The sequence below is a fragment of the Salvelinus fontinalis genome, chromosome 34 (assembly GCF_029448725.1).
Source record: "Salvelinus fontinalis isolate EN_2023a chromosome 34, ASM2944872v1, whole genome shotgun sequence".
In the NCBI taxonomy this organism is placed as follows: Eukaryota; Metazoa; Chordata; class Actinopteri; order Salmoniformes; family Salmonidae; genus Salvelinus; species Salvelinus fontinalis.
This window is the reverse complement of record NC_074698.1, coordinates 25,483,908-25,553,711: the sequence shown is the minus strand read 5'-3', so window position 1 is coordinate 25,553,711 and position 69,804 is coordinate 25,483,908. Positions and strand designations below refer to the sequence as shown.

The 69,804-nt window shown below is 43.3% G+C and overlaps 6 protein-coding genes across 8 annotated transcripts; 2 read left to right on the top strand and 4 right to left on the bottom strand.

Moving 5' to 3' along the window:
* Positions 1-12,408: 12,408 nt before the first annotated feature.
* On the bottom strand, positions 12,409-14,715 carry LOC129833598 (mitochondrial import inner membrane translocase subunit Tim29-like). Its single transcript, XM_055898298.1, has 2 exons — positions 14,547-14,715; positions 12,409-14,047 (listed from the first exon to the last, which is right to left on the bottom strand). The coding sequence occupies exons 1-2, from the start codon at positions 14,653-14,655 to the stop codon at positions 13,278-13,280; spliced, it is 879 nt and encodes a 292-aa protein (XP_055754273.1). The 5' UTR covers positions 14,656-14,715; the 3' UTR covers positions 12,409-13,277.
* A 305-nt stretch (positions 14,716-15,020) lies between these two features.
* Positions 15,021-19,284, top strand: LOC129833597 (protein YIPF1-like). 2 transcript variants are annotated; one of them, XM_055898297.1, is made up of 9 exons: positions 15,021-15,356; positions 15,687-15,752; positions 15,923-16,071; positions 16,203-16,283; positions 16,439-16,526; positions 16,725-16,841; positions 16,958-17,079; positions 17,385-17,567; positions 17,911-19,284. In XM_055898297.1, exons 2-9 carry the CDS (start codon positions 15,722-15,724, stop codon positions 17,998-18,000), a joined length of 861 nt encoding a protein of 286 aa, XP_055754272.1. In that variant the 5' UTR covers positions 15,021-15,356; positions 15,687-15,721; the 3' UTR covers positions 18,001-19,284. The 2 variants fall into 2 exon arrangements, with proteins under 2 accessions (XP_055754272.1, XP_055754271.1); XM_055898296.1 differs by having other exon boundaries at positions 15,022-15,356; positions 16,958-17,124.
* A 687-nt stretch (positions 19,285-19,971) lies between these two features.
* On the bottom strand, positions 19,972-34,355 carry carm1 (coactivator-associated arginine methyltransferase 1). Of its 2 annotated transcripts, none has more exons than XM_055898292.1 (16): positions 34,155-34,355; positions 31,632-31,757; positions 31,166-31,272; positions 30,904-31,008; positions 30,629-30,739; positions 30,015-30,192; positions 29,721-29,811; positions 29,437-29,518; positions 28,498-28,583; positions 27,769-27,858; positions 27,309-27,446; positions 23,021-23,110; positions 22,795-22,907; positions 22,282-22,359; positions 22,088-22,156; positions 19,972-21,718 (listed from the first exon to the last, which is right to left on the bottom strand). In XM_055898292.1, the coding sequence occupies exons 1-16, from the start codon at positions 34,294-34,296 to the stop codon at positions 21,561-21,563; spliced, it is 1,764 nt and encodes a 587-aa protein (XP_055754267.1). In that variant the 5' UTR covers positions 34,297-34,355; the 3' UTR covers positions 19,972-21,560. The 2 variants fall into 2 exon arrangements, with proteins under 2 accessions (XP_055754267.1, XP_055754268.1); XM_055898293.1 differs by having other exon boundaries at positions 31,632-31,754.
* A 646-nt stretch (positions 34,356-35,001) lies between these two features.
* LOC129833603 (guanine nucleotide-binding protein G(I)/G(S)/G(O) subunit gamma-5-like) lies at positions 35,002-39,123 on the bottom strand. The gene is made up of 3 exons (XM_055898301.1): positions 38,595-39,123; positions 37,136-37,262; positions 35,002-36,841 (listed from the first exon to the last, which is right to left on the bottom strand). Exons 1-2 carry the CDS (start codon positions 38,685-38,687, stop codon positions 37,137-37,139), a joined length of 219 nt encoding a protein of 72 aa, XP_055754276.1. The 5' UTR covers positions 38,688-39,123; the 3' UTR covers positions 35,002-36,841; position 37,136.
* A 345-nt stretch (positions 39,124-39,468) lies between these two features.
* On the top strand, positions 39,469-46,517 carry clpp (caseinolytic mitochondrial matrix peptidase proteolytic subunit). Its single transcript, XM_055898299.1, has 7 exons — positions 39,469-39,576; positions 40,100-40,201; positions 40,405-40,476; positions 41,278-41,374; positions 41,945-42,132; positions 42,370-42,475; positions 43,829-46,517. Exons 1-7 carry the CDS (start codon positions 39,565-39,567, stop codon positions 44,053-44,055), a joined length of 804 nt encoding a protein of 267 aa, XP_055754274.1. The 5' UTR covers positions 39,469-39,564; the 3' UTR covers positions 44,056-46,517.
* A 2,864-nt stretch (positions 46,518-49,381) lies between these two features.
* Positions 49,382-55,558, bottom strand: LOC129833596 (aldehyde dehydrogenase family 3 member B1-like). The gene is made up of 10 exons (XM_055898295.1): positions 55,233-55,558; positions 54,215-54,378; positions 53,614-53,727; positions 53,343-53,463; positions 53,060-53,145; positions 52,807-52,888; positions 51,274-51,666; positions 50,899-51,065; positions 50,617-50,716; positions 49,382-50,513 (listed from the first exon to the last, which is right to left on the bottom strand). Exons 2-10 carry the CDS (start codon positions 54,374-54,376, stop codon positions 50,314-50,316), a joined length of 1,425 nt encoding a protein of 474 aa, XP_055754270.1. The 5' UTR covers positions 54,377-54,378; positions 55,233-55,558; the 3' UTR covers positions 49,382-50,313.
* Between the last annotated feature and the right edge of the window lie 14,246 nt (positions 55,559-69,804).

Sequence of the window (69,804 nt, the reverse complement as noted above, 5' to 3'; positions counted from 1 at the left end):
GGCCATACAGTCAGACTGGAGCTGTCTGGAGGCTATACAGTCATACTGGAGCTGTCTGGAGGCCAAATAGACAATCAATCAATCCAATTATATAAAAATAGTAGCACAAGAGGAATAAAATACAAAGAATGAAGCTATATTCAAGGAGTACTAGTACCATATCACTGTGTAAAGGAACAAGGTATTTGAGGTAGAGGTAAAGTGGTAAAGGGTAAAGGTACATGAGGTAAAGGTACATGAAGGCAGGGTAAAGTGACTAGGCATCAGGATAGATAATAATAAGAATAAAGAAAAGAACAGAGTAGCAGCAGCATGTGAGTGTGGAAGTGTGTGTGTGTGTGTGTGTGTGTGTGTGTGTGTGTGTGTGTGTGTGTGTGTGTGTGTGTGTGTGTGTGTGTGTGTGTGTGTGTGTGTGTGTGTGTGTGTGTGTGTGTGTGTGTGTGTGTGTTAGTGTGAAAGTGTGAAAGTGTGAAAGTGTGTGTACTGTATGTTTGTGTGGCATTGGTATGCTTATGTTTGTTATGTGTTTGTGTGCGTATGTAGTGTATGCGAATGTGTGGGGGGGATTTGTAAGAGTGACAGTGTTGTGTGTTTGAGTGAGTGTGTATATAGTGTATATATACTGGAGCTGCCTGGAGGAAAAAACATGGCTCCTCCTCTTTCTGTCATCTCTAATCGCCCTCTTTCTCCTCTCTCCTTCTTATCTCATTTGAGGGAGACTCTCCCTTTCTTTATCTACCCTTTTTATGTCAACTTCTAATCTCAATTTCACTTTATCTCTATCTGTTTTATAGGGCTGTACTGTAAAAATGACTCTTCACTTAAACTCCATGGATGAATTATGAGTAACCATCACACAAAAAAAGTAATCACATGAAAAAACAGGTGTTGCATTGATGTCCTTACCCAGCCTCTTTTGTGTGAAAATACTGTGAAATCATGACATTTCATAAAATACAACATGAGAATTCTCAGGTTATACATTTTAGGGTGTTTATTGAAAAGTAAATCTCACCTCTTTGACAAAATCACAATTTTTATACAGGTAATAACTAATCCCTTCAGACAGGCAGACAGACAGATAGATCCAGACAGCAGACATGAAGGATGTTTCATCAGGGGGAAATTAGGTCAGGCTTGGCCACAGTTGTCATTCATCATCGGGCGAGTCAAAGCATTGAAACCCACCGACAGCGATGAATGTGAACCGGGACCCTGCTCTGTGAGAGTTGGTGAAGAGATAGCGTCTTTTCCTTATGACATCATAGTGGGTGAAGAGATAAGGCCTTTTTATAGCAACATCACTGCTCAATGAAGGACCTCGTTGGCAGCCATCTTGGTAAGGGCTACAGTATGTACTCTAATCCAGATGAAGTGAGTGTTTTAGTGCGAATGTGTGTGCAAAGATGTGAACTCAAGAGGCAGTGTACACTCAACACTCGATGGTTTCTCTAAGTCACAAACTCACCGACAGCGTTGAATGTTCACTGGGACTTGAATGCTAGAGACAGATTGACTTCCAGACCTGCCTACAGCCTACTGTGTCATTACCTGTTTTACTATGTTTTACTGTGTTTAATAGGTGCAAACTAGTAACCTGGTGCTTCTTAGTAAAAATGGAAAAAATAAATGGGTTAAAAAAAACTCCAATATAGAATGTAACATAACACACATCATAACACACAATCCGGATTACTTACACCTGTACACATAAGAACCCAAAATAGAATGTAACATAACACACATCATAACACACAATCCGGATTACTTACACCTGTACACATAAGAACCCAAAATAGAATGTAACATAACACACATCATAACACACAATCCGGATTACTTACACCTGTACACATAAAGCCCCAAAATAGAATGTAACATAACACACATCATAACACACAATCCGGATTACTTACACCTGTACACATAAAACCCCAATATAGAATGTAACATAACACACAATCCGGATTGCATACACCTGTACACATAAGCAGTGATCAAAAACATTGTTTGCTCTTTGGGGATCTGTATTGCACTTTGTGACAACTGCGGATGTAAAAATGGCTTTATAAAATACATTTGACTGAACAAAGTACAGTGGGAAATCCCACATCTAACTTGCATATAGAATGACATGTATAGATGACAACTCAGAAATTGCCATCTATTTCACACACACGCTCCCGAGTGGCGTAGCAGTCTAAGGCACTGCATCTCAGTGCTTGAGGCGTCACTACAGACACCCTGGTTCGAATCCAGACTGTATCACAACCGGCCCGTTATTGGGAGTCCCATAGGGCAGCGCACAATTGTCCTGGTTTGGCCGGTGTAGGCCATCATTGTAAATAAGAATTTGTTCTTAACTGACTTGCCTGGTTAGATAAAGGTAAAAATAAATAAACACTAGACTTGCCTCCTCTTATGTTTTGGGTATATAGCAGGGTCCTGTGCAGTGTTTGGTCAGAGGTTCAGACCCAGCAAGAGGAGGAGAGGGAGCGGTAGGTCTTGTTCAGTGTTTGGTCAGAGGTTCAGACCCAGTAAGAGGAGGAGAGGGAGCAGTAGGTCTTGTTCAGTGTTTGGTCAGAGGTTCAGACCCAGTAAGAGGAGGAGAGGGAGCAGTAGGTCTTGTTCAGTGTTTGGTCAGAGGTTCAGACCCAGTAAGAGGAGGAGAGGGAGCAGTAGGTCTTGTTCAGTGTTTGGTCAGAGGTTCAGACCCAGTAAGAGGAGGAGAGGGAGCAGTAGGTCTTGTTCAGTGTTTGGTCAGAGGTTCAGACCCAGCAAGAGGAGGAGAGGGAGCGGTAGGTCTTGTTCAGTGTTTGGTCAGAGTCAGTGTTTGGAGGTTGCTGTGCTGCTGAGTGAGGTATAGCATAGCCACTGTTGGGTTGATCATCTGATTGTGGGGGAGGGGAGAGCGAGTTAAGGGTGAGGGGGGTCACCGGGTAGAGAGAAAGTGGGGGGGAAGGAGAGGAGGAATGGTTGGAAGGAGTAGAGTTGGAGGAGGGAGGGAGGGAAAAAGCGGGAGGGAGGCTGTCTGGGCAGGGGGGTTGATCGATTCCAGGCTTGGCGTTTCCAGACAGGCTGAATGGTCAGAGGTCACCTGGTCTCATTTCCTATGAAAGAGAGGTTGTGTGTGTCTGTCTGGTTCGGCCATGCGTGTGTTTGTCTGTCTGCTCCCGCACTCCTCCTGCATGGGGCTGGGCTGGCTTCTCACATAACAAGATCACATGGATATACTGCCAGCAACTAACATCTAAATAGATACTAACACCCATGCACACCCCCCCTTACACACACAGCTGTATCCTATACACGTATTAAAACCCACGTCATACATGTATAATTACCCACGGACATAAACATATACATATATCCAAAACATGTAGGCTATTTATATATTTGCACACATAAACAAACACACATGCATATATTAGTAGGCTACATATATATAGGGCTTGACGTAAAATGTTTTAGCCACTTGTCTAACACACACATGTATTGTACTATCCTTGTGGGGACCAAACAATTGATTCCCATTCAAAATCCTATTTTCCCTAATCCCTAACTCTAAACCTAACCCCTAACCCTATTGCTAGCCCTGATCTTAACCTTAACCCTAAACCTAACCCCTAACCCTATTTCTAGCCCTAATCTTAACCTTAACCCTAAACCTAACCCCTAACCCTATTTCTAGCCCTAATCTTAACCTTAACCCTAAACTTAACCTCTAAGCCTAAAAAATACTTTTTCTTGTGGGGACTGGCCAAATGTCTGAATTGTACTTGTTTAACTATCCTCGTGAGGGCTTCTGGTCCCAGACTTCTGGTCCCCACAAGGATAGGAAAAACAAACCACACAAATTGCAAACAGGGAGAGCATGCTAATTGCACCCACACAGACAGTGATGGAGTGGGGACACTTAACACTCCACTGTTAGCACAACTCTCTGCTAACAACAACCAAAATAAACATTTAGCATTGACCCTCACACACCCTCACACGCAAACACACATGCACTTACGTACGCACATGTCCACACACACACACACAGAGCGAAGGGGTAGCGAGGGTTTTACTCTGTCTCTGTCTAACATTGCTGAACTGCTATGTCAGGGTCAGTGAATTAGTGTGTGTGTGTGTGTGTGTGTGTGTGTGTGTGTGTGTGTGTGTGTGTGTGTGTGTGTGTGTGTGTGTGTGTGTGTGTGTGTGTGTGTGTGTGTGTGTGTGTGTGTGTGTGTGTGTGTGTGATGTGTGTGTGTGTGTATATGTGAATGAGAAGACAGATTACAGTCCTTGATGATGGTCTAGGTCTCAGCAGTGTGGTGGCTGGAGTGTGAAGTGAGGAAGATTGGGGGAGGGTCTGAGAGGAAGGATAGGGTCATGACCAACCCCCATCCCCACTTCTCCTCCCACCTGGGACTTGAACCCATGACCCTATGGTGAATGAGTTCAAGGGAGCCACCGCCATTACTGTGAACTGTGTGTGTCTGTGTTTCACATGAAGGTTCTATGCGTTACATACTTGCATAGTCATTTTCAACACAGTCACTAAGACTGTGTTTACTTTTGTTAGTGTGTGTGTGTGTGTGTGTGTGTGTGTGTGTGTGTGTGTGTGTGTGTGTGTGTGTGTGTGTGTGTGTGTGTGTGTGTGTGTGTGTGTGTGTGTGTGTGTGTGGACGTGTTTAACTATTCTTGTGGGGACCAGAGGTCCCTACAAGAATAGTAAACGAACAAAAAGTTGACCAGCTGGGGACATTTTGTTAGTCCCCACAAGGTCAAATGCTATTTCTAGGGGGTTTAGGGTTAAGGTTAGAATTAGTGTTAGATTTAGAATTAAGTTAAATATTAAGGTTAGGAGCTAGGGTTAGTTGTAGGGTTAGGGTTAGGAGCTAGGGTTAGGTTTAGGGTTAGGATAAAGTTTAGGTTTTTGGGTTAGGGTTAGGGTTAGGGTTAAGGTTAAGGTCAGGATTAGTGTTAGTTTTAGGGTTTGGGGTTAGGGAAAATAGGATTTTGAATGGGACTGAATTGTATGTCCCCACAAGGTTAGCTGTACAAGACTGTGTGTGTGTGTGTGTGTGTGTGTGTGTGTGTGTGTGTGTGTGTGTGTGTGTGTGTGTGTGTGTGTGTGTGTGTGTGTGTGTGTGTGTGTGTGTGTGTGTGTGTGTGTGTGTGTGTGTGTGTGTGTGTGTGTGTGCATGTGTGTGCGTACCAGTCCCAACTGAAGTGAATGGCAATTGCATTAAAGTATTGATCCAGTCTGGGGCAGGTAGACACAGACTCAGTCACCCAGACGAGAGGGAAGGTCCATCACCATTCCCATTACCTCTGACATCTTCATCAATAACCCTCACAAAGACACACACGTTAATGTATTATGCCTAACGCTCTAAAACAGACACACATTCAGTGGCATGGATTCAATTAGTACTATCAAACCGACATGGGTAAGACGACAACATGCACTGTCACTACTATCATACTATCATATAACACTCTGAGGTGTGAATGGAAATCACTCACCACAAATAAATTCACTCGCTGGAACTCATACTATTGTGAAAATGTTCTCCATGCATGCATGACTACATAGATGCAAATTAAAACACTAGCCATGCAAGCCTCCATTAAATAGCCCCCAGTAGCTGCATCATGCATTAATGTCCAAGCACACAAACAGCCCTTGACACATTTGTCACATCATGTTTATGTCTGGTTGTAAGAAACTCTTCCATAGGATGACAATGCACTCAGATGTTATACCCAGATCTATGAAAGTACTATGTCCTTCCTTACAACATGGAGATATACTTTATATACAACATTACAAGAAGGATATAAAAATAGTAAATGACTGTAATGATTTGAGATAGATTGCAGGTAGAATGCACTTACCCTCTGTCCTCCTGTGTCCAGCCCGGACACATGCAGCCAGACACTCTGTCTCTCTCTCCTCCTCTCTGCCCCCTCCGTACGCCAAGCCCCGTTTCTCTCTCTCCCTCGCCCCGCATTCCTCTATCTCTGTCTATCCCTTCCTTTACCCCCTCTCCTTTACATCCTCTATTCTCCCCGTTTGCAAACTCTGCCCTCTCTTTCTCCCTCTCCGTCTCCTTCACCCCCCCCCAACCCCCCCCCCCCCAGTGCCTCTCCCTGTTTTGTATTTTCTTCATTCCCCTCCCCGGTCTATCACTCTCTTTCTCTCTCTCCTTCTTCACCTCTCTAATGTCTTCTTCCTGCTGCTGTAAACTTAACTGCAGACTGTCTGGTGTTTCCGTGCCTGTGTGTGTCTGTGAGAGAGAGAGAGAGAGAGAGAGAGAGAGAGAGAGAGAGAGAGAGAGAGAGAGAGAGAGAGAGAGAGAGAGAGAGAGAGAGAGAGAGAGTGGGAAGAGCAAACCAGGACATGCAGCCTGTGTCAGTTTGAATGAATATTGTGCACGCTCTGCTTCTCCCTATTCCCCCTCTCCCCCTCTCTGCCCCTCCTCCACCCTGTCTCTCTCTCCCTCTCGTGTGTGCTTGCATACTCTCTCTCCCACCTTCAAAAATGTTCACACTCCATTTATATTTATACACATGCCACCCTTAATCCCTGTCATTCCACTATCTTTATTCTTTCTTTCTTTCTCTTGCACACACACACACACACACACACACACACACACACACACACACACACACACACACACACACACACACACACACACACACACACACACACACACACACACACACACACACACACACACACACACACACACACACACACACATACACACACACACACACACACACACACACACACACACACACACACACACACACATACACACACACACACACACACACACTCTGTATTTATTAACCCCCGTTGTATAATACTATCATGTAAATGCTGCTCTATTCCAAGTCTTTTGTAACTGAAAGACTATAGACTCACAGGCATGTCATTATTTATTGGGAGATATTTGGAGCTATGATGTTTCCTTTTGTAGTCGTACTACTTTGATAAAGAAACTAAAACAAATCTAAATTTAGCCATGTGCCAAAAAATGGCAAGTGAAACAAGAATACTGTTACTTGTGTTTTGTATCTTCCATAGAGTTTGGATGAATGCATTGGTTCAAATTATGTGAATGTAATTTGCATGAAATTACAAAACTAACCAAAGCCGAACACAAATAAAAAATAAGCATGCTATTGTGGGATAAACCTAAAAACAGAACAATTCCCCCGCGGTATTGATAAACCTCTCCTCCAATATCATTGTTCCTCTACTCCTCCTCCTGCTCTCTACCACTCTCTCCATCATCCGCTCTCCTTCCTTAGTTACATATTGATTAGTTAGTGTGTATGGGGCTGGTGCTGCTGTGGTCATTGAGGTCAACATGGTGGCCAGACAACCCCCTCCCTCTCTCTCCCTCTCTCTTCATGCAGAAGACAGGCATGCAAATTGCAATCAGCTATAGAATTATGTGAAAAAGATATGGGACAACAATGCCAACATTCTCCAGAGACTATTCCTGTACTGGCGAGTGGAACTGGATAAGAGCTTTTCCTTGTTTCAGTGTCTCTCAACCTTGGGCCATGCGGGACCGGACATGATATTGCTATTCCTTCTTTGTGGACCACTTACATTGAAACAAGCACTTGAGAGTTCACTAAATCTGTATAAGATAACAATTTGGCAAACCAAAAGACCAGCAGAGGAACATCGCTTTAGTCTATGACATCATGGTCGTCCTCTCCCGATCCATGTATAGAATATGAGGCTGAATATCCTGTATGTCTGGTCCTGTCCTAATCCTATTGACCTGCAACTTGGACTGAGGGGTAGACGTAACATAGTAAATGAAAATCCGGGACACTGAAATTAGTATGATATGTTATGTTTGGTATTGTCATGGATCCCTCCGGAGCTTTCATTACGCACACATGTCCCCTATTCCCACTGATTAGTACTTGTATAAGTGTGCCCTTAGGTTTCCATTGGGCTGTCGGTTATTGTTACTGTGTCCGTTGGTGCGTGTGAGTACCTGTGCTGTGTGTTTTGGGCTTTCGTGCCCTTGTGGATTGAGCAGATGTTTACGGGTCTCGTCCCGTGTGTTAATCATTGTGCACGTGTGTTATTTATTCAAGGTACTCCTCGCTCTTTTGTTTGGGTTTCTACCCTGTGTTTTTGTTACGTGTTTGTTTGGTCTTCGTCCCCGTGCCTTTACACAGCACACCATGATTTGGGCTTAATAAACAAAACTATTACCAATTCCTGCGCTTGTCTCCCGAATAATTTATGCCAACGTGACAGGTATGGTATGTATTCATTTGTGAATGTCCAGCATCCATTTTGTATGATATGTTACAAATTACAATTCGTATGATATGTTATGAATTAAAATTAATATGACAAACCCAAAATGGTTTTCCAGTAGATTATCCTTTGTTCAAAAATTGCCTTTTTGCCTTTATACAGATTACATCTTCTCATTTCTGACTAATTGAAAATGAAATTTTGTTTAAATTATCACCCTTTCTTAAACAAGCCATACAATTTCAGTTTTCTCCTCCAAAAAAGATAGAACAAATATTACAACAAATGTTATGGTTAAATTCAAATATACTGTCACGTTCCTGACCTGTTTTCTGTTGTTTTGTATGCGTTTAGTTCACAGGTGTCAAACTCATTCCACGGGGGGCCGAGTGTCTGCGGGTTTTCGCTCCTCCCTTGTACTTGATTGATGAATTAACATCACTAATTAGTTAGGAACTCCCCACACCTGGTTGTCTAGGGCTTTATTGAAAGGAAAAACCAAAAACCTGCAGACACTAGGCCCTCTGTGGAATGAGTTTGACACCCCTGGTTTAGTTGGTCAGGACGTGAGCTGGGTGGGAATTCTATGTTGTGTGTCTAGTTTGTCTGTTTCTATGTCAGCCTAGTGTGGGTTCTCAATCAGAGACAGATGGTAGTCGTTGTCTCTGATTGAGACTCATATATAGGAGGCTTGTTTTGTGTTGGGATTTTGTGGGTGTTTGTTACCTGTCTCTGTGTTTGTGTTCTGCACCAGATAGGTCTGTATCGGTTTTGCACATTTGTTATTTTGTATGTTTGTAGTGTTTCACTTGTTCTTGTATTAAACATGTTGAACACTAGCCGCGCTGCACTTTGGTCCTGTCCTTCACCTATGGAAGAAAGCCGTTATATATACTGATTAATAAAAAAACATTCTTTAACATTCTTTATTATTTTACAACAAACTAGAATGGTCCAAACACACCAAGACAGTCGTGAAGAGGGCACGACAAAGCCTCAGGAAACTAAAAAGATTTGGCATGGGTCCTGAGATCCTCAAAAGGTTCTACATCTGGAACATCGAGAGCATCCTGACTGGTTGCATCACTGCCTGGAACGGCAACTGCTTGGCCTCTGACCGCAAGGCACTACAGAGGGTAGTGTGCACGGCCCAGTACATCACTGGGGCTAAGCTGCCTGCCATCCAGGACCTCTACACCAGGCGGTGTCAGAGGAAGGCCCTAAAAATTGTCTAAGACCCCAGCCACCCCAGTCATAGACTGTTCTCTCTACTACCGCATGGCAAGCGGTACCGGAGTGCCAAGTCTAGGACAAAAAGGCTTCTCAACAATTTTTACCCCCAAGCCATAAGACTCCTGAACAGGTAATCAAATGGCTACCCGGACTATTTGTGTTGTGTGCCCCCCCAACCCCTCTTTTTATGCTGCTGCTACTCTCTGTTTAGCATATATGCATAGTCACTTTAACTATACATTCATGTACATACTACCTCAATTGGGCCAACCAACCAGTGCTCCGAGACAGTGGCTAAATGGGCTATATGCATTGTGTCCCGCCACCCACCAAACCCCTCTTTTACACTACTGCTACTCTCTGTTCATCATATATGCATAGTCACTGTAACCATATCTACATACTACCTCAATCAGCCTGACTAACCGGTGTCTGTATGTAGCCTAGCTACTTTTATAGCCTCACTACTGTATATAGCCTGTATTTTTACTTCTTTACCTACCTATTGTTCACCTAATACCTTTTTTTCACTATTGGTTAGAGCCTGTAAGTAAGCATTTCACTGTAAGGTCTACCTACACCTGTTGTATTCGGCGCACGTGACAAATAAACTTTGATTTGAAGAAATGTCCTCACTGTCAACTGCCTTTATTTTCAGCAAACTTAACATGTGTAAATATTTGTATGAACATAAGATTCAACAACTGAGACATAAACTGAACAAGTTCCACAGACGTGACTAACAGAAATAAACCAAACGTAACATATCATACTAATTTAAATGTCCCAGATGTTCCTTTACTATGTTATGTCCAGTCTATGAGACCAGCCTGATTGACCAGCAGTGGTCATCTGCTGATAGACCACACAACCTGACAATGACCACACTGACCCCTCTGGTAGAGAGAATGAGCATCAGCAGTCAATGGAGGAGAGGGGGATGGGGTTGGGAGTCATGGTCGAAAGGGGGCATAGGGGAAGGATGAGGGGAAAGGGGATTGAGAGACGGCTGGGTGGAAGGATGTAAGATAATAGAGTGGTGATGGATGACAGGAATTCCATGCTGATTAAAACATTTTTAGTACATTTCATGTTCTTTCCCATTTATATCTTAGAGGTTGTAGACTGGTATTATCACTGCCTATATTGACTTGACCATAGAAATAGTATCTCATTCTAGTTCTGTGGACTTGACACATAAACAAAGTGTATGAGTACCTGCATCAATCCCAAAACAATACTGTTTGGTTAGAATAATTTGTATTATTCATGAGCATTAGATTTGACAAGGGGTTTTAAACCATAAAATATGAATCCTTCAACTAAGGCAGTTCTGATCCAGAACACTTGTCTCTCATTGGTGACATTTGACCGTCCTCACCAGTGGTTTGTAAATGACAATTGTTTCACCTTTTGACTCCTTTGGGCTCCGGAGTGGCGCAGGGGTTTAAGGCACTGCATCTCAGTGCTAGAGGCGTCACTGCAGTCCCTGGCTTGAATCCAGGCTGGATCATATCCGGACATGATTTGGAGTCCCATAGGGCGGCGCACAATTGGCACAGCATCATCTGGGTTTGGCTGGGGTAGGCCGTCATTGTAAATAAGAATTTGTTCTTAACTGACTTGCCTAGTTGAATAAATAAAAAATAAGGTCCATTTCAGGTTAGTCTTTGGTTCCATCCTGGAGTTGGGTTACAAAGAATCTGAACCTCAGGGGTCGAGATCCAAAAGGGGGCCAGCCTCAGGGCAGGCCCTCAGTCACCTTTTGAAACTCTTACTCTGATAACTGCTGCCATTGTTAGTGTGTATGCTTTTCTGAGTATTTTCAAGTAGCCATCATCCAGATACAATAATGTTGCTGAGCTGTTCAGAGATATCATGCACATCTGGGATGCACTGAGTGAGATGTAGGCTGTGTATATGTCTAGACATGTTTCAGAGTCTAGTTCTGTTTGAGCATGTTTCAGAGTCTAGTTCTGTTTGAGCATGTTTGAGAGTCTAGTTCTGTTTGAGCATATTTGAGAGTCTAGTTCTGTTTGAGCATGTTCGAGAGTCTAGTTCTGTTTGAGCATGTTTGAGAGTCTAGTTCTGTTTGAGCATGTTTGAGAGTCTAGTTCTGTTTGAGCATGTTTGAGAGTCTAGTTCTGTTTGAGCATGTTTGAGAGTCTAGTTCTGTTTGAGAATGTTTGAGTCTAGTTGTTTGTGTGAGAGACTATTAGTCCACCTTGACTCGTGTTGCAGACCTCAATAGCTCCCTGTCCTTGTGTGAATGGCCCCTGATCAGGATGAATGATCCTGTCCTAAAGATCAAATGGCGATCAGTAACTGGAGCCAAAGCAGGATCAGTGTCAAGACAACAGCAGGATCAATAACAGACATGAACAGAGATGGAGTGAAAGAGAGATAGAAGGGTATGAGAGAGATTAATCTGGAGAGGATTTTTCCACAAAATGAGTTAAGTTCCACAATGATAAGGGAGGTTGGTCAAAGGCAATACGATTAACGGAATAATTACTCTAAAACGTTAGGAAGAAAGGATGCCCATTCTATCTGCCTGAAGGGCATCACAGCAATACACAGCTTCTGTAATCCCAGGAAGAGGCGGCGGCAAAAACACTGATTGACTTACCTCAGGGAGACAAACACTCACTTCTTATGGAAGAAGTCACACATTGAGAATTAATGCTACTGTGACAATAGTCCTGAGGAGGAAAGTATTGAAAAACAGTCTGGACTGGAGGAATCAAAAATGGCTACCAGTTCCACTTAAATGTAATATCTTGGTATATTCTTCCCTGGATAGTGCCTCCGCTTTGTCTAAGATCAAATCATGGGGAGGTATTCAGAGTAAATGATCACCACAAAACTCAATTTTTTACAATAGTACTTTAATTTGACAATAATTCATAAATGATAAATCCAAACCATTTAGAGGAGGCTTATTGTATTGTTAAAGACATGCACCGGAACTTTGGCGGCTTTAAGTATTTTTTAAACCTCCCGCTTTGGGCTGGATGTGTCAATGTGTAGTTCATACATGCATAATCTATGAGCAGAATTACTGTTTCACCTCAATTAACCACGAAATTCCTAGTTTGAAAGCAACTGTTTTTCTGGAAGCTGTGCTTCGCCATTCTCCTAAATTTCCCCCCACATGGGCCAGCCCCTAAACAATTCTAGTTCTAGCTAATGAGCTTCAGCCCCTCACCATTTGAGTGACAGCTAACAAGATGCACACAGCAGAGCAATGACATGGTGCACATGTGACGTAGTACGCAATTTCCGGGGACTCAGTGAGTACTTTCAGAACTACTGGCTAAAACTAATTCAAAAGTGCCAGAGAATATCAAGTTAGTTGAAGTTTGTAGTGGCTGTTTAGAGAATCTCTTTAACAGGTTGCTGACCATGGCATCAATTATCATATCTCAGTATAGAGCACTATATACCAAATAAGTATCATTAGTAAACTGTTAACAGTAATTTATTTTATAAAGGAGACCCTTTATCATCATGTCATGTGTAACTATAGTCCAGAGTGTTAATAGGCTTGGGCACTATATAACACATTACACAGTGCAGAAGGTACTCACACACTTTACACATCTCTCATACCATCTTGTCATCCAATAAATATGTCCATTCAGAGATTCTTGTTCAGCCATCTCATTATGTGTCCAGCACTCATTGTCCTGCTAGTGTGAGTCCATTGGTCCATGACACATTAGTCCTTTGCTTGAGCTTGTGTCTGCTACTCCTGTGTCTCCGTCTCTGTCAGTGTCCGCTCCTGTGGTTCTGGGTCAGGTAGCTCCTGTGGTTGAGCTACAATGCCTGTCTTTATTTTAATTGTTTCTACAAGATCTAAACTGTCCATCTTTATTTGTTCTACAACGCCTCCCTCCTCCTCTACAGCTGCCGATGCCTTTTCCTTCTCCTCATTCTCCTCCGTCTTCAGAGGCATCCATGACTCTTTGTGCAGCCTCTCGTTATTCTCCACCCCTTGGACACCAGGGGGCACTGTGGCGGCCATAGCAGGCGGCAGGTGCTTGAACTCTTCGTCGTTCACATCATAGTCCTTCATCTTATGGTCCAGGATCCACCAGCGACCCGCAAAGCCAACGTCCAGTACCCGCGTGTGGAGCTCCCTCCAGGGGATAGAGAGGTTGGAGCACTGGGCCTCGTAAAGACTGGCGTCCGGGTTGTAATCGGCGAAGTAGGTGAGTGAGACCATTCCCAGGCTGAGGTGACGTAACCTTCCCTCGTTACGAAGCTTCGCCAGCTTCTGCACGTGCCCATCCGATGTTCCACTGCGTATCCACGGCGTCAGGAGCCCGAGCTGATTGGCTGTATCCAGGACGGTGGTCTCGAAGGAGGCGTCGTCGGGGTTTGTGTAGATGCAGGTGCCGGCTCCACCCAGAAGGCTCAGGTAGATGGAAGCTTTGATTGGCCTCTCCCACGCGCCCACCACAATCTCACGACACGCCTCCTTGTAGTCTCTGGACATGCCGCTAAACCACACACCTGATGGAGAGGGGAGAGAATTGTGAGAAAAAGACAGACAGCATTCACACGAGATAAGATAGGTGGTTTACTAAAACAAAGGCAAAACAGACTGACACAATATCCCTAGACATGGTAGTGAGGCATGCACACAATTATAATGTTTTGTGTGTCAACACTGTATTCTATTGCATTGCATCTCCAAGCTGACAGGAACTGTCTCAGAGAGAGGTCACCGCAATAACCTCAGTCACGTGCCTTCCTCCACCCTGTGATTGCAAGCAGGGGCAACTGTGAAGGATCAAAAGCTAACAATACCTTTACATAGAAGTGTATGAAGTACATTTTCAAATCTAACAAGTGTAAAAACCACAATGTGATACAGTTTGTTTGAAGCTAATGTCACATAATCTGATAACCTCATGAATGACTTTGGCAAGACGGTTAAGCAAGAAAGATCATAGGTTCGTAAAGGCGTGGTGGGCTAACACGACAACCAAGAGATAGATCGGTTTCTTACCCAATTTGCTATTTTTCAACCTCTCCCATCGGGTGCCATTGATGGGTGCTGCTCCTGCTTCTGCTACAGAGGTGGAGCACCATCTCCTGAGCACCCACGAGGCAGCCATGTTCGTCAGACAGAAGCCGATCGTTCCGGAAGTTCACATTCGGACTGGCTCGGACCGGAAAAACACAGCGGTCTTCTTGATACATTAATTTCCAATGTGAAAAAACGTAATTTATTGAGACAAAATGGCATGTCTGTAAAAAGTTATTTAAAAAGTTATTTTTTCCCGTAAAAAAAAAAAAAAAATCCAATATCCAGTTCTGCTTAAAAAGAATGCCATTAAATCCCTGTAATATCACTATAAACTAATAAATATCATGTAAGTACAAATGTTTATTTTTTTTAAACATTCGGATAACACCCATATTACAAAGAAAACACTCTCATTTGGCGCACCGCATTATCTTCCGTCTGTACCTGGTCACGTGAACATGATGATCCGTCTTGAGCCAACACAGAATCCGTTGTGTACATAAGGTGACGTGGAACAGGCGAGTGATAATGTGAATTTAGTGCACCGTAGTTGAAATTAACACCATTAGCTAGCTAGTTTATTCAGACATCCAACGCAGTACACATTTTTTTAAAAATATTTAACTATGTGCTGCTGTTGTTAGGTGAGTTGATATTGAGATATAAAGCGAGAAAACAGTGCTCGCTCGACAGCTGTCAGGCTAGCGAGGCGGTCGTGTCAGCACTGCTAACATAGCTGACTGGCTCGCATTGCGGATACAACACAACAGAACCTCCTGTGACAAACAGGTAAGTCTCGGATCACGATGGCCAACGTATGACTAAATCTGAAGCTAGCTAGCTAGAGTTACAGTAAACTATAGGCATAAACATGACACACAGACTGCTAGCCTGCCAAACAGGTCAACACAAACGATCATTTGTCAGATTAAAAAATTGCACCTGTATATTCGATGTCGCATGCCTACACATGATGCTGTTACGTATGCTTTAGAAGGCAGCCAACAAAGAGAACATCTTGTTCATATGTACTTGGCTACCCTATCCGGGAGAAGAACACAGACTGTTGCCATACGTCAGCCTCAAGAGTTAAGAGTACATTTTCTCATCTCCTTCCAGGTCTTGCATGAAGTGGTCATCTTTCCAGAGTTACCATGGCGAGTCCAGATGATCTGAAGTTCCAAGGTGAGGCTCATGGAGTGGCTCCCATCCTCCTCTGTTTATCCCCTTTCACCTCCTCTTCACTCTTCCCCTCTCTCCTTGTCTCTACATCTCTCACTGCCACTGTCCCGCACCTCCTCTCTGTCCCTTCCTCATTCCCTCACTCTAACCACCTCTGTCTTCTTCTCCTCTAGAGTTTGATGAGGCCACTGACCTGCTGTTAGCAGACCCTGGGGCCTCCACCCTCAGTATGTCTGGCTCCAGCAGAACGGCCCCGGCCGGTGCCACCGGGGACATCAAACTGGACATGTCCGACGATGAGGGACAGGAGGAGAGTTCAGAGGTCAGGATGATGAATGAGTGCAATCATATCGCTACATTGATAATCTGAAATTTTGCCTTTGTAATGACGTTTGCACAATCAGCCAAAAACAAAGCAATATGGGGATAACTGATTGACATTACTGTTTACAGCTCCTAAGAGGGGAGAAACAAACTAGCGGCTTCTGGACCTTTGAGTACTACCAGTCATTCTTCAATGTGGATACAATGCAGGTACAATATGCTTGAAATAACATAGAATAATCTGCACTCATGAGACTGGCCTATATGTTGCTGTTTAACATCTGCCATATAGAAACTGTAAATGTAGTGGTGTTAGTTGCTGTACAATGTCCATTGGTTGACTGACTTCCTGTCATGGGATGCAGGTGCTGGACAGGGTCAAGGGGTCGGTGATGCCTTTACCAGGGCGGAACTTCATCAAACATACCCTCCAGTCGAGTCCGGATTTATATGGTAATGGGACACATCACCATTATAGCTTAGATACAATTGTTCCTAGATAGTTAGATCTGAATTAGAATGGACCTTAGAATGTTAACTTTTATTGCCGTAAAACTGGAAGACAGTTTGCCAAACTCTGCATATCTTAGGTTGTAATGTGAACCACCTCTACCCAGACTAACCTTACCTCCTGGTCTCCCGTATGTCCAGGTCCCTTCTGGATCTGCGTGACGCTGGTGTTCTCTCTGGCCATCAGTGGAAACTTGTCCACCTTGCTGAACTCTCTGAGGAGCCCCCATTACCACTACAGACCCCAGTTCCACAGAGGTATGGTACCTGGGGGTTACAGCTTGGCTCCTTCTCAATGGTTTCATGTGAGATTTGCTATATAAACATTAAAAAATAGCAGTGTTGATGTTGCTTGCTTTTTCTCACTCCCTCAGTGACGATAGCTGCAGTAGTGATCTTCCTGTATGCCTGGCTGGTGCCCCTGGGTGTATGGGGTTTCCTGACCTGGAGGCAGAGGGAGGAGAGGCAGCAGAGTGGTTACTCCTTCCTGGAGACGGTGTGTGTCTACGGCTACTCCCTCTTCATCTACATCCCCACCTCAGTGAGTCAGCAGACACACACTAGTGAATGTCTGGGTCATATTCAGCTAGCAAAACATTCATCCCCCTAGGTAAATGTTTTGCAATGGAAAATGAAGTTCAGATGGTAACTACTTTACAGTTTCATAGTTTTCTTCCGTTTTTGTGCCTATTGAATGACCCTGTTCTTCATAGTATATTTCTATCTGATTGGGACCCAATCCGAACCAATTAATGCAGAACATTATATTCTCAAGTAACAAACCAAGCACCTCCCTCTCAGGTGTTGTGGATCTTACCATTCGAATGGCTCCGATGGCTCCTCATCCTGGTCGCCATGGTAATCTCTGGGTCGGTCCTGGTGCTCACCTTCTGGCCCGTCGTCCGCGATGACACCAAGGTGACCGCTTTTGCCACCATAGCAACAATCGTCATTCTCCACGCGCTGCTATCAATTGGCTGCAAGGTAAGAGCCCACTATAAGAGTGCTATGGGTAAAAGTTACCTAGCCCCATCCTCCTAGGCCCTGTTCAAGTACTTTGAAGAAGGTCAGTGATCATGGTCTGACATGAATATAGAAAGTAGAGTCCTCCTTTCACTTATCCAGGGATGGACTTTAAAAATGTTTGAACCAGGCCCTAATCATAATCTAAATGGGAATGTCTCAGCTGTATGCGCCTCAGGGGAAATGTTAAATGTCTCATCTCCAACACCCTACTTCAGTCTATGGCTAGCTATAAACCTCATAGTTCTTTGTTAAGTTTCTAAGTCTTTATACCCATCCCCTGTCCCTCTATGCTATCTTTCAGATGTATTTTTTCCAGACAGCGACTTGTACACCAGTTCCTACACTCGCACCCAACCACACAGCAGCAATATTTACCAACAAGACCCACTGACCAAGAGGAACCGGAGGGAGGGAGATGTGTCCCAACACTTAATGACCTCTTCTCATAGTCACAATGTTTGAGACCACTGGGGAATCTGAAAGGACTAGATAAAAGGTTTAGGCTTTTGTTACCTACTCTGTGAGCATTGGAAGAGTAGCTAGCTGGCTAACCGCCAAACAGATGATGGCGATCTCGCCATTGACTAACTACATTGTTGTTGTGTGAGGACGATATGAGTCGAGAGGGAAAAGTTGGATGAAATCAGAGTTTACGACACCTGCGTGGACGTTGTTTTGAGTTTCCAGCTCAGTGGGTCACACATTATCCAGTCCTTTCAGATCAGAGAAGGGGACGTAGCGAAGTAGGGCCTGCATACTCCGATGCTCGAACCAATAATGATACAGAGGATCGACAAGTGGTCAGAAAGGTACCCATAACGTTGTTGGAGGTTCTGGGTGTGTGAGCCCTACTCTAGTACATTATGGACCAGCAGCCCATTAAAATTGCACCGTCCCATTAAAAGTGTGGTGCAATTGACTACGTATGTTATTACAAAGAGAAGGGACAAGGATAGAGGCCTATGAGTATAAGCAAATTATGGGTTATGAGGATTGCATTGGGGGAAACTGTCTTGCTTATGCTGCAGAAATGATTCCGCTGTAAATTCTGCACTTGTATATTGTAATAAATCAATATTTATCATGGAGAAGTTGGGTGCACCTCATCAGTCGGAGACTTCCTCATCTCTACTTTTATCTGCACTAAAAACATAGGAAAGGTGGAAGCATGAGATCTGCTCTAACCAGCTCAGTTCTGTCATGACAAGGAATTCTTTATAGACTTGAACTCCTCAGCTGCAGTCTGATCTTGAGATGCACCCATTAAAGGGAAATGCTGTATGAATGTTTAATGATTACTAATACAGGGGTGGCCAACCCTATCCATAAAGGTGCATGCTTTTGTTCCAGCCAAGCAAAAACACCTGATTCTACAATCAGATGAGATGGATCAACAGGTATGTTACAGCTTGGCTGGAACCAAGGCCCACGCCAGCCCTCTGCGGGTGAGATTGTACACCTCTGAACTGTGAGATTGAAAAGGGTTGTTTTAGAACTCAAACCACTCCTATGACCTGGAACACGTGTAGTACTGTGCTGACTAATGTATCCACACAACTTTTTCTTTTTGTAGATAGTCTTGTAAATTAAGGAAAGGGTTTGTCAGTGTATTTATTTTTTTCCTCTTTGTTCAGACTTCTGGGTTTGTGTGAATAAACTGTAGTTTCAGTCTGAATTGCGTCGTCTTCTTGGTGTTGACTAAAGCCCGAGGGCAGGGGTCTCTAACTCCGGTCCTGGAGTGCTATGTCTTGGCAGGCTTTTGTTCCAGCCCAGCACTACCACATCTGATTCAATTAAGATTAGTTGGTAGGTGCTGGGCCAAAGGCCTGCACAACTAGGGGCTGGAGATGAAGGCGGCGAAATATCCACCATCTTGATTTCAACCGAGGAAGTGGAGAGAACCCAGGTATGCAGCATTGGTTCCAGCGCTCTGCTTACTGTACGTAGAAAACATGGATTCTTGCTAGGCCCAGCAATGATCCCTGAGATTTATGGGACAGCCGAGCACTCCAAAGGTAGTTGCTTTGTGTGTGTAGGCTTGGAGGACATACATTTACAGCTATATTCATTGGGCACGAGCATGTAGGCTCATAGTGTAAGGCACAAGATTTGACTTACCCTCAAGGTGACGTTATAAAATCAGATTTCATAAGTCGTCCCTAACTGCTGGTTTTGGCTAGGTAGATCTGTGGCAATTTCTTACAACGAACAGGAAACGGCACAATAGTCTTCCTGATGCACTTTCCATCAATTGAGGTCCCAGAGAAAAGTAGTGTTTGAATGCTAAGCTAGCAACTATCACAACATTGGTGTTAAAAATCTAACTGTAATATCTAAAGTTAATTATAAGACCTGATCCAAATATTTTTTGGGGGAATTCTCCACCAACATTTAATTGACTCCTTTTATACTTGTTTTTTTGTTTGTTGCTTTTCTGTGAAAGAAATAAAACAAATAAAGACAACTGAAAAGTTAACCCTACAAACTAGCAAGACATTTTCTCTTCATAAAACTTGCTAAATCAAAAAAATGTAATTAAACTCAGTCCACAAATTGTGACTGGAAGCAATGCATACATGTCCATTAAGTCTTTGTCTGAAGGTTGGGCAATCAACTTGCCCGGGAAAGGAGGGAGGAGAGGTTTAGATATGTTAGAGTCTGGATATCATAGGGAAAGAGGTGACTCCCTCTATCCCGAACTCCCCACCTCAGTCTGAACGGCAGTCTCAAAATGAAGGAAAGGAAACCGGGGAAGAATGTAAACGCGGATACAGCTGCTCCAACGGCCGACATCAGTGTCCTTGGTCCATACTGTCAGTCTGTCTTTCTGTGGGTTCATCCTGCTTCCACCAATACCATCGGCTCACTGATCCTGATTGGGGAGTGGGGGGCCGGGTCTGCTGCTGTGTCCTCGAAGCTCATTGGCGAGGTTCTAACAGAGTTCAAGAGTTGGTGTTCTTCAAGATCCCGTTCTACAGGGTTTTCCTACACACTGACATCTAGGCTACATCTCAAATGACACCCTAGTCCCTATACAGTGCACTTCATTTGTCCATGTGGCTCTAGTCAAAAGTAGAGCACTCTATATGGAATAGGGTGTCTTGAGATAGCCCAGTAGACCTAGGCTAAAGACTACCACCATGGATGACCAGACAAACACCTTGGGGGGAGCTAGCTATCACTCTGGAATGGGGCCGTTTAAGGAGAGAGGCTCTACAGGCAGGTGGAGAAGTTCCTCGATATGAAAACAAAATGGCGTCAGTGAGGGGTGTTCATAGTGTTCTACTGTACAGGAAAGCCCCCTATCCTTTCAGTGCAGATCTGTAGTGGGGGACATCCCATCCAGCGATAAGGGGAGGGGGGATAGCGACTGGCTGTAGTGAATGGGGTTGGGAGTGTTTGGTGGAGGAGGGGGAAGGGTGGGGCATCACACTGGCACTAGGGGAGGCGAAATGTCCAAAAGGGAGGAGAGGGAGGGAACCCGGATAAAGGAGATGATACCTGCTGTACAGTCGTGCAGAGTTATTCTTTGCAACAAAAGTCTCTGTGTTGAATGTATGTGTACATGTGTCTGTAAAGCATGAAAAGGTCCAGTCAAACAAAGTTCAGTTCAGCTCTCCATTCAGAAAAACTGCCAATTATTTGTGCTGATCAGTCTGTCAGTTGAACGTAGAGGTGCTGCCACCCTCTGGCTGGACTGGTGATATCATAGCAGCTGCTGCACGATGATGAGAGGGTGGGAGGGAGACGGGGAACAGCTCTCAAAACGGAGAGAGCAGCGGGGAGGGACGGATATGAGAGAATAACTCCAGTGATAGAGAGATGGACAGTAAAGGAGAAAGGAAGGTGCTGAAGGGACAACACGACAGCACTGGTTTTGGTATTCTGGTTCTGGCCGGACGGGGGGAGGGGCTAGTAGAGGTCATGCAGGGGTTCGGAGGTGAAGGGGTCTTAACTCCCATAATGCATGGTGTTGCTAGGGATGGCCATGGGAGAGGCCATGGAGATGGCGGGTCCCCCCATGGTGAACTGGTTGGTGACGGGATAATGCTGCTGCTGCTGGTTAGAGCTGCTGCTGCTGCTAGGACCTGATTGGCCAGTAGAAGCTCCTGGAGAGATGGGGGTGAGGGGGAGAAAATGGGAGGGTGAGAGAGGGAAAGAATGTTATCACCTTCCCTTGATTGGTTGTGGGCCAACTATGTCACATGCTTCAGAATCCATCCCCTCCATTTACACAAATGATAGGCGTTTAGGAAACTTGACTTGATGTAGTTTAGTACAGGGTTTCCCAAACTCGGTCCTGGGCCCCCCCCCAGGTGCACGTTTCGTTTTTTGCATTAGCACTACACAGCTGATTCAAATAATCAAAGCTTGATGAGGAGTTCAATATTTAAATCAGCTGTGTAGTGCTAGGGCATAAAACAAAATGTGCAGGAACGAGTTTAGGAAACCCTTGTATAGTGTATAAGGAGACATACCCTGGACGATTCCGGTGCTCATGATGGAGCCCATCCTGGAGTGGGTGTGATTCACTATCCCTGTGTTCACTGAGGGCGGGAACAGAGGAAATAGTGAGACTGTATTAACGCACACACAAACGTGCAAACACACACAGTCAGTCACACTGTCTGTGCTTGTCTGTCAGTCAGTCCATCAGTCCGTAGTATCCTACCGAGGGGGATGAGGTTGTTGTGGGACACCGTCGAGCCGCTGCCCATGACCGTACTGAGGTCATAGGCTGTAGGCATCCCTGAGAGAGAGAGAGAGAGATGAAAGGATGAGACGGGGAAGAGAGTGAGATGGGGAGGAAAGAACGAGAGAGATGGGAAGAGAAAGGGAGCGAAATGGGAGAAAAGCACAGAAACATAAGCATCCTTTCTCTCTCACACACCGTTTCCCCCTCAGAGAGAGCATGCATCCCCTGTCTATCAGCTGCTCTGTTAGCCTGATCTATTCTGTGATATCCCTACAGTTTAGTAAGACATTTGGTCATGATGTTGTATGGATGCTTTTGCCTGATGCTATCATGGGTCAGATTGTGTCTTTATCGTCTGTGTGTTTACCTGACACAGCATTGTTCTGCCTCATGCAGTGTGTGTGTGTGGGTTCTGCCCTGTGCAGTGTGTGTGGGTATGTCCTCTGTGTGTGTCTCCTCTACCGGTGTCCTCTATGTGTGTGTATTTACCTGACACAGCCATGCCCTGGCTCATGCTGTAGGCCCCCCCAGTGTTCCACATGGTCTCAGAGGGGGAGGTGTAGTGCGACCCAGGAGGGGGGGTGGGTGTGCTGCCTGTGTACCTACAAAAACACACACATACACAACAACATACACGCCATGAGAGGGAGCTCCCCTTCCCCCCCTCGTTATCCTGAATGGCACAGGCCGAGGGCAGCGAAACAGACCAACTCACCTGAAAAAGGGGTTCTTCAAGTCCAGGAGGTTGCTGGACTTGGAGCCTGTCTGGTCCACTTGGGCGACAATACTGATGTCGTAGCTTTGTCTGTGAGGAGGGAAGAGAGCCGGGGATTGGTATGGGAGGAGAGCCGGGGGGTGGTATTGGAGGAGAGCCGGGGGTTGTTATGGGAGGAGAGCCGGGCGGTGGTATTGGAGGAGAGCCGGGGGTTGTTATGGGAGGAGAGCCGGGGCGTGGTATGGGAGGAGAGCCGGGGGTTGTTATGGGAGGAGAGCCGGGGGTTGTTATGGGAGGAGAGCCGGGGATTGGTATTGGAGGAGAGCCGGGGATTGGTATTGGAGGAGAGCCGGGGATTGGTATGGGAGGAGAGCCGGGGGTTGGTATGGGAGGAGAGCCGGGGGTTGTTATGGGAGGAGAGCCGGGGGTTGTTATGGGAGGAGAGGCGGGGGTTGTTATGGGAGGAGAGCCGGGGATTGTTATGGGAGGAGAGCCGGGGATTGGTATGGGAGGAGAGCCGGGGGTTGTTATGGGAGGAGAGCCGGGGGTTGTTATGGGAGGAGAGCCGGGGGTTGTTATGGGAGGAGAGCCGGGGGTTGTTATGGGAGGAGAGCCGGGGGTTGTTATGGGAGGAGAGCCGGGGGTTGTTATGGGAGGAGAGCCGGGGGTTGTTATGGGAGGAGAGCCGGGGGTTGTTATGGGAGGAGAGCCGGGGGTTGTTATGGGAGGAGAGCCGGGGGTTGTTATGGGAGGAGAGCCGGGGGTTGTTATGGGAGGAGAGCCGAGGGGTTGTTATGGGAGGAGAGCCGAGGGGTGGTATTGGAGGAGAGCCGGGGGTTGTTATGGGAGGAGAGCCGGGGGTTGTTATGGGAGGAGAGCCGAGGGTTGTTATGGGAGGAGAGCCGGGGGTTGTTATGGGAGGAGGTGAAAAGCGAGGTGGATAGATTAACACAGACCAACACAGACAGACAGAGCAGCACAGATTCAGCAAGCACACATCTGTAATACATATATATAGAGTGCTTTCGGGAGGAATTCAGACCCCTTGACGTTTTCCACATTTTGTTACATAGATTTTTCTTTTTTAATCCCTCAATCTAAACACAATATCTCATAATGACAAAGCAAAAACAAGTTTGTAGACATTTTTCCTGATTTATATTATTTAAAAAACTGAAATATGACATTTACACAAGTATTCAAATCCTTTACTAAGTACTTTGTTGAAGCACCTTTGGCAGCAATTATAGCCTAAAGTCTTCTTGGGTAGGACGCTACAAGCTTGGCTACAAGGACCCTGGGACTAAACACTTCTCCCTGCAACTGGATCCCGGACTTCCTTACGGGCCGCCCCAAGTGGTAAGGGCAGGTAACAACACATCTGCCACGCTGATCCTCAACAGGGGTGCATGCTCAGTCCCCTCCTGTACTCCCTGTTTACTCATGATTGCACGGCCAGGCACGACTCCAACACCATATTTAAGTTTGCCGATGACAACAGCGGTAGGCCTGATCACCGACAACGTTGAGACAGCATATAAGGTCAGAGACCTGACCGTGCGGTGCAAGGAGAACAACCTCTCCCTCAATGTGATCAAGACAAAGGAGATGATTGTGGGCTACAGGAAAAGGAGGACTGAGCACACCCCCATTCTCATCAACGGGGCTGTAGTGGAGCAGGTTGAGAGCTTCAAGTTCCTTGGCATCCACATCACCAACAAACTAACATGGTCCAAAAGCATACCAAGGAAGTCGTGAAGAGGGCATGACAAAACATATTCCCCCTCAGGAAGCTGAAAAGATTTGTCATGGGTCCTCAGATCCTCAAAAGGTTCTACAAGCTGCCCGCTGCACCATCGAGAGCATCCTGACGGGTTGCATCACTGCCTGGTATGGCAACTGCTTGGCCTCCGACCGCAAGACACTACAGAGGGTAGTGCGTACGGCCCGGTACATCACTGGTGCCAAGCTTTATGCCATCCAGGATCTCTATACCAGGCGGTGTCAGAGGAAGGCCCTAAAAATTGTCAAAGACTCCAGCCACCCTAGTCATAGACTGTTCTCTCTGCTACCGCACGGCAATCGGAACCGAAGCGCCAAGTCTAGGTCCAAGAGGCTTCTAAACAGCTTCTACCCCGAAGCCATAAGACTCCTGAACAGCTAATCAAATGGCTACCCAGAGTATTTGCATTGCCCCCCTCCCCTCTACACTGCTGCTACTCTGTTATTATCTATGCATAGTCACTTTAATAACTCTACCTACATGTACATATTACCTCAATACCGGTGCCCCCACACATTGACTCTGTACCGGTACCCCCTGTATATAGCCATGGTTAATGTTATTTACTGCTGCTCTTTAATTTTTAGTTATTCTTATGGCATACTTTTTTATTGTGATTTTCTTAAAATGGCATTGTTGGTTAAGGGCTTGTAAGTATGCATTTCACAGTATGGTCTACACCTGTTGAATTCGGCGCATGTGACAAATACAATTTGATCTGATTTTCTGGTCTCTCCAGACATGTTTGATCGGGTTAAAGTCCGGACTCTGGCTGGGCCACTCAAGGACATTCAGAGACTTGTCCCGAAGCCACGCCTGCGTTGTCTTGGCTGTGTGCTTAGTTGTTGTCCGGTTGGAAGGTGACCCTTCACCGCAGTCTGAGTGCTCTAGAGCTGGTTTTCATCAAGGATCTCTCTGAACTTTGCTTTGTTCATCTTTGCCTCGATCCGGACTAGTCTCCCAGTCCCTGCAGCTGAAAAACATCCCCACAACATGATGCTGCCACCACCATGCTTCACCGTAGGGATGGTGCCAGGTTTCCTCCAGATGTGACACTTGGCATTCGGGCCAAAGAGTTCAATCTTGGTTTCATCAGACCAGAGAATTTTGTTTCTCATGGTCAGAGTCCTTTAGGTACCTTTTGGCAAACTCCAAGCAGGCTGTCATGTGCATTTTAATGAGTGGCTTCCATCTGGCCACAACCATTGAGGCCTGATTGGTGGAGTGCTGCAGAGATGGTTGTTTTTCTGGAAGATTCTCCCATCTCTACAGATGAACTCTGGAGCTCTGTCAGAGTGACCTTCAGGTTCTTGGTCACCTCCCTGACCAAGGTCCTTCTCCCCCGACTGCTCAGCTCGGCCGTGAGGCCAGCTCCAGTAAGTCTTGGTGGTTCCAAACTTCTTCCATTTAAGAATGATGGTGGCCACTGTGTTCTTGGGGACCTTCAATGGTGCAGAAATGTTTTGGTACCCTTCCCCAGATCTGTGCCTCGGCACAATCCTGTCTCGGAGCTTCCCGGACATTTCCTTCAACCTCATGGCTTGGTTTTTGCTTTGACATGCACTGTCAACTGTGGGACTTATATAGACAGGTGAGCCATTCCAAATCATGTCCAATCAATTGAATTTACCACAGGTGGACTCCAATCAAGTTGTAGTAACAGCTCAAGGATGATCAATGGAAACAGGATAAATCTGAGCTCAATTTCGAGTCTCATAGCAAAGGGTCTGAATACTTACGTAAATAAGGTAAGTTTGTTTGTATTTTTTATTTTTTAAATGAATTTGCAAACATTTCTACAAACTTGTTTTCGCTTTGTCATTATGGGCTGGTGTGTGTAAATTGCTGAGGATTTTTTTTATTTAATACATTTTAGAGTAAGGCTATAACCTAACAAAATTTAGGAAAAGTCAAGGGATTTGAATACTTTCCAAAGGCACTGGGTAGCTCCAAAGGCACTAGGTAGCTCCAAAAGTATTGAGGCAGTGAGCTCCAAATGTATTGAGGCAGTGAGACATTTTGTTGTATTGATACATGAGGTTGCAGACGCACAAATATCATCCACGACCCCCCACCCCACCAAATGCTAACCTCCCCTGTTATTGTGGTGGTGAGAGGTTAGCATGAGGTTACACTAACTTCCTCACTCATCATTATTTACGATTCATTCAGGATTATATGTAATCTTATTTACCACTAATTTCAATTGGGCACAAAATAATTGGAAACAATTTCTAAATGGTTCACCCGATACGGATGAAAATACCCTCAAATTAAAGCTGACAGTCTGCACTTTATCCCCATATTCATTGTATGAGGCAATGTTCTTTATAATTGTCGCTGTCCCAATACTTTTGTAGCTCACTGTATATCGCCTACACACACATTCATTCAGAACTGTCATAATATAACACATGCCTGGGCCTAGAGGTGAATGGCAACACACTAACACCAAAGCCTCCCATCCCCAACAGACCCCCAGTAGATCCCTCTACAGTCGCTCACCTCTTGTTGGCGATGAGCAGTGCTGTGCCGGAAAGTGTGTCTCCTGCCTTGGTGAACAGGGGTGACTGGAGCAGACAGCGGACCTGGTACCAGTGGGTCAGGGGCTCTGTGGGGGCTGTAGAGAGCCACACTGTCACCCTGCAGAGAGAGGGAGAGGGGTTAGAGGTCAGGATACTTTAAGGTTCAGTCAGCATTATCCTACTACAGTACAAGCATGGTCAGATATTCAGTAGGAACAGCCATTTACAACTTATTGTGAAATGTTTCTATAGTGAATGTATTGTACTATATTGTTTTGCTTTTAAGTTGCATCCGCTTTCTGTCTTTGTGTTTATTACAATGTCTGTGAGAAAAAAGAAAAGAAAAGTGATGAAAGAAAAAGGAAAGTGACAGTGTAGCTGTAGTCAGGATCCATATAGGTCAGGTTACTCCTGACCACACACACTTCAGCCCAACTTACATTGATCCCATGAACGCTACGTCGAACCAGAAAGCCAGGCCGTGCACCAGCCCTGAGTGCATCATATGGAACTTAAAGGGAATCTCTATCCTGAAAGAGAGAGCGAGAGAGAAGGGAAGAGAGAGAGAAAAGAGTGGGATAAATGTTATTTTAGTTAACGGAGCAATCAGCTGTTGCTACATCCATTTTTTTAACTTTTGAATTAATGATATATACCCATTAAGTTTTGAAAAATAGAACTTATAAATGCCTCATGAGCTTAGTTCAACTGTCGTACCCCATCAGAACCCAAAATATAAGTTCGTTTTACTCCAATGTTTGTAAACAAAGTAAATGTAAACAATATATATATCATCAAAACATGTTAAAACTATAATTTGATATCATGGATGGTCAGTCCTTGCATCCATAGCTCAGTCTATGAATTTGAGAGTGGTTACATTTCTCCAGCCCCACCACTCCGCTTTTTACATAAAGAAGGTTGGGGAATTCGCTCTGTTATCGTTTCTACTGCTGATTGCTGCTTTAAGGTTATTTTTACACACTAGAAGGAATTATGTAGTATTTTTGCTGATGTAGGAAATTCAAAATCGGAAGTAGCCTCATATTAGAGAAGTAGGACATCCCCACATTCAGTAACGTGTATCTACGCATCTCAATTCAATCTATGAATAACAATTCAATAATAAATATATGAGGGAATAACAGACAGACAGACGGCACACAGACCTGTACAAATCCTCCTCTTTGGCCTCCAGGAAGTTGACTGTGTATTTGACAGACTTGGCCATCAAGATACGGATATCAAATGTGTCCTGAGAGGGGGAGGGAAAGAAAAAGGAGGAAGGAGAGAGACGGGGAAGAGGGAAGCAAGAGTATCCAGGTAAAGTCCCAGTGAGGTAGAAATGTTTTACGGCAGCATTGGCTAGAGTGGGTACGGAGACAGTCTAGGCCTTAATTTAATGATCTAGAACAGAGGCTGTACCCAGAACCAGGCACTCTGGCCCGGGCCCGGCTCTCCCAGCAGAGTAACAGAGGAGCAGGCATGGTGCAAAGGCCTACCCAACTGACTAACGCTGGAAAATGATGTGTGTGTGTCGTTGTCGGTGTGTGTTGCTGTGTGTGATAAAAGGGATGAGATTAATTCAATGAATACCCATTATGAGCAGTGATAGTACTGTTGAAACCTCACTGTTGGTTCTGTGGTGTTAGACTGGGGGAGCTGGACTGGGCGAAAACATTGGGATCCTAAACTCAGGCCGCATCTAACTTATTTATCCCAGCCGTCATAACACACACAGTGTGACGGTGGTATCTTCTACCACAAACACACACTCCCATATAGTCAATCTCCTATCCTGCATCAGCATTTGCCCATAAACACACATCTCATGTACCACCCTTAGACATAAACAAACACACAGACCAGTCCGTACTACGCAACCCAATTTTACACAAACAGCTCTTGTCCCCACATACCCCCTGACTATTTCCTAGTTAACACCCTTCCCATATACATTTCCTAGTTAACCGTCCCCTGCACCCCAATCATCTTAGGGGGGGGGGGGGGGGGGGGGGGTATCGCTTTAACCGACATGGTGGGCGGGGCAGGCAATGTCAGAAGATAGGTGTTCAAGAGTCTGACATACAACTGAGAATTCTACGTACCACAATGGGCTGGCGAAAGTACTCATCCACCGCTGCTCCTCGCAGGGCTGAGAGGTCCACACCATGGAAGGAAGGCTGGTACCTGAATGAGGGAGTGAGAGAGAATCATTATCATCATCTCAATCCCATCAACTACAGCAACCCAATGAAAAGTGACTGAAATCTCCGTACATTCACTGCTTCTACTCCCAGAGCTTCTTCTCTTGCCATTTCCCCCTCTGTCCCTCTAACCCCATCCTTCCTACTACTCTCCCCGTTTCTCTCCTCCCTCCCCTCATACTCACCAGAAGTTGGCCTTGGTGAACTGCTCCATGTAGAGCTGTTCGTCTGTGAAGGGGGCCAGGTGCACGTCACCGATGGTGGGGAACATTTTACCTGTGACACACATGAAGTCAGTTAATGATGGTACAATCACCAGTGGCTAGTCATGATGAATATGTCTCTCAGTTTTAAAATGTAGACTTTAATATTATTTACCACTTGGGCTTCAGAATAATCTTCAGACATTTTCCCCCTTTCTCCTTCCCTCCCACTCTACCCCTTTCTATGCTCTCCCTCCAACCTTCCCTCCGTCTCACCACTAGGCTTGAGGAACTTCTTGGCGTGGAGGTAGCTCTCCAGCATCCTCTCGTTGAAGAGCATGTAGCCCATGGGCTCTGAGATGATGATGTCCACCTGCTCAGGCAGCGTAACCTCCTCTACTTTACCAGGGATCACCACCACACGGTCCCCCAGACGGTTAGTGTTCACCAGGACCTAGTGGAGGGGACACCAGAGGATTAGTGTTCACCAGGACCTAGTGGAGGGGACACCAGAGGATTAGTGTTCACCAGGACCTAGTGGAGGGGACACCAGAGGATTAGTGTTCACCAGGACCTAGTGGAGGGGACACCAGAGGATTAGTGTTCACCAGGACCTAGTGGAGGGGACACTAGAGGATTAGTGTTCACCAGGACCTAGCGGAGGGCACCAAGTGGAGGGTTAGTGTTTGTTAGAGTGAGACTGATACATGTGCCAGACTTATGGCTACATAGCATGTCAAGAAGAGGATAGGGTTAGAGCAGGGGTGGCAAACTTTTCAGCTCGAGGGCTTTGATTAGTTTGTCAAAACCAATTTGCGGGCCAGATAAAGTGCAGTTAATTGAAAATATATAGGTCACTTAATTTCGACATAGTTTAGTGTATCTGTTACCTCTGCGTGCTGGGCCATGGTGCTGGCCTCCACAGCGTAGACCTTCCTGGCCCCAGCCTGAGCAGCAAAGAACGACAGAATCCCTGAACCACAGCCCACATCCAACACCACCTAGAGAGAGGGGAATGGATTCTAATTCTTCCCTGATAAAGACATCAATGAAATCCAGCAGTGTCCACTGCCCAAACTAATTAAACAACAGTTTAGTTTCAAATACAGCAAAGGACTCAATTCAGAACTAGCTACATTTAAGTCCCAGGACAGTGCATCAGTACCTTGTCCTTGAAGTCAGTGTGGTTCTGGAGGATGGCCCTCTGATAGGTTCCTGTCCTGACGTAGTCCTGCATCATGTTCTGCTGCTGGGAGAGGTAGCCATAGAACTGGAGGAGTGAAGGAGAGAGAGAGAGCAAAGGAGAGAGAGGAAAATAAAGTGACAGAACAGCTTGTTTTTCATGAGGTGTTTTAATATTGTCACTGAGCTAATAAAGGTTGGAATAAATGATTTATTGCAATGCATGGCAGATTCTGCGTGTGCACCTGGAAGTACTGTACTGCGGATGATTCCTCTGTCCTGTCGCTGAAGACCGACTGCTCTCCACTGTGGCCGCGGCAGTTCTTCAGGAGGTTATAGAACGATGAGAACTCTGAGGAGATCGTCATAACAGGTTATAAGCAGGACAAATCAGACATAAGTTATAAATGGTCTTAAGCCAGTCATAATGGGGAGAAATCAAACGAACGGTAATAACCAATTATAACAGTTCACAAGGATGACAGAGGCAAGACAAGCATGAGAAACAATAAGAATCTCTTTATAAGGACAGGAACATGTGCACTAGGACAGGGAGTCAAAGACACAGACACACAGGAGACAGAGGGTCAATGACAAAGATAGATATAGCCTACTGGCAGGCAGTCAAAGACAGATGAAAAAAACAGACACAGACAGACAATGACAGCATTCTCTGAGACAGAGCGGCGGTGGTTGCCGGGGGTTAGCTACCTGCAGGTGAGGTGAACTGTAGCAGGACGCTGTTGCAGCCCAGCGTGATGATGAACGACTGTTTCCCCACGCGACTGCACTCTGTGTCCCGGGAGACCGAACACTTGAACACGCATGTCTCTTCTGCTGTGAGAGGAGTCATACATTAGTTAGGGCCCGGCAACATGCCTACAACAAGTCATTCATGGAATAAGCGTGGCACAGGAGTAGGTGGCTTACCGTAGGTCACACAACATGAAGAACAACATGCTAACAGAACTGGCCTGATCACACACAGCACTTTATTGACTCAATTAGCATTAAAGCATCTCAACCATAGCAGCAAGCAAAGAGCTATTTTCAACCTCTTTTAGCCGAGGGAAAGTGAGTAATTTCTTCTGTTGAAGCTATTTCACACACACTCCTGGATGATTAAGATGACATAGTTTTAAAGGCTGGATATGTGAAAGCAATTATTGGCAGGGTAGGTCTAGTGCTGTGCCCGCATGGCAGTGAGATAATCTGTGGTTTAATCCAGCAGTTGTGATGGGATTAAGACTAGCGCTGTTACTTAGATTAGCCAGATGCAGCATGCTTTATTAACAGACCAAACTAGCTACTGACACCGGGTTAACCTGGGATGAATATGAGAGCGGGAGTGTGTGTGTTGCTTAACAAGTGTGTGTTCGATGCAAGGGCTGAGCGATAGAGTGCATGCTTTAAAATATGTAGGCTACAACCATCTCCCTCCACTCGACCTGGCCTGTCTCCAAGGCCTACAGCTGAACATTATGGTAAATGACAATGACAGATGGGGGACAAGGACTGTCACTATAGACATGTTACAGATATGTAACAACCAGATGATAGCCATGTCAATGTTCTAACAGGGTAATGTCAGGTCATAATAGACACTTGTCAAAGTGAAGAGCAAAACTGTGATATTTTTTGCTGGGCCAAGGCATTGCCCCTCGTGGACAAGATGTAAATACACCCATTCCAGCAGGATAGACAGACATTACTAGTGTGCTGTGTTTGATTGAGGTGCTTTTGCGTCTATAATAAAGCAGAAATAAAATGATTGTGTGGCAAGACACTGAGGTTATTTTTCCAAGTGGAAAACATAAAACTGGTCAGATTACTTTAGACTCATTCGTGCTGCTTTATGTAGCAATTCAATCGGGAGTTCATTCCTGCCTGGTGTGGAAACGTTTATCTTCCATCATCATGGGAATGTTGGAAGAGGAAACGGCTGTTGGGCCTATGGACCGGACCAGGCAATCACACACTTCATAAAACTTTGATAGGACACCTTGAAAAACACCCTGCCACACACTCATTTCCACTTTCCCCACAGCCCAAGCTTGACTGTATCAAAACTAGGGACATCACGGCTTCTTGAAAGGGACATCCCATCTGTGCCCCACAGTGTAACAAAAGCTGCAAGCGCTCAGCGCGAGCACACAAGTGAACGTCAGGGGAGAAGGGAGGTGGGGGACTAGCTGGCTATTGTTCAGGGGAGAACAAAGATGAATAACTAATACGAGCCTGGTTTAGCTCATCAAAACACAAGGACTCATATTTAGCCTGTTTAAAAAAAAAAAAACGATTTCGTTTATCGATATTTATTCACTCAGCTAGGCATCTACAGTAGATTAGATAACCATAACGTAGCACGCGCGAGTCACCGGGGTTAGCTTGCTTGTTTACACCGCTACTAGCATGATCTGTGCGCAAATACGACGACGTTCCAAAACAAAACACACTTTTAAGATACCCATCTCAAAGGGTCAAATGTTATCTTGCTTTATCATAACTATCTAACTAGCTAATACAGAGGGCAATGCTCATATGACGCAGTTGGTTTTAGCTGTTAGAACTATGTGGCATTAAGGGCAAACCATTGCACGTTAACATGTCAATTAGCGTTTGGCTATCTGCGTCAATGTGTAGCGAGTTGGCTAGCGTGCTCAGCTGCCGGACAGGATAGTGCATCATTGAAATGCAATCTGGCGCTAAATTGTTAGCAAGTTGATATTAGTAAACCAGGGTAGATAGGTATCTAATGTGCTTGGTCACACTTAGTTTGCGGTCCAGGAAACGTCTCGTGTGAGCTAAAACGGACTACTTCGCTTTAAATTAATACTTTAAAGAATATTCCTCAAGACAAATAGATAGCGAAGAAAAAACGTGGTCCACAAGCCACGAAATGAGCGCAGTAAGCTTGCTAAAGCTAACCACCTATAGTTAGCTACCAACAGTGTGCGCTGTCGTGGTGCTGGAGAAGTAACATTAGTTAACTAAGTTATGTTGCCTAGCTAGCTAATAGCGATAAGCGAAAACAACAGTCCCTATTACGTTGGAATCTATAGGTGGAACCAGTCGGTTTTGAAGTGGAACCCCCACACATGTGCAAGACCACTCGCATCGGTTAGCTAGCTAGCTTTTTAGCATTTAGCTCTGGCTAATTAGCCAGGGTAACGTCAGTTAACAAGGAGCCCAGGCCGAACCGGGGTTTGGAAGAGCTGTCTCAAGTCCACTCACCGTTGGAGAGGTTGATCAGGGCCGCGTCCTGTGTGGCTTTCACCTCCAGTCGTAGAGGCTGCTGCTCGGAGTGACGCTGTATTTCTCCGTTTGCGTCTCCGATAGAGAGGAGCCGCACGCCGGGAAACACCGACACCGCCATCTTCGATCTGTGGGAAGAGACAGCTCACTGTGGCGCTCACATCCAGCGTTGGACCTGCACTCAGGACAGGAAACGGGATACACGCAGCTTTACCGCCACTCTGTGGCCGAGAGGCAAACTGCTTAGTGCAAATACAGTAGACTTTGCTCTGACTTCTGTTGTCACTGCTGTACACTGTTTCCGCATAGACAGTATTAGTTAGTTGGACAAAGAGAGAAATAGGGGATCTTGAATAATCGTTTGAATTAAAAAAAAATGTCAGACTGTCAGCCAGGCTGCGTTTCATATCCTGGTCTGTTAAATCTGTGAATACTATTGGTTCTGCTGTGTAACATGTCATGCAGCAAGTACCAAAACCTACAACTTTGGGCAGTGGCTAAATACAGTTTATTTGGCAGACTATTGGCAAATATGCACTGGTATTTCTTGAGCAGCATTCTATGTGACAGGGATGAGCAAGTCTGGTCCACGGGGGCCTGAGTGCATATCTGCTGTCTTTTGTTCTCGCCAAATCAACATCTGATTTATAAACCAGGTATGGCATCAGTGGATTAATTAAGTGCCAGGCGAAAGAGAAAAGTAGCAGACACTCAGGTCCCTGCAGGACAGGAGTTGCATACCCCTGATACTCTTGTGTGTTCTGGCCAGTCAGCTTAAGGGGGCCACTCTTAAACTCCTTGATAAAACATGAGACTCAAGGAGATGTTGAAGGTGAAATTATACATTTTATTAAATGATTCAGTCAATACATGTCACGGTACCATTCTAAGACAAATGCACACACAAAAACGTTAAGGCACAAGAGGATGACAGTGTTTTCCACATGTATGAATCCTTCCACCAGAGCATTTCAGTGACTAATATTTGTAAAATGAGGTGCTCTGCTTTCCCCATGCATTATGGACACTGTAGTCCTCAAAAGTTCTCTCTTCACTTTATTATAACGTCAGAGGAATTCAGAGCTCCGTCACCATAGTGAAAAGAGCTTGCATTCCTCCATCTCCTTTCCTGCATGGCCACTGATTTGAAAGGACTTGGTAGGCAAGACTAATAGTACTGTGAAAATCTATGTAGGCCTAGTCCTTTCAACTATCAGTGGTCAAGTCAGAGGACATTATTGAAGACATGTTTCTGGGTATTGGAACATGTTGAAGGGCTGTTCTCCAGTTTTTAGCAACACTTCATGTTGTAATAAGGACACAGTATGGTTCCTAAACATTACTCATTCTCTGGGGTTGTTTTTCAACTCCTTCAGGTCCTCTTTAATTGTTTCTGATTAATCAAGTGGGAAAGTAAGTGAAGATTTAGGCCTCAACAGGTCTCGTGTTAAAATCGAGGCATTTAAATTACCAGAAGTTTGGCACATACTAAGGCACATTAGTTTGAAGCAGTACGCAAAGAGTAAAAGGTAAAAGGGGTGGGGAACACTAAAAATGACTTTAAACCATTTAGAATGTGTCCTTACTTTAACTTAGATGCACCAATGGAGTAGCAGTTTCTTTCCACTGAGTGTCCTGAGATCAGGCTTATTTATAATGATGATACAGAGCAATTATACTTATCTTTAGTGTCAGTACAGTAATCCTAATATTCTTGTTATGATCCTTCATATCATTATTCTGATGTTGACTAAGCAACACCACAAAACCAGGATTGAAACAGATATTTTGCATGACCTGAGTTTGAGATCTCTATATGCCAACACTCATAAGAAACCTCTAACATCCTCTCTGAGTCACTCTTTTCAAGACAGTAACACCATTTTCTTTGGAATTAAATTTTGCATCACAGTGGTTTAACTGTCAACTGAGGATCTTAACAGTGTAGTCGAGTGTTTAACACATGAGAATGCGTGCAAAATTTTTGTCAAAAGACTAAATTCTCTTGAGAGGCTCATGGAGTCACCACACTTTTAGCAGAGAATCATAAATTACACTTATCGAAATGCTTCACAATTTCACCTGACAAAAATCACACAGACAATGTTAAAGCAAGTTTGTGTGGAACCTTGCATTGTGTTTGCAACCAACTGAGCACCATTTTGAAAAACAATCTCTGAGATCAAACTCGGGTGTAATATCTTGTAGTCTGTTGAACATAGCTTCACAACAATGATACGGTAGGCTATACTCATGTAATGGCACTGGGTCAATCACTTTAAAAGACTCACCAACAACAATGTGTAAAACCTAATACAGTTCAAATTCACTTTGAGTAAAAGAAAATTAACAAAAGGTAGAGACTATAGGGAGAGTTGGGGTTGAGACTGCCATATTTATACTTTGAGGAGTGCTTTCATTCTAATGATCTCAACTCACAAAGGACTGCAAATGTTATCCTTATTGAGCTGTAGAAATCCAGAACAGAACACATGTCAAAACTCACTCAGCATAGGGTTAATGCTTGTGATTGTGTTCTGGCCTTGAGGTCTTCAGTGACTGGACGTGGTGGGGAAGGGTGTAGGAGACGCCAAGGGGCTTGGAATTGAAAGGCATCCTTGGGGAATGTTCAGACGTGTTTTACGAGCCTCCATCATCACCATCGCCTGCAGTGAGAAAGCATAGAGTCCGATCAGATCACTGGCACAGCAGTTAGATGAGATATGGCTGCTGTTGGTTACATTCTCTTTGTAACAATCAAAGCCAGAAGGGTCAAAGGATAGCAAACAGAGAGAGAAAATGAGAGTGAGGAACAGGTAGAGAAAGAAAGCAGGACAGAAAGAGACAGAGAGAGTGTGTGTGTGTCCATGCACGTGTGTGTGTGAGAGAAAGAGACAGAAGAGAGAGATAGAGAGGGAGTTAGTTGAAGCCTACTCTACCACATCAGACTGTCATCTCACCTCAGAAGAGGGCGCAGGACTTGGGGGGTCTGAAGGGGTTGTCGCTGGAGGGCACCCCCATGAGGAGAGGGTCTTTATGGGCGTTCTGCAGGCAGAAGGTCTTCAGGTCCGCTGCTGCCTGGGACACCTGAGAGTGGAAACAGAGAGACACTGTCAGTTCCATTATACTTTAATTCTGTGTCATAAAGGCTACATAAGACTGCTGTAAAGATGACATATCAATGTCATAGGCATTCATGAGAATGAGTCATCATTGACAGTGACAGCGTTTTCTATAAAGAAGTTCCAAGTAAATTGAGCTCAATCCTGCTCTACTTAACTTCTACTTGTTTTAACTCAGCTTTTCAAGAGAGACCTGGTCCAAGCATCAATAAATAGAGGGGCCAACACTTTCACTCTGCCACAATACTCCTACTGATACTCAGTTTAATGAACCTACAGTAATATGCTCCAAGCTCACACTGCGAGAGAAACTGAGCAATGATCAGCTATTTTCCTAAAATCCCTACCTAGGACTTGACTCAGCAATAGCATAATGATCTGGTACTTTACTAGAGGGTTGTTTCATGGGTGAAGTCTATAACAGTTGTCATAACATTGTAATAACATTATCCCCATTAACACAAGATGGCACTTTAGGACCAAGTCACAAATTGGCTATGCATTGAGTGTATTATTTGTCTAGTTAGTTGATAATATGGTATAAACGTATTTCATAGGATATAGATAAAAGCCTATATTTGTTCATGCATTCTCATATGCCCTTCAAAGCACAGCATGCCTGAGTGCTCCAGGGTGGTTTAAGATCTGCGGACTAATCTGTCTTTCTCCTCTAAAAGGAGTAATTTGGCCAACAATCGCACTACTGTCACAGCCACAATCAACAAAGGCCACCACTGTGCTGCACCATTCGTGGAAACTAGCCTACGAGCTGTTTATTTTCTCTGGACAACACAGCCTACAGCAGGAAATCTTCATATTTCACATGATTAACTTAGAGCACAATTAACAGCAAATCGTTAACTTCTAAATATATCATAAATACATCCATTCAAAACGGCGTTAAACTAAGTGGAGAGCTGAGGAGTAGCCTAGACTTGCCATAACACCTATGCATACAGCAAAACTAGAACCGCATTATAATCTTACGTTTTTCTTTCGGTAACATGACAGGTGAAAGGCGGCGCTCGATTGAGAACGTCAATTTACAGGCTACTCCTTTAGTCTACTGGACAGCGCTGCAGTTAGTTGCAAACAGATGGCATGGTTCCAATGGAACAGCATTTTGTAACAAATGGCCTGGAAGTAACAAAATAACGCGATGCTTCCCATAAAATAGTCAAACTTTACATAATATATAGCTTTTCAATAGTTACCAAAGGGCCATGTTGACAAGTCAGCCAGTCACACCCAATGCAGAACAGTTTTTGATCAGTCTTTCCGAATGTAATTTCTTTACCTTGATCCTGCGAACACTTGCCTCTAGCCGAAGTTGTTTTACTACCTTCTGAGCGATAACCAAGTTGCTGCTGTTTGCGCTGTTATTCGACATGTCTGCGAGGTCTGTCCAACGGCCAAGTGAAAGTGTCCGACTATCACTTGAAAGAACGAGATTTTCTGATGAGGCTGCTGCGACTCAAGTGCTCCCCCCTCTGAAAAAACGCACCGAGCTTTTCTCCCCACTGCTTTCAGAATTGCCCATAATTAAAGATGGTTATCAGTAAAGAGAGGCACTTATGTGTACATGTAAGAAAAACAACAACATAATAATAATAATAGATCAGTCAGTTAAACAAATTAATGGGCTATTTTCGTAAAATGAAATGTTCCTTTGGGTTTTATATTGTGTCGCCAATAATACAATGGTTTCTAGGCCTACAGTAGGCTATGGTGAAGTAAATCAAAGGAAACGTATTTTATTAGAATGGTCTTGGCTCTCTATTATATAAAAATACTTTTTCTAAACAACCCCAGAACGACGAGGATATCATTAGCGAAATACAGTCTCGTCATGTGCTCCTTTTTTAAATGTTTATTTATAGAGACCCCCCATCTACAATGTCACGAGTTTTGGCTCTTCAACACACATGTCTGTCTTTTAATGACATTTAAGTTTAAGCTTTATTCATCACATTATTTTTCAATAGTATATTTATTTATATAACAAGTAGGCTTTTATATTTCAAAAATAGTTGGTATCTGAAAATTATCTAGACAACGATAAGCAATACTGTAGTATTATGTTAGTGGATTTTTCTTGTGCACCATTGCCATCTAGCGCCCACATATTCGAGGCTGTAAACACAAACTCGTCACATGACAGAGAAATATTGCTCAGCGACTTCAGGAACAGTTCGACGCTCAAATTAGAATTGTTTCCGGTTAAATTGGGGTCAAACAGAGGGGATTACACGTTACAATACATCACAATGCTTATACGAGTAAGTATTGGAGATAAAGAGTGAAACATATTTTGGAAATGCATCGTTAGTGTTATAAACTATATAGATTACAATGTGCAAATGTTTATTCGCTGTCTCAGTGGTGCATTCTGGACTCTGATGAATAGTATGCACATGCGACGATTAAATAGCCAGTGAGCTAGCTGGCTAGCCACACTTGTGTAACTTGACCAAAATTGTGTAGCTAACCTAACTCATTCCCATCTCGCTAAATTTAACGACTATTTTTTAAAGGAAAACCACTGTCAACATTTCCCAAACTGTTAATGTGAAATCACGAGTAACTGTAGCATTTTCTAGTGTGTGTAATGTTCAGAGTTGATGTAAGATCATAATACATTTGAAAGCTTTGTCTTGAACACACTTCAAGGGGCCGGAGTGGAAAAAAATAACCATGCTATCTCTGAATGTAACTTATACATATAATTATTTAAATAACCTGCCCAACACTTAAGATCTTAGAGACAAATGTTAACTCTTTCTCTCTATCCCCTTCTCTTAGAGGGTGTTACAATGTGGAGTGACAGCTTTAAAGTCATGCAGGACCATTCACCACAGTGCTCAATGGAGGAGTCCTCTCATACCTATTGTTGTGGAGCAGACGGTAAGAATTGGAACCCCAACAGAGTTCTATTTAGGACTGCAACATTTCTATGCAACTTGATTCACTCTTGGTTTGGAACGGTTTAGTTAGTAGTTTTCACCTGTCAGTTCCTGGTCCTAGCTAGTCTAGCTGCTTTCCAATGTTCAAAGATCTTCCTCTTTCTTTCCCTCATTCTTTTTCCTTGTCTCTCTCTTCTTTCTCAGGGTCGAGGAGAGCGGGCGTATGACATCTACTCTCGTCTTCTGAGGGAGAGGATCATCTGTGTAATGGGGCCGGTAAGTCTCACTGTGAGTCACTGTCTGTGTAATGGGGCTGGTAATTCTAGCTGTTTGTCACCGTTTGTGTAATAGGGCCGGTAAGTCTAGTTGTGTGTCATTGTCTAATGTGGCCGGTAATTCTTGCTGTGAGTCACTGTCGGTGTAATGGGGCCAGTAAGTCTCGCTGTGTGTCACAGGCTTACCGGCCCCATTACACAGACAGTGACACACAAATAGACTTACTGGCCCTATTACAGACAGTGACACACAGATAGGCCTACCAGCCCCATTACACAGATGATCTGTGTGTCACTCTCTGTAATAGGGCCAGTAAGTCTATTTGTGTGTCACTGTCTGTGTAATAGGGCCGTTAAGTCTGTGTATGTAATAGGGCTGGTAAGTCTAATAGGCCTGTTAAGTCTGTGTGTGTAATAGTTTGGGATTCAAAACCTACACAAGGAGACATTGGGTATGTTTACATGCACACTAATAATTCGATATGAAACTGATTATGGCATTAAAGGTTGCTAGATCGAATCCCTGAGCTGACAAGGTAAAAATCTGTTGTTCTACCCCTGAACAAGGCAGTTAATCCATTGTTCCGAGGCCATCATTGTAAATAAGAATTTGTTCTTAAGACTTGCCTAGTTAAATAAAAGGTAAAAAAATTAATAAAATGTATACAACTTACTCTGCTTATCGGCGCACGGTCATAATCGAAGTAAGCCCACACCGATTAAAACATCTGGATTTCTGAGTCTGCTGTTGCAGTTAAGATTCATTTGTTAATCTCTCTCCTCTCCCCCTGCCTTTTTTCAGATTGATGACTCTGTGGCCAGTCTGGTTATTGCTCAACTACTCTTTCTGCAGTCAGAGAGCAACAACAAACCCATCCACATGTACATCAACAGTCCTGGTAAGAGAATAGAGGGGGACCTCCCACAAAAATGGTGGAAGAACAGATGGTGGTGGCAGGGGATGGTTGGCGAAATAGGGATGGTTACTTGATTAAAAAGCACGTTTCTTGGAGGGGAAAGAGATGGAGAGAACACAAGTGACAGATGGATCAGATGACAGTAATAGGAGATAAAGGGTGCATTCAGAAAGTATTTTTTACCTTGACTTCAAATTAACTTCATTAGGTTAACGTTAAAGCTGAGACCCATGATAGGCACAACAGCCCCAGGCGCATTTGTTATTGTTTTGAGGAAATGAGCATCCAGCATTGTGGTTAAAAAAAAAAAAATTGTACATACTTGGTTCTATCGTGCGTGCAATGATGTCAGATGGAAAAAAAGTGTTTGTTTGAAGTAAAGTCTTTGTTGTAATATCGCAAATGGAAATGGCAGTTTCACCACTATGGATTCCAGCTTTAAGGAGAGATAGAAAAGTCTGGGAGAAGAGGAACATTGATGAACTAAATCCAACAAACCATTAATCCTGGTACACCATGATGTTCCTCTCCTATCCTCTTTTTCCCCCCCAGGCGGTGTTGTGACAGCAGGCCTAGCCATCTACGACACCATGCAGTACATCCTCAACCCAATCTCCACGTGGTGTGTGGGCCAGGCGGCCAGCATGGGCAGTCTTCTCCTGGCTTCGGGCACGGCCGGCATGAGGCACTCCCTGCCAAACGCTCGCATCATGGTGCACCAGCCTTCTGGAGGAGCCAGGGTAAGGATGGAAAGGGGTAATGGGACCAGGGAGGCAGCAGGAATAGGAGCTGGGGGGGGGGGGGGGGGTTAGAGAACCTGGTACAACTGCTGGTTCGTTTAGCTTGTGTTGCCATCAAAAGCCAGACCTGTGATTGTCTATAGGCTATTGGGCATGTAAATATGAGTTAAGTATTTTGACACTTCACCTCAGTTGCCTTTACATAACATGTGTCTTCTCTCTCCTGTGTGTTATTAGGGTCAGGCTACAGACATCGCCATTCAGGCTGAGGAGATCATGAAACTAAAGAAACAGATCAATCAACTCTACGCTAAACACACTGGCCAGCTGTTGACACATATAGGTAAGTAGCTAAGGCATCCAGTTCAGTAGAGTCTGGCTCAGAGGGAAAAGCCTTGAGTAAGCATACAAAGTTCAAACAATGAAGACAGACCTGGGCTCAAATACATGCGTCATTATTTATTCGTTATTAATATACTTGTGTATTTTCAAATAATGTGGCCAAATCAGCTACTTCTATTTGAAGTATTTGAAAGTATTTTCTTATGACTTCCTATAAATAGCCAAAACAAATTTCAAATACTTATATCAACGGAGTGGCTGCGTGGCCGAATTCTCTGGACGCCTCTTTTCAATAGCTAAACAACCGAACCTTCTGGGAATGTGTGAGATTCTCTACTTTAAAAAGTCGCTGCAGGGTTTTTATTTCAGCTGCTCATAAAGATGAGGCAGAGACTAACACAACATGCGCAGAACATGATCCGGTTGTTTAGCTCTGGGGAAAAGGTGTCCAGGGGGGTGGGACGGTTTGATTCAATCATTTAGCCTTAGTCTTATTTCAAATACCTGTAGGACCACACAGACCTGGGTTCAAATGCATGAAATTATACTTGTCTTTTCTAATACGTGCCAGTACTTAAGTGTATTTCCAAACAGATCCCAATATGCAACATTAATATTCCAATAAAAAATACTTCAAAATGTCTTAAGTAATATTGTCTGATGGAAAATGTACCATAGCCTCTGAGTCCCATATTTTAATTTAATTTTTTTATTTTACCAGGTAAGTTGACTGAGAACAGGTTCTCATTTGCAGCAACACCCTGGGGAATAGTTACAGGGGAGAGGAGGGGGATGAATGAGCCAATTGTAAACTGGGGATTATTAGGTGACCATGATGGTTTGAGGGCCAGATTGGGAATTTAGCCAGGACACCGGGGTTAACACCCCTACTCTTACGATAAGTGCCATGGGATCTTTAATGACCTCAGAGAGTCAGGACACCCGTTTAACGTCCCATCCGAAAGACGGCACCCTACACAGGGCAGTGTCCCCAATCACTGCCCTGGGGCATTGGGATATTTCTTAGACCAGAGGAAAGAGTGCCTCCTACTGGCCCTCCAACACCACTTCCAGCAGCATCTGGTCTCCCATCCAGGGACTGACCAGGACCAACCCTGCTTAGCTTCAGAAGCAAGCCAGCAGTGGTATGCAGGGTGGTATGCTGCTGGCTAATGACTTAGTGCTTGAATTTAGTTAGGAGTTACTATTTCAAGGTTAAGTGATTTGATGATTGAGTCCTTCCTCACTTAAAGCACTTTAAGAGTGAACTCACCTCAGCCACCACCAACATGTCGCACATTTTTACCAAAACTTGTAACCGTATAATTATTCCCTTCTGTTTTCTTTCTCTCAGAGGGTGTGATGGAGAGAGATCGTTACATGAGCCCTATTGAGGCACAGGACTTTGGGATCATCGACCGAGTGTTGGTGCATCCTCCCCAGGCGGGCCAGGACGACCCAGAGCTGGTCCAGAAGGAGCCCCCTACCGTCATCTGCCCCTCGCCAGCCTCCCAAACCTCTGCCACCGAGCAGAGCCCCCCTGGGACCATCCCCCCCTCCTCATACAAACCCGAACCCTGACCTCAGACTACCAGGAAGCAGTCCCACACCCAATCACAAGCCATCCTCTATCTTCTACCCACCTATAGGCACTTCTGTAGATCGGATTGGACAGGTGCAAGCAATATGCTGTAAATCCAAATGTATTGGAGTGGATACTAATATGCGAGAAGTTACAGCGTAGCTTACCAGAGGGAAAGTGGAGCTGTTACTATATTGCTTATACCTGTCCAATCCTTTGATCTACACAAGTGCTCTGGGTGGATAGGGTCCCGTTTGGAACAGAGGACCTGCATTGAATACCTCTGTGCTGGAGAAACCTCTGGGAGAGGAGGCAAAATGCAGCAGTATTAGAATATTTACATTTAAGAATGATCATTTTTGACCAATCTCAGATTTGTACTGTCCCCCATAATATGCACACTGTATTTACCACACACAAAGACTGCAGATCTCTACAGTGAAGGAAACAATATAACCCCATTTGTACAAGCCATGACACAATTGTGATGTTGATTTTCATGAACTGGAATAAAATACATTTTCTTTGAGTCACACACCCAACCTGGGCCTGTACTCATAAAGCATCTAAGAGTAGGAGTGTTGATCTAGGATCAGTTCCTCCTGTCCATGCAATCTTATTCATTATGACAGACAAGGCAAAACTGATTCTAGATCAGCACTCCTACTCTTAATGCTTTATGAATACAGGCTCTGATGTAAAAACTGATTATAATTGTATCAACACTTGATTCTGTAACAAGTAAAGTGTTTTGATTGCCTCAGTGATAAAATCAACTGAGCCGTTTTCCTTTGCAATATACAGAAGTCGGAAGTTTTCATAGACCATAGCCAAATACATTTAAAAACTCAGTTTTTCACAATTCCTGGCATTTAATCCTTGTAAAAATTCCCTGTTTTAAGTCCGTTAGGATCACCACTTTATTTTAAGAATGTGAAATATCAGAATAATAGTGGAGTGATTTTTCAGCTTTTATTTCTTTCATCACATTCGCAGTGGGTCAGAAGTTTACATATACTCAATTAGTATTTGGTAGCATTGCCTTTAAATTGTTTAACTTGGGTCAAACATTTAGGGTAGCCTTCCACAAGCTATCCACAATAAGTTGGGTGAATTTTGGCCCATTCCTCCTGATAGAGCTGGTGTAACTGAGTCAGGTTTGTAGGCCTCCTTGCTCACACATGCTTTTTCAGTTCTGCCCACACATTTTCTATAGAATTGATGTCAGGGCTTTGTGATGGCCACTCCAATACCTTGACTTTGTTGTCCTTAAGCCATTTTGCCACAACTTCAGAAGTATGCTTGGAGTCATTGTCTATTTGCGACCAAGCTTTAACTTCCTGACTGATGTCTTGAGATGTTGCTTCAATATATCCACATACTTTCCTTTCCTCATGATGTCATCAATTTTGTGAAGTCCCTCCTGCAGCAAAGCACCCCCACAACATGATGCTGCAACCCCCATGCTTCACAGTTGGGATGGTGTTCTTCAGCTTGCAAGCTTCCTCCTTTTTCCTCCAAACATAACAATGGTCATTATGGCCAAACAGTTCTATTTTTGTTTCATCAGGCCCGAGGACATTTCTCCAAAAAGTACAATCTTTGTCCCCATGTGCAGTTGCAAACCGTAGTCTGGCTTTATGGCTGTTTTGGAGCAGTGGCTTCTTTCTTTCTGAGCGGCCTTTCAGGTTATGTGGATATAGTTTTGTACTGGTTTGCTCCAGCATCTTCACAAGGTCCTTTGCGGTTCTGGGATTGATTTGCACTTTTCGCACCAAAGTACGTTCATCTCTAGGAGACAGAACGTGTCTCCTTCCTGAGTGGTATGACAGCTGCGTGGTCCCATGCTGTTTATACTTGCGTATTATTATTTGTACAGATGAACGTGGTACCTTCAGTCATTTGGAAATTGCTCCCAAGGATGAACCAGACTTGTGGAAGTCTACAATTGTTTGAGGTCTTGGCTGATTTTTTGATTTTCCCATGCTGGCAAACAAAGAGGCACTGAGTTTGAAGGTAGGCCTTAAAATACATCCACAGGTACATCTCCAATTGACTCAGAATTGTCAATTAGCCTATCAGAAGCTTCTAAAGCCATGACATTTTCTGGAATTTTCCAAGCTGTTCAAAGGCAGTCAACTTAGTGTATGTAAACCTCTGACCCACTGGAATTGTGATACAAATTATTTCACTTATAATTTACTGTAAACAACTTTTTGGAAAAATGACTTGTGTCATGCACAGAGTAGATGTCCTAACTGACTTGTCAAAACTAGTTTGTTAACAAGGAATTTGTGGAGTGGTTGAAAAACAAGTTTTAATGACTCCAACCTAAGTGTGTAAACTTCCGACTTCAACTGTACATGCGACTTGCGTAAGCCTAGAGTGCCTCGCTCTGTCAGTTCAGATTCTATGATGTGACTTGGGGGATTTTGGAGATAAAGCCTGTCTTGTAAGAGTTTATGAGTTTCAATCAAGTCATGATGGAAATTGAAAATGTTTAAAAAGTGGGATTTTGTCTCAATGATATTGAAAAGTTTGTCAGTCACCTTACATTCAAAAAGTAATTGAGTAAAGCACTAATGATGCAATGAATTGCATAGAGAAGCAACATGCTGAGATGAGGGAGAATGGGGCAATAACAGTACAATTGACGCTTAAAGTATAAGCCAACAAATATATTAATGTAAAGTAAGGTTTTATTAGTTCATGTCTTTTGAACAAGACTTATAAAATCAAAAAACATCCATCCACCACCTAATATGTCACACAGCATCTAACAAAACCCAGTAAAATTGTTACACAAGACCGCTGTGACGAACTATACTAACCCCATGGTAAAAAATGGTGTGCAACAATGCTAAAAACCCTTTAGCTCTCCAGACCCTGGTTTCCCCAGATTTTTAAATGCGGTGGCTACATTTCAATATAGTGGCTTCCACTCATCTATTCTGATGGGATGGGTCAAAGCAAGACGAGTGGAAGAAGCAGGTTTAGACCATTGTGATGCAATGGTGAACACACAGAACTGAAACCACACCCTGGGTGGATTGCAATAGTGGCCCTCCTTCCCTTCAGCTGCAAAGATTTGAAAGAACAGGACAGGTGAAAGCCATTGGTATCTACCACATTACTTTCACCTTTCTTCAGTTTTCCAGTTTATGGTAAAGGAGGAGATAAGGGAAGGAAGCCAATCAAGACGCATCCTGTGTCCCTCCCTTGAATAACCTGGTTAAACCAGAACCACAGGTAGCACCTCTTTCCCCTTTTCTCACAGCTATTTTCTGCTGACTCAATGGCCCTATCCGAGTACAGCCTTCTTTTCAAGTACTCAAACCAAACATGTCCACTGAAACTGACTTATGACAAACAGTTAATGGAGAGAGCACACTGCAGCGCACAAGCCAAGCAATCCACAGGTTGTGTTAGCAAAAAGGAGTAAGCCTATACAACAACTATCTCAGTCACTTCCATTTCAAAATCTGGGGTTTGTAAGTTGGCCTGCTGGCTGTTTAGAAGCAGTAAGCTAACATGCTCTGCTGCTGCTACTTCCTCCTTGACATGGAGGGGGAAACGTGTTGTACACTAAAGATATGGTGGGCACGTTCAAACTATGCATTCCATGCCTCAAGTGCAATTTCATGTTATTTTTTCAGGAGGGATGTTAGGCTAACATGCAGCTATCATGTTCGTACAAACTTTGTGGTCTGTTGTAACAGTACATCAAACACACGTAAGATATACAGGCAGTCAAAAGAGCAATTATTTTCTCAATATAAACATTGGCTAGTTCTTTCAGCAACTCTTGCTACGATATGGCAGCATAACTATGAAAATGATAATCAAATATAACAAAAATATAAAACGCAACATGTATAGTGTTGGTCCCATGTTTCATTACATGAAATAAATTATCCCCAAATATTTCATTTCGCACAGAAAGCTTATTGCTCTCAAATTGTGCACAAATTTGTTTACATCCCTGTTAGTGAACATTTCTCCTTTGCCAAGATAATCCATCTAACAGGTGTGGCATATCAAGAACCTGATTAAATAGCATGATCATTACACAGGTGCACCTTGGGCTGGGGACAAAAGGCCACTAACTGTGCAGTTGTAATCACAACACATTGCCAAAGATGTCTCAAATTGAGGGAGTGTGCAATTGACATGCTGACTGCAGGAATGTCCACCAGAGCGGTTGCCAGAAAATGTAATGTTAATTTATTTACCATAAGCTGCCTCCAACGTCATTTTAGAGAATTTGGCAGCACATCCAACCGGCCTCACAACCGCACGTGTAACCAGCCCAGGACCGGACAGCCGATACACTGCAGAGTATTTGTCAATAATAAAGACCTTTTGTGGGGAAAAACTCATTCTGATGGGCTGGGCCTGGCTCCCAAGTGGTGAAATCTATTTAAGGTTTAAGGAATTTATTTCAATTGACTGATTTCCTTATATGATCTGTAAATCAGTAAAATCGTTTAAATTGTTGCGTTGATATTTTTGTTTAGTATATTAGACAGTAGTTGACAAACGATAGAAGAGATAATAGCGCACAGAACTAACTCCCCATTGTCAGACTCAGGTTACACAGAACGAACTCGCCCATTGTCAGACTCAGGTTACCGGTCCGGATTCACATGATCGGGCTGCCTAGAATGTTAGGCTGTCTAGAGGTGGAACCGCTAGGTAGCCTACTCATGCTGTACTTGCATGATCATTGAAAAGCGAAATAGCAGTTAGTAGGGCCTGTGTGTGGAAAACGCAGTGTTCCTATGCAAAACTCAAGTGGGGCGTTGCATTATTTTTTTCAGGAACTTTACTAATGTACTTCTCCCACAGTACTACTACAATATGGTAGTAACTATGAAGATTAGCCTAATCAGGGGTACTCAAGTACTATTTGAGAAGGTCCAGTCACACACATTTCTGAGGTGGTCTGGATGGATAATGTAATTTGTCGATGTAGTAACAAACCCCCACCTCACAACCCATGCGACCCCAATCTGTTCACACCTATCTTGAGAATGTTGCAGTTTTACAGCAAATTTCCAGGAATTATACACATTTTGCATGGGGCAAATATTATTTTTGCTGTTTTCAAGCAAATGTTCTGCAATTCTATGCATTCTTTCATGTCGTGTGTGTTTATATGATACCAGGGATTGAAGCCCGACCGATCCGGTCCACTAGTTGAGTATGGGTGGGTTTACATCACACAAAACGCTGATAGTTTAATGAGTCCTGCTTGTGCAACTAAAATATGTTACAACCGAGAAGGCTGTAAAGCCTTAAAAAAATATTTGGGGGAATGTTCGATCAAATTGCAGCAGTTTTTATTTTATTTCAGCTGTTCAGAAACATAAGGCAGAGATAGGCACCATCATCATAGTTCAGAAGAGGGTGAGTAAAGAGAAACATAAAGGAAGGGGAGTGTGAGCAGCAGTTATGTAGTGTGCTTAAAATAACATGTGCAGAACGTGATCTGGATTCTTAGCGGACAGGGCAGGCAATGTATACACAGCCAAGGCCCCCCCAAAAAGAAGGCAAGTGTGCTAGCCACATGGAGTTGGTAGCCAATTTGAATATCCAAGTGTTTGTGCATCTCACTGAATTAGCTGGCATGTCAGCTTTTTTTCGTTTACCAGTATACACCCAACCACTGTTTCCAATCAGGCCACAGAGAAAAGCTGTTTTTTAACATCCTTATGTATTTTTTAAATTTTAGGCAAATTATTTAATAGAAATCTGGACCACTGTACAGATACTTTAAAGGCCCAGTGCAGTCAAAAAAATAATTTCTTTGTTTTATACATTTCCACACTATGATGTAGGAATAATACTGTGAAAAATTATAATATCCTTTTAGTGTAAGAGCAGTTTTTTAAAAAACGCATGAAATTTCAGCCCGTTTAGGTGGGAAGGGACTCTTGGAATGCCTGGTGACAACTCCAGGTGGTAAATTAGTTAATAGACCAATAAGAGATCCAAACCTCTCTGCCAACAACAGCTAGTTTTCCCCTCCCCACCCAGACCACTCCCAGGCAGTCCTAGCTAAATTGTTGCTTGAGAAATTGCTCTTTGCTAAGAAGATGTTACTTGTTGGTCATTTTAATTGAAAACAATCACAGTAAGGTACTTAATTGTTACCCCAAAATGATTTGACATTGAGATAAAAACGGCTGCATTGGACCTTTAAGAAAAGCCCATCGGCTTTGGAAGTACAGTCAGGCACGCACCGGGTGCCACTCTCACATGACTGAGCAGCCTCCCCAGCTGTTCTTCTTGAAGGTGGTGGCCCAGCGCAACCAGCCCAGGTTGTAGTCGCTGTAGGGCGGGTAGCGCAGGACGTTGACCCTCTCCAGCAACCAGCTCCGGTTCATACAGCCCCGCCTGTGGCTGAATGTCTCAAAGCCCCAGCGGCCGTGGTAGCTACCCATCCCACTGGCACCTGGAGGGTAGAGGAAGATGACAGGGCACCATGATCAGATCCATGTCTAGTGCTTTTCTTCTGATAATGACTACTTCATTTACATTGTCAGACACACACTTACCTACTCCTCCAAAGGGCAGGCCTGGCAAGGCCATGTGTACTATACCATCATTGCCGCAGAAACCACCACTACTGGTGTTGTTCAACACTGTGGTCACCACCTGACAGTGAGAGGGGAGGAATGTGCATTTATTCCATAAGAGTGGAGCCACAGTGAAGGCAGAGGCAGCCATAGAACTACATAACTTTAAACTATAGCTCTGTGGAGGACACCACCGTGACTATAACATAAATAGATATGAGAAGAAACATCCATGTGTTGTAATGTAGGTCATGGTCTTACCGAGGTCTCGTCAGAGAAGACGTAGAGGGCCAGGGGTTTCTCTTGGCGGTTGATGTAGTCTATGCCCTCCTCCAGAGACTCTATGGTTAGGATGGGCAAGATGGGGCCAAAGATCTCCTCCTGCATTAGAGCATCAGACTCCTGTACGTCTACCAGCACTGTGGGAGCTAGAAACACCACTTGATCAGCAAGAATTTGCTTCTATATGCCTGATTAGTTACTCATATTTGAAATTAAAGCCACTTTAACAGCAAGGCTACCACCTCAACCTAGTTCAACTTGCATTCACACCCACAAGGTGGCAGCAGTATACAAACCAAACTCAACACCACTGCCTGCATCTCATCGTCCTTTCCTGTACCCCCCCAAACTCACCAATATACCTGTCCTCCTCGCGGCTCTCCCCTCCGATCACCACCTTCCCCTTGGACTTCTCCAGCATGTCCATCAGGCGTCTCCAGTGGCGTGGGGTGACTATGCGCCCCATGTCCAGGCTCGCTCCGGGGTCCGGCCCGTAGAAGGTCCGCAGGGTCTCCCGGAGAGCGGGCAGCAGGGCATCCCGGGTCTGGGCTGTGCAGAGGACGTAGTCGGGTGCCACACAGCTCTGGCCAGTGTTGAAGAACTTGGACCAGCACAGGCGCTTGGCGGCCTTCTGGATGTCAATATGGCCATAGATGAAGCAGGGGCTCTTGCCACCCAGCTCCAGGGTGACGGGGGTCAGGTGAGGCGCCGCCGCTAGCAGGATGGAGCGGGCCACCACCTGGGAACCTGGGGAGGAGATGGGGAAGGGTGAAGGGAAAGGAAGAGGAGAAGAAAAGGGTATGCAAGAGTGTGCGATAGAGGTGAAACATTACTGTTTCTGCCTGCGGTTACGAAACCCCTACCTGTCCCAGACCTGCTGTTTTCAACTCTTAATGATCGGCTATGAAAAGCCAACTGAGATTTATTCCTGATTATTATTTGACCATGCTTGTCATTTATGAACATTTTGAAAATCTTGGCTCTCTCTAATTTTCTCCTTCTCTCTTTCTCTCGGAGGACCTGGGCCCTAGGACCATACGTCGGGACTACCGGCCGTGGTGACTCCTTGCTGCCCCCAGTCCGCCTGGCCTTGCTGCTATTCCAGTTTCAACTCTTCTGCCTGCGGTTATGGAACCCCTACCTGTCCCAGACCTGCTGTTTTCAACTCTTAATGATCGGCTATGAAAAGCCAACTGAGATTTATTCCTGATTATTATTTGACCATGCTTGTCATTTATGAACATTTTGAAAATCTTGGCTCTCTCTAATTTTCTCCTTCTCTCTTTCTTTCTCTCGGAGGACCTGGGCCCTGGACCATGCGTCGGGACTGCCGCCCGTGGTGACTCCTTGCTGTCCCCAGTCCGCCTGGCCTTGCTGCTATTCCAGTTTCAGCTGTTCTGCCTGCGGTTATGGAACCGCCACCTGTCCCAGACCTGTTGTTTTTCAACTCTTAATGATCAGCTATGAAAAGCCAACTGAAAATTATTCATGATTATTATTTGACCATGCTTGTCACTTATGAACATTTTTGAACATCTTGGCATAGTTCTGTTATAATCTCCACCCGGCACAGCCAGAAGAGGACTGGCCACCCCTCATAGCCTGGTTCCTCTCTAGGTTTCTTCCTAGGTTTTGGCCTTTCTAGGGAGTTTTTCCTAGCCACCGTGCTTCTACACCTGCATTCTAGCTGTTTGGGGTTTTAGGCTGGGTTTCTGTACAGCACTTCGAGATATTATCTGATGTACGAAGGGCTATATAAAATAAAATTGATTGATTGATTGAGGTGATATGGCAAAGGTGAGATAAAAGGGGCACAAAACAAACTAAAAAGAGGGATTGAGCTAATACATATTATTGGTCTAAGGAGTCCTCTCTGTTAGGCTTTACCTGTGTAGAAGATGTGGTCAAATTTATTCTTCAGCAATGACTTGGTGTCCTCTGCTCCACCACATAGTACTGCATAGCAGTCCTACAAAAGTCAGATGGCAAAACTCCAAACATTAAAAACAAACAATAAAAACAAACAATAAGTGGGCAGGTAGAGCAAATATGGCACTGTTGGCCTGCATTCCATTGATGATCCACAACAGGTAACAGAAGCAGGGGGAAATAAAAGCACATATAGGTGTGTGTGTACTACCTGAGACAGGTATTTGGGGATGAGTTCTGCCAGGAGTTGCTCGGTGGCCTGACAGATCTCTGACGGCTTCAGAATGGCACAGTTTCCTGGTTCACGACATCATGGAATAAATATTATGTCATCGTCACAAAATCAAACCTAATCAATAATGAAATGCTACCAGAGTCAGCATTCACATTACACATGGATGTAAAATGCTTTGAGCTACTATAAAAACACTATAAATCCAATCCATTACTATTCACAAAGCCTCTAGGTATACAAAGGCATGATAGATGTGTACCTGCAGCAATTGCAGCAACCAAAGGTAAGAGAATAAGATGGAGAGGGTAGTTCCACGCCCCGATGATTAAAACTACCCCCAAGGGTTCCCTGCGTATGAAACAGTCATCCATCCTAGTGGCCTAAAACAGGATGGAGGGGAAAGTAGATGGTTGGACAATTATTACAGAAGTCAGTAAAAAAATATTCCAATTGTGTGTGTTTACATGTTGAGACATAGTAAAAGGTGGTAGAGTCAAACAGTTGACAGTGAATGTTGATGGAATAGGTACCAGATTCTTGCCAATGTTGTATTCCGGCTGCATCCAGGTCCTGAGGTGTTCCATGGCGAAGTACAGGTCATTCAGGGTTATCTGAATCTCTGACAGGACCGTCTCAAACTTGGGCTGAGAGAGGGGAGAAGGTGAAATGATTGAGGGAGAGAGGGAACAGGACAACGAGAGATCTAAGGTGAAGAAAAAGGGACAGGGAAAGAGTATGAGGTGAAAGAGAGCGATGACAGAGGAAATAATGAGAGGTGGAGAGAGGGAGGCAGAGGATATGCAGAGTGTACAGCAGTCTGCGCCTGTCTGAGTGTACAGCAGTCTGCGCCTGTCTGAGTGTACAGCAGTCTGCGCCTGTCTGAGTGTACAGCAGTCTGCGCCTGTCTGAGTGTACAGCAGTCTGCGCCTGTCTGAGTGTACAGCAGTCTGCGCCTGTCTGAGTGTACAGCAGTCTGCGCCTGTCTGAGTGTACAGCAGTCTGCGCCTGTCTGAGTGTACAGCAGTCTGCGCCTCTCTGAGTGTACAGCAGTCTGCGCCTCTCTGAGTGTACAGCAGTCTGCGCCTGTCTGAGTGTACAGCAGTCTGCGCCTGTCTGAGTGTATGCTAGTACCTTATGGAGGTCCTTGTGGAGAGCATCTTGTATCAGCTGCTCGTTTTCTTCGACCAGGGAGAGAAGGCTCTGGAGCTGGGTCATACGGAACTGCTCTGGAAAGGTCACGCCTGACCGGAAAGTAGCTCTCAACCTGTCAATCACCTCGCTCTGGCTGGCCATCTCTGTCCACCCAACAGACAGACACACAAAGTGAGTTAGCAGATACTATCACCTGGTAAAATAGGATTGAGACAGCACACAACCAAAATAACCAGTGATGAGAGAAGAGCCTGGCTATTGGACATTCACTTTGCCAATAGTAATATAGAGTTGTAAATTCCAGACATCAATGGCTGCTGGTCTTGGCCAATGTCTGGCTAAACTTCAGTGGTCTTTTAAAAACGCCCACATGAAGTAGCCTTGAGCACTGTTTTATATTTTCAGTCAAGATACGTTTGTTGCGCATTGAGAACACATGATGAATCCAGGGTGTATTCATTATATTTTAACAGAAACCTTTTACCATTTAAGAACGGAACGGGAGGGACCTAGAAAAATGTGTCCAATAGAAATTCTCGTTTTCGTTGCAAAATAGGTGTAATGAATAGGCCTACACCCAGGGCACGGTTTCATCGTTAGAACCACCTGGCTCAGGTCAAGTGTAGAACATGCAAAAAGGCAGGCTAAGAAGGTAAGATGACAAAATAAAACGGCCCGTTATATGGGCTATAAAAAGGTGAAAATCAGGCCTTGCAAGTTATTCACGGTTGGTTGCTCACAGCTGTGTGTTACGGGTAATTTGAATGAACGCGGCAAAACCTTCAATAATTATGTGAAAGCGTGGCCGGGATGTCAATAGTGACAGGCATGGATACAACTAACGATTTAAACTAGAGTATCAAATTGTTACAAATTAAAAGTTAACACTTGCAAGTTATTCAGTTTACGTAAATAGATGCTACTGATGATTAAAAATAAACTGAAACCTAACAAAAACTTAGTCGGAATTTGAGGAAATGAAAACGTTAAAACGCACCTGATTCTGCCCAAAGGTAGCCTAAATGGTCGTATGTTGCCCTGTCGAGCCACTCTTACACCGGTCTCTGAACTGATAAGTCACATTCCAACTTGCCGGTGGCTTTGACTTGTTATGGGAACCCGAAGAAAGTGGCGCATTTCCGGGTGCTAGTGGTTTTCCTACCAACGCGGCTAGTTTATCTGGAACGCAGAATAGACTTTTGGTAGAACTTGAAAAACAAGCCTGTAAACCTGTCTGAGGGCTGAAGAGAAACATGGGTATCCATAGACTAAAGGCCCTTCAAATTAAACCCTGGACCTAAAGCCAGTTCTGCTGCTTTGTTTCTCATTCTATCCCCTCTAATCAGGGAATGATTAAGATCTGGGACACCAGGTGGGATAAATTGATTATCAGGTAGAACAAAAAACAGCAGTAGGATAATCCAGACCTCATTGGGTAATATTTGAATATCCCTGGTATCAAATCCCTGGAATCAAATTCAGGTTCAAGTGGGCAGACTGTCTTTAGTTGCCATCGACTAGCCTACTGAATATAATGCATTACGTATATTTATGTATAGACCATTATCTTGCAGGCAGCATTATTTAATTGTATGAATAGGAGATGTATACTCAAGAAAATATATAAATCTAACATGTAACAATTTCAAAGATTTTACTGAGGTACAGTTCATAGAAGGAAATAATTTAATCGAAATGAATTCATTAGACCCTAATCCAGGGGTGTCAAACTCATTCCACGGAGGGCCTTGTGTCTGCAGGTTTTTGGTTTTTCCTTTCAATAAAGCCCTAGACAACCAGGTGTGGGGAGTTCCTAACTAATTAGTGATGTTAATTCATCAATCAAGTACAAGGGAGGAACGAAAACCCGCAGACACTCGGCCCTCCGTGGAATGAGTTTGACACCTGTGCCCTAATCTATGGATTTCACGCGACTGGGCAGGGGTGCAGTCTGGGAGGGCATAAGCCCACCCACTTGGGAGCCAGGCCGACCCACTGGGGAGCCAGGCCCAGCCAATCAGAATGAGTTTTTCCCCACAAAAGGGCTTTATTACAGACAGTTATACTCCTCAGCACCCCTTCTACCCCTCCTCAGATGATCCCGCAGGCGAAGAAGCCGGATGTGGAGCTCATGGGCTGGCGTGGTTACACAAAGTCTGCTGTTGTCAGGCCGGTTGGATGTTCTGATAAATTCTCAAAAATGACGTTGGAGGCGTCGTATGGTAGAGAAATTAACATCCAATTCTCTGGCAACAGTTATGTTGGACATTCCTGCACTGCATGCCAATTGCACACTCCCTCAACTTGAGATCTGTGACATTGTGTTGTGTGACAAAACTGTACATTTTAGAGTGGTCTTTTATTGTCCCCAGCACAAGGTCCACCTGTGTAATGATGATGCTGTTCAATCAGCTTCTTGATATGCCACACCTGTCAGGTTGATGGATTATCTTGGCAAAGGAGAAATGCTCACTAACAGGGATGGAAACAAACATTTTTGAGAAATAAGCTTGTTGTGTGTATCAAACATTTTTGGAATCTTTTATTTCAGCTCATGAAACACGGGACCAACATTTGACATGTTGAGTTTATATTTTTGTTCAGTAGTAGATATCTTGAAGTTAACACACACACCGGTCCTACTCTCCTTTTCTCAGTTGTGTCTGTTTCTCTCACACACCTCACCCCTCTCTCTTCCCCTCTGTGACACTCACAGCTGTGTGGCACCACGCTTGGTGAACTCCAGTCTGTCACCTGGGTGTTTCAGGGTCCCAGTTTAGCATCTCTGATGATTCAGATAGACAGTTAAAGCAGTTAAATTGCCCAGGGACTGCAGGGACTGTTCCTATACACTTTCATGATCTAATTCTCACTACCTTGTTTCAGCTGAGGAGAAACTGTGTTTTACATAAGCCAATGTTTCAACCACATGAACACACAATTTTAATTTGGTTTGCCTAAATGGTGAGAATGATCAAATAATCAGACAATTGAATTACTATTTAATTTATATTATAGACCTTGTTCATAGCAGTAGTACTTAAATGATTTAATATTGTCAGTCATTCACTGCCACTCATCACACATGATCATGGTTTGTGTTGGCAATATCGATAACAAACCTTTCAAGAATTGCATAAAACAATGAGTTTTTAACTAAAATAACAAATTGCTCTTTGTGGTTTCTTATAGCTGTTCTGGGCACCTCCCCCTAAATACTTTAGTATGTCTTGCTTACTAAACTTGTTTATAGGGGAGAGAGTTTAAGAATGTGTTTTATCAGGCGTATCTATCAAAATGAACATTGGGCACAGTAGTTCAAAGCTACCCAAGCATGACTTCTGCCCCAGGATGCACCTGCACTCTGGTAAAGGCATTTCCCTGATATATTATCTTCATTATCAATATATCATTGTGAAAGTGCAGTAACACGTTTAAAAACAACACACAACAGTGATGTATTGCAGATGTGGGAGAAAATGTCAAATTATGATTTAAAAAAGTCATTGAGTGACGTTTAGCCATGTATTGGTTTGGTGACAGTTGCTGACCATTGGACATTGAAACAACGGGAACACATTCCAGGGTACAGTACTTCAGGATGTGAATTGTTCTTTTTTTTTATTAACTTGTTTTGTGTGTTGTTTTAAAAAATGCATTTTTAAGGTATTTTCTGACTTTATTGAACAGATAGAGAGGATGACAGTGACAGTTATGAAAGATAGCGGTTGTGTCAAAGGGCTGTAGGCCAGATTCAAAACGATGCCTAAAACGTACAAGACAACATACCACCATTTCTTATTGTTGTGAGAAATATCAAAATGTAATATGATTTAATATCAATTATTTAATGACTCTTCTTAATACATGAAGAAACGTTTGAATGAGAGACGTGAAAAAACACAGTCATGGCTGGAGCAGCAACTCACTTTACTGTATAAATATTACACAAAATGTTTGCTGATTGACAGTGATCGTTGATGTCTGGCTTTGTCTTAGAATTGATTGCCTTGAAAACCCTTTTATATGCATGTGACAGGCTATCACCCAACCATGATTGTCATGTAATTTCTGTCTCCCAAGTCCTTCTGTGATGTTTCCTACCATGTGTGAATTGTCTTCCATCCTGAGAAGATGAGAGGCAAACTACACCTCCTCCTGGTCTTGCTGGGCCTCTGTAGTATGTACTCAATAATCTAGCAATTCATTGGAACAAGGTATTTTACATATAGAGATAATTATAACATCCATTGAGTTAATATATTTGTGATCTATTGCCTTAATTCTCTTTTCTCTATTAGGGGTGTATGGTCAGAGTCTGGAGGACATTCCCTCCAGTCCAGTCCTGAAAAAGCCTGCAGAACCTCTCAGCCTCTCCAGTAAGGGATCTGCCTTTACCTTTAGTAGCTACAACATGGCCTGGATACGTCAACCTGCAGGAAGATCACTTGAATGGATAGGCATTAATGCTAGTGGAACTACATATGCAAAAAGAGTTGAAGGACGGATAGAAGTCACCAGAGATAATTCTAACAGCATGGTGTATCTGAAGCTGTCTGGTCTGAGAACAGATGACTCTGCTGTGTATTACTGTGCACAAGAGACACAGTGGTGTGAGTGAAGGATCTGTACAAAAACCCCTCAGAGAATCTAACTGGCAGCAGAGTCAACAGAGGGCAGTAGAGCATCAGTACAGCACAGTCAACAGAGGGCAGAAGAGCATCAGTACAGTACAGTCAACAGAGGGCAGAAGAGCATCAGTACAGCACAGTCAACAGAGGGCAGTAGAGCATCAGTTCAGCACAGTCAACAAAGGGGAGTAGAGCATCAGTACAGTACAGTACAGTCAACAGAGGGCAGAAGAGCATCAGTACAGTACAGTCAACAGAGGGCAGTAGAGCATCAGTACAGCACATAACACGGCCTCTTGTACCTTACTGCTTAATTACATCATCTATACACATGTATGCAGAAACAAAACCAAGTACAGGCTATGTGAGGTGTTAAATCTCATTAAGCTGTGTTCATTCATGACAGAAAGTATAAATGTAAAAGGACCTCTTTTTGTTTATTATTGATTTTTATGAACTGCCTCATTGGAAACATGTCCTTTGAAAACTACTATACTGTTTTTGTCACCCATGACCTTAATGGAAACACTTTCCAATACATTCTTTCCTTGACAAATGGAATTCTCTACAGTATATACCATTTAAATTAACCCACCATTAATCAGTACAGTACAGTCAACAGAGGGCAGAAGAGCATCAGTACAGCACAGTCAACAGAGGGCAGTAGAGCATCAGTACAGCACTGTCAACAGAGGGCAGTAGAGCATCAGTACAGCACAGTCAACAGAGGGCAGAAGAGCATCAGTACAGTACAGTCAACAGAGGGCAGTAGAGCATCAGTTCAGCACAGTCAACAGAGGGCAGTAGAGTATCAGTTTAGCAGACTACAAACTGCACACATTCCCCTGAGAACCAAAGTAACCAGTAAACCATCAACTGAACTACTATTATCATGAACATCGTCCTATAGGCAAGAGTAGAAAGTTAGAAGTTAGAAAAATGTATGAAAGTTTCACTCCACAATATATACTGATACATTGTTTGACAATACAAAATGCAGATTTAAGAATGACAATGTGGACCACTCCACACAATGTGGAGTTTTGAGACATTGTAGGTAATCATATACAAACATAGTACAATATGTAATTTGGTGTCAGCTATAATACATTATAAAACGGGTTGTTTGGATCCTGAATGCTGATTGGACGAGCAACGTTTCAAGACGTGCTGTATTGGTCGTCACATACCAATGCCTGCTGACAGTTACACCTAAAAATGATCACTGCACCTCCATAATAATATCATGTTCATGTTGCTGTCTAAATCATCTCTTGTATTTATCTCAACTCGCACAATATTTCCCCTTGCTTCCAACCCAGCATTTAGTTTGTTATAGCGGGGGTTAATATAAGCCTAGCTGTCTGCCTATCAGACCTCTGAAGATTTCTTTCACTTTTGAAATGCAGATTCCCCTGTAGAGATAAATTTCACGTTCTGCTGCTCAGACGTTGCATGCATCAACCAATGGTTGTGTGCTGCGTCATCGACTGTGTCATCGAGTGACAGATTTCCATAGAGATCCTATTAAATGACTAGTTCCTAATTCTATATAGATTTCTATAACATACAATGTGGTTAGCTGATAGGTAAAATACCTATCCAGGTTTTGTAATATTCAACAGACGTCAGCAACGCCTGGGCTATCGCTTCGGGCTGAACAACGCCAAATACCTGTCACTATATTCAGCACATAACACGGCCTCTTGTACCTTACTGCTTAATTACATCATCTATACACATGTATGCAGAAACAAAACCAAGTACAGGCTATGTGAGGTGTTAAATCTCATTAAGCTGTGTTCATTCATGACAGAAAGTATAAATGTAAAAGGACCTCTTTTTGTTTATTATTGATTTTTATGAACTGCCTCATTGGAAACATGTCCTTTGAAAACTACTATACTGTTTTTGTCACCCATGACCTTAATGGAAACACTTTCCAATACATTCTTTCCTTGACAAATGGAATTCTCTACAGTATATACCATTTAAATTAACCCACCATTAAATGAAATCATGAAGGTTATCAATATTTAGAAAATCATCATGTTCCCCACAGTTCCTCCAGTCCTTGCCTGTAAGGGATCTGGGTAAACCTTTAGTATCTACAACACACGTTGGATAAGACAACCTGCAGGGAAAGCATTGGACTGGAATTGTTACTCTGGATTAGGCCTAGGGATTAGGCCTAGGTAACCATTAACTTTTAGCATGGTTACCTAGGCCTGGAAATGCCTAAAGATAATTCCAACAGCATTATGACTCTGAAGCTGTCTGGTCTGAGAACAGATGACTCTGCTGTGTATTACTGTGCAAGAGAGACAGTGGTGTGAGTGAGTGGAGGATCTGTACGAAAACGTCTCAGACAATCTAACTGGCAGCAGAGGGCAGTAGAGCTTCAGTACAACAGAGTAACATCTACTGAAGCATAATATTCCCCTAAGAGCCAAAACAACAGTACTACATGTACATCAACACAAGGTACATATTTCCCTGAGGAGAGAGATAGAAAATAAAGAGGAATCATATAAAGGCCTACATACTGTAGCTGTGTTCATTCCTGTTAAACAAGGTGACTGTCCTTGATAGATTGTTCCCTAATCTGACATTTACAGTAAATGAACCACAATTGTGAAGGATTTCTATAAATACTCAGAAAACCATCCTCCAAGATTCCCTGCAGTTTTACCAAACACCTTGACCAGATCAGGAAAAACTCTAAGCCCTGATTATGGCATGGGGACAGAGTTTGTCCGTGTCACTTGACATGTCATGTTATCAACAAAAACTCCTGGCCCTACCAATGAGTCATAGCTTGACCCCTGACCCCAGAGTTATCAGTCCCTCCCCCATGACATCATGATGTAAATCCAGATCCCTCAGAGTTCATATATACTTATGTTCTGCTGCTGTCTTGTTGTCTTGTGTGGAGCAGCTGAGTTCTTATCTCCACCCTCAGTATGACGGGAAAACTCTACCTTCTGCTGCTATCTCTCTGTCTGCCCTGTGAGTTCTGCTTGGTTTTACTCCTTATCAACTGTTCTTATTCTGAGCAAAGACTGAAGACAATTTTCCATTGTTTTCACTCAATATTCCACCCTCTCTCCTTTCTCCTCTCCCCCTGTTTCCTCTCTCTCCTTCTCTCCTTCAGGTTTAAATGGTCAAACTATGGAATCCATTCCCTCCAGTCCACTCCAGAAAAAGCCAGGAGAAACTCTCAACCTCTCTTGCAGAGGAACTGGGTATACCTTTACAAGCTATAGTATGAACTGGATTCGCCAACCTACAGGGAAACCATTGGAATGGATGGGCTGGATCTACACCAATACTGGAGCAGTGGGCTATGCCAAATCCCTGGAGGGACGGATTGAACTGACCAAAGACAGCTCAGTGAGCATGACACATCTGAAACTGTCTGGTCTGAAGGTAGAGGACTCTGCTGTGTATTACTGTGCACGCTGGGCACAGTGATGCAGATGTGTGGTGGATCTGTACAAAAACCGCTCAGACATGGATAGAGACATGTACACGCTGTTGTACTCCCCTGACACACTTCACTAACCCTCCTCTGCAAACAGCTGGGGTAAACAACCATATGCTTTAATATGAGATGTCCTTATATCAGAAACACTGTCTATGCTTCATGAATAGGGCCTTGAGTTTTTCTTGATATTCTTTTGAGGAGGGTTAGAAAAATACGACAATAAACATGCACAGGTCATCATGTGTAGGAGTCATCTTTCACAATGACCAGGATTTTGCTAACACACCTGATCTAACACACCTAAATTAAATATGCTGATGATAAGGACAGAGACGCCTTTTCCTATACGCAGACTGTGACCGCTAGGGGGCGCCCAACCAATTTAAAATATTTTTGGTAGGGCATCAGCAGTTTTCCACTTGTTATGTCAGTAACTCAATAAACCCATGTCAGTTACCATTATTTTGATTGCTAGGTAAGGTAATCTAACAGAACCAAATGACTGATTGTGTGCACAGGGCATGAGCACAGGGTCCCTGATCCCCAAGGTGACCCCATTGATTTTGTTAGTCACTATCATACTGATATCATATAAACATGTCATAAGTCATGGCAAGGGGGGGTGACCACCATATTTGGCTTAGGGTCCCAAGAAGGCTAGAGGCGACACTGCATAAGGGCCTTGACTGTTAATGTCAGATGTGTTTGTGTAAAAGCCTGCACACCCAACATATTACATTACATATTGAACTTGTTCACAACGCTTAAACAACAACCTCTGAATTGTAATAATGCATTTTATTTAATAACAAAGCAACATTTGACAATGTACACAAAGTGGGTTGTTCTTGCTTTTTTTTAAGGCCAAAGGGAATCGAGGAGATGCGGCGAGGAGAAGGAACATGGACGGAAATGTGCTTGTATGAAATGAGACTCTCTCCGCTGGCACAAAATCTGTTCCAAATCTCTGTGGTGAATGACACATTGAGCTAACTAACTATCTGACCTAGAACATCTGACCATGAAATCTATAGTAGTGCTGCTGTGGGTAGGTGGTGGTTTGATCTGCTATCTTTTGACAAACTAGATAGGTACTTTATTAATACTCTCTCAGTCTGGTCCCTGTGGGAGAAAATGTCTAAATCCTCCATGATCACTGTAGCATAGGTGGTATCTGATGTTGATCACTTAAGGTAGTTTCCTACTTACTGCAAGCATTGTAGAGGTAGTCATGTATGTGTGCATGGAAAGCTGTACAGCATATTTTCTAATATGCAAATAATCCCCTCTGCTATAAATCAATGACCAGCTCTGAGGGGCAGCCACACACACACAAAGACACAACTTTCATCACTGCAACCATCCTGTTTGCCAGTACCCAGACAGACACTGTCTGTCATTTGATTAGATTTGGATCTCTTTTAGTCCCCAAACTTTTCGCTTTTTGCCATTCTCGGTGCAGGTGGTACATAAAGCCCGGAAATCCTTAGATCAGAGAAAGCCTGCAGGTCCTGATCTTTTGGATCCCTGCTTTTTAAATCTGGCAGCTGATTTCATAGCTGAACCACTTACATATCTGTTCAATCTAACCCTGGAATGTAATGACATTCCAAAGATCTGGAAATCAGCATTTGTCCTACCACTTTTTAAAAAGAGATCCAACTCTTTTAAATAATTATAGGCCAATCTCAAAGCAAATACTTGAAACCCTTGTAAGTGAACAGCTAAAATAGTTTTTATTTACTAACTCTATTTTATCAATGTACCAATCGGGCTTCAGGAAGAAGCATAGCACAATTACAGCAGCCATGAAGGTTTTAAATGATATCACTGAAGCCCTTGACAAAAAACAGCACTGTGTCTCACTTTTTATTGATCTCTCTAAGGCTTTTGATACAGTTGATCATGCTATACTAAGGCAGAGATTGTCGAGTGTAGGTCTTTCGGAGCACACAGTTGCATGGTTTGCTAACCATCTGTCTGATAGAACTCAGTGCACTCAATTTGATGGGCTTATGTCTGTTAAATTGTCTGTCTTTAATGGTGTGCCCCAAGGCTCTGTACTTGGTCCTCTCTTATTCACTATTTATATAAATGATTTAGACAAAAATGTCCAAAATGCACAACTTCATTTTTATGCTGATGATACTGTTATTTACTGTTGTGCCTCGTCTCTTACGAAAGCTTTCCAGAACTTGCAAACTGCTTTTTATACTGTTCAACATACCTTGTGTCAATTGAAGCTTATCCTCAATACTGACAAAACTAAACTAATGGTGTTTTCTAATGCAAGAAATAGACCTCTGAACCTTTCACCTATTACTACCTGTCAGGGCAAGGAGATTGAGGTTGTAACCTCATATAAATATCTTGGAATTTTAATTGATGACGGCCTCTCTTTTAAATTGCATAATCAACAACTTACAAAAAAATTTAAGCTGAAATTGGGATTTTATTTTAGGAATAAGGCCTGTTTTTCTTTTGAAGCCAGAAGGAGTCTAGTATCAGCTACATGTATGCCTTTACTAGACTATGGGGATATTTTATATATTTGGTAGAAGGGCTTTTATGTACTCTGCGCCATCGTCTTGGAACACCTTACAAAATACTTTTAAACTGGAAGAACTTGTACCGATTGGTGTTTTTAAATCACTGATGAAGGATTTTGAGGCTGATTCCCTGACCTGTCAATGTTTTTAATTTGCTGTTTTTGATTTTGTTATACTCTTGTGAATTCAATGATTTTTACTAGATTACTTGTAGTTTTTCATGTTGTCTGTCTGTAATTTTTGTAATGACTTGGTGCTGCCTATCTTGGCCAGGACGCTCTTGAAAAATAGATTTTAAATCTCAATGAGCCCTTCCTGGTTAACTAAAGGTTAAATCAAATTTGGACTAATCTTTTAAGAGTCCTTAAACATTAACATACAATTTATAATACGAACACATTTTCACATGTAACATACTATTACAAACATTCATAATATACTAACATAATGACCCAATATATACTCAATCTAAAAAATATTGATTCTTCATCTACTATAGTCCCACAACATTTCTATGTATTATATTTAAATCATTTAAAAATAATGTTTAAATGTATATATTGAAATGTTTCTGGTTTGCTCAGTTAATTTACTCAATTTCTTTATTGCTCTAAATCTAAATGTTCTTTTGCCTATTTCTGTTTTCTGTCTGGATAACGCATAGATGGTGGACAATCTATTCCTAGTATTTACGGAATGTCTGTCTCTTACCAACTGAATACCGTTGTGAATAGAACTTTGCCGTTTTAAATGATGTATATTATGAAATAAAATAAGCATGTTTTTTTCAATTATCTTGTCGATTGATGACCAACCAAGAACATTGCGCATGACTGCAACAGAAGAACCATATCTCCACCTTAAAACAATCTTTGCTGCTTTGTTCTGTGCATTCTGCAGCCTCCTAACTTCACTTGATGATTCATTCCCCCAGACCACAGAACATTATTTCACCTGACTCTCAATTAATGGTTGTGTTATTTGCTTAAGAATTTTTCCTGGTAAATATTTAGCTATCCTTCTGACTATGCATGCTGTTTTTTTTATTTTTTATTTTTTACATAGATTAGTTATTTGAGACGACCATGATAAGCAGCTGTCTAGCTGCGCTCCCAATAGTTTGGTTTCTGTCACTTCTTCAATTTGTACTTCTCCCATACTTAATTGTATCCCATGTTGTTTTGGCCTTTTCCTAGTGGAACAGACCAACATAACTTTGGTTTTCTTGGTGTTTAAACAAGTTTGTTCTGGCAAACCCACTCCCTGATATTCTCCAAATCTCCTTGTAAAGCTTGCTGTACCTGTTGAACCGATTGTCTGCTGCATAAATTGTAGTATCATCTGCAAATGTAGTAGCTTGAGTTTCAGCTAAGGCATAGGGAAGGTCGTTGGTATATATTAAATAAAGAAGTGGCCCAAGGCAGCTGCCCTGTGGTATTCCACAGTTTAACACATGAGGGGAACAAAATGAACCATTGATATAGGTGGACTGTTTCCTGTCAGTTAGATATGACTGTACTCAATTCAATGCTACCTTCTTATTAAAACCATAATGCATTAATTTTGTCAAATTTATTTTAACGATCCACTAAATCAAATGCTGCACTGAAATCTAAAAATAGTACACCCACAAACTTAGCATTATCCATAGCATTGAGCCATTGGTCAGTCATGTCAACCAGTGGTAGTGGAATGGTTTTTGCGATAAATATGCTGATTGGCTGTAATTAGATCATTCTTTTCCATGTACTCCCATATTTGTCTACTCACAATACCCTCCAATATCTTACTGAGTGTAGGGAGTAGATTAATTGGTCAACTATTGGCAGGAGTAATGGGTTCTTTGCAGTCTTTCGGAATAGGACACAGTTTCGCATGCTTCCATACATTTGCAAACATCCCCTTTTCCAGTTACCAATTAAATATGTATCTCATTGGAACTGCAATCTGGGGAGCAGCACAGAGAAGCAAAAAATTGTCCATAAGACCATAACCTGTAGATTTACCATCAGGTAATGACTTCAATAGGTTTAACACCTCCTCCACTGACACCGCCATTCAACAGAGAAACATGTTTCTTACATCTCTCCTCCTCCTGTCTTTCCTACCAGGTAAGTGAGGTAATTTTAATATCTTCAAATACAAGGTACAAAACAAGATTGTAGAGTAAATCTAGTAAATAAGGTTGTTTTTGCCCATGAGTTTGTAGAGTTTAAATAAAAAAACATAAAAATATGGAAAAGGTAATGTATTCTCTTTTGTCAGGTTAAGCTCTCTCTCTCTCTCTCTCTCTCTCTCTCTCTCTCTCTCTCTCTCTCTCTCTCTCTCTCTCTCTCTCTCTCTCTCTCTCTCTCTCTCTCTCTCTCTCTCTCTCTCTCTCTCTCTCGACGATTCTGTGCTTCCACCTTTGTGGCAACAGTTTGGGAAAGGCCCTTTTATTTTTCAGCATGACAATGCCCCCGTGCACAAAGCGAGGTCCATACAGAGCAAGTCCCTGCAGCAATGTTCCAACATCTAGTGGAAAGCCTTCCCAGAAGAGTGGTGGCTCGACGAGCATGTGTCCACATACTTTTGGTCATATATGTTACATTTCATGCATTTATTAGCATTTACATTTAAAGTGATCTAAATTGGTTCACTTGTTTTGTATTTAAGTAAATTCTTAGTATATTAGATAAAGAGCAAAACAAATATACTTTGAATACACCTGAAGTACATTTTATGAATATTTCTCATGAATCAGAAGTATACTAAAATGTTATTTGAATTAGAATTCCTGTATTTTCTTTACAAATAAAGTGTATTTACAATGTGTTTCATGCAAACTTTTACAAATAGACTTCTACTCACTGACAACATTAGCTACTGTAATTAGCCATGAAAAGGTTATCTTGATTGACCAAGGCATTTTTTCAGCCAATGTTAAAAGGCTGCCAAACTCATTATTGGCACTGAAACTATGCTTACAGTGTACTTGATCACTAACAACGGGTGTTTAATAAAAAAAACAAAAAAACAATGCTTCAACATAAAACTAACTCCAAGTGTATTTGAATGAATATACTAAATTACAATGACTGTGTTAAAGTGTAGGGATAGTGTCTGAAAAAACGATGAATTTAAAGTACACTTTCAATAAGTATGTTAAAGTGTAATGATTGTATATTTATAGAATAATTAAGAGATACAGTACCAGTCAAAAGCCTTCTCATTCAAGGGTTTTTCTTTATTCATACTATTTTCTACATTGTAGAACTATGACACAACTATGACACAACTATGACATAACACATATGGAATCATGTAGTAACAAAAAAAGTGTTAGACAAATCAAAATATATTTTAGATTCTTCAAAGTAGCCACCCTATGCCTTGATGACAGCTTTGCACATTCTTGGCATTCTCTCAACCAGCTTCATGAGGTAGTCACCTGGAATGCATTTCAATTAACAGGCGTTTCTTTCCTTCTTAATGCGTTTAAGCCAATCAGTTGTGTTGTGACAAGGTAGGGGTGGTATACAGAAGATAGCCCTATTTGGTAAAGACCAATTCCATATTATGGCAAGAACAGCTCAAATAAGCAAAGAGAAACAACAGTTCATCATTACTTTAAGACATGAAGGTCAGTCATTGCAGAAGATTTCAAGAACTTTGAAAGTTTCTTCAAGTGCAGTCGCAAAAACCATCAAGCACTATGATGAACTGACTATCATGAGGAACTTATCCTCTGCTGCAAAGGATTTTGTGTTATTGACTGTACGTTTGTTTATGTGTAACTCTGGCTTGTTGTTTTTTCGCACTGCTTTGCTTTATCTTGGCCAGGTCGCAGTTGTAAATGAGAACTTGTTCTCAACTGGCCTATCTGATTAAATAAAGGTGAAATAAATAAAAATAAATAAGTTCATTAGAGCTAACTGCACCTCAGACTGCAGCCCAAATAAATGCTTCACGGAGTTCAAGTAACAGACACATCTCAACATCATGAATCAGGCCTTCATTTATATTTGTATATTTTTATTTTACCTTTATTTAACTAGGCAAGAACAAACTCTTATTTACAATGACGGCCTAGGAACCGTGGGTTAACTGCCTTGTTCAGGGGCAGAACGACAGATTTTTACCTTTACCTTTTTTTACCTCAGCTTGGGGATTCGATCTAGCAACCTTCCAGATACTGGCCCAACTCTCTAACCAACGCTCTAACCACTAGGCTGCCTGCCGCCCCTTCATGGTCAAATTGCTGCAACAAAAAAACACTACTAAAGGATACCAATAAGAAAAAGAGAGTTTCTTGGGCCAAGAAACATGAGCAATGGACATTAGACTGGTGGAAATCTGTCCTTTGGTCTGATAACTCTGCCTTCTCTTTGTGAGACGTAGAGTAGGTGAACGGATGATCTCTGTTTGTGTGGTTCCCACCGTGAAGCATGGAGGAGGAGGTGTGATAGTGTGGGGGTGCTTTGCTGGTGACACTGTCAGTGATTTATTAGGAATTCAAGGCACACTTAACCAACACGGCTACCACAGCATTCTGCAGCGATACGCCATCCCATCTGGTTTACGCTTAGTGGGACTAGGACCCAACACACCTCCAGGCTGTGTAAGGGCTATTTGACCAAGAAGGAGAGTGATGGAGTGCTGCATCAGATGACCTGACCTCAACCCAATTGAGAAGGTTTGGGATGAGTTGGTATTGGTATTATTTTGGTATTCTGAAGGTTGAAATGACGTGGAAACAACATTGTATCAACCTGTTTTTTCCCAGTGCGATGCCCATTATCATACTATAATAACATGATGACAGCTTGTAGCAATATTAATCTACTGTTATGAGGAATAATTAGTTAAGTAATTCTCACACTGTCTTTACAACTTTTCCTCAGGGTTTGTGTTGTAAATGGG

What these genes read in the sequence shown, in the direction of transcription:
- LOC129833598 (XM_055898298.1), bottom strand. Translation starts at nt 14,655, where the DNA reads ATGGCTGCCTCGTGGGTGCTCAGGAGATGGTGCTCCACCTCTGTAGCA. An exon ending in GTTGAAAAATAGCAAATTGG is followed by an intron (nt 14,048 to 14,546) that starts GTAAGAAACCGA and finishes CCTCTCCATCAG; the next exon opens with GTGTGTGGTTTAGCGGCATG.
- LOC129833597 (XM_055898296.1), top strand. Translation starts at nt 15,722, where the DNA reads ATGGCGAGTCCAGATGATCTGAAGTTCCAAG. An exon ending in TCAATGTGGATACAATGCAG is followed by an intron (nt 16,284 to 16,438) that starts GTACAATATGCT and finishes CATGGGATGCAG; the next exon opens with GTGCTGGACAGGGTCAAGGG. An exon ending in TCATCTACATCCCCACCTCA is followed by an intron (nt 17,125 to 17,384) that starts GTGAGTCAGCAG and finishes CCTCCCTCTCAG; the next exon opens with GTGTTGTGGATCTTACCATT.
- carm1 (XM_055898292.1), bottom strand. Translation starts at nt 34,296, where the DNA reads ATGGCGGTGTCGGTGTTTCCCGGCGTGCGGCTCCTCTCTATCGGAGAC. An exon ending in AAAGAGGAGGATTTGTACAG is followed by an intron (nt 27,859 to 28,497) that starts GTCTGTGTGCCG and finishes TCTCTCTTTCAG; the next exon opens with GATAGAGATTCCCTTTAAGT. An exon ending in CAACAACCTCATCCCCCTCG is followed by an intron (nt 22,157 to 22,281) that starts GTAGGATACTAC and finishes TCCCGCCCTCAG; the next exon opens with TGAACACAGGGATAGTGAAT.
- LOC129833603 (XM_055898301.1), bottom strand. Translation starts at nt 38,687, where the DNA reads ATGTCGAATAACAGCGCAAACAGCAGCAACTTGGTTATCGCTCAGAAG. An exon ending in CAAGTGTTCGCAGGATCAAG is followed by an intron (nt 37,263 to 38,594) that starts GTAAAGAAATTA and finishes TTCCACTCTCAG; the next exon opens with GTGTCCCAGGCAGCAGCGGA.
- clpp (XM_055898299.1), top strand. An exon ending in TCATCTGTGTAATGGGGCCG is followed by an intron (nt 40,477 to 41,277) that starts GTAAGTCTCACT and finishes GCCTTTTTTCAG; the next exon opens with ATTGATGACTCTGTGGCCAG. An exon ending in CCAGCTGTTGACACATATAG is followed by an intron (nt 42,476 to 43,828) that starts GTAAGTAGCTAA and finishes TCTTTCTCTCAG; the next exon opens with AGGGTGTGATGGAGAGAGAT.
- LOC129833596 (XM_055898295.1), bottom strand. Translation starts at nt 54,376, where the DNA reads ATGGCCAGCCAGAGCGAGGTGATTGACAGGTTGAGAGCTACTTTCCGG. An exon ending in CGAGGAGGACAGGTATATTG is followed by an intron (nt 51,066 to 51,273) that starts GTGAGTTTGGGG and finishes TGGTGTTTCTAG; the next exon opens with CTCCCACAGTGCTGGTAGAC. An exon ending in TCTTCTCTGACGAGACCTCG is followed by an intron (nt 50,717 to 50,898) that starts GTAAGACCATGA and finishes TCTCACTGTCAG; the next exon opens with GTGGTGACCACAGTGTTGAA.